The 72,089-nt window shown below is 27.5% G+C and overlaps 2 protein-coding genes across 4 annotated transcripts; one reads left to right on the top strand and one right to left on the bottom strand.

The window, feature by feature from the left end:
- Positions 1-17,553: 17,553 nt before the first annotated feature.
- LOC145838851 (carbohydrate sulfotransferase 10-like) lies at positions 17,554-21,236 on the bottom strand. The gene is made up of 6 exons (XM_082946474.1): positions 21,153-21,236; positions 20,631-20,676; positions 20,231-20,431; positions 19,147-19,311; positions 18,486-18,680; positions 17,554-18,186 (listed from the first exon to the last, which is right to left on the bottom strand). The coding sequence occupies exons 2-6, from the start codon at positions 20,658-20,660 to the stop codon at positions 17,620-17,622; spliced, it is 1,158 nt and encodes a 385-aa protein (XP_082802600.1). The 5' UTR covers positions 20,661-20,676; positions 21,153-21,236; the 3' UTR covers positions 17,554-17,619.
- Positions 21,237-32,771: 11,535 nt separating this feature from the next.
- LOC145838579 (disheveled-associated activator of morphogenesis 2-like) lies at positions 32,772-61,754 on the top strand. 3 transcript variants are annotated; one of them, XM_082946194.1, is made up of 24 exons: positions 32,772-32,970; positions 33,183-33,272; positions 35,011-35,088; positions 37,266-37,357; positions 42,928-43,063; positions 43,266-43,463; positions 45,267-45,383; positions 46,656-46,829; positions 47,666-47,783; positions 49,436-49,580; positions 50,000-50,058; positions 50,802-50,992; positions 51,758-51,805; positions 53,244-53,633; positions 54,797-54,859; positions 55,015-55,047; positions 56,180-56,335; positions 56,928-57,067; positions 57,531-57,619; positions 57,964-58,132; positions 58,927-59,037; positions 60,119-60,314; positions 60,568-60,738; positions 60,969-61,754. In XM_082946194.1, the coding sequence occupies exons 1-24, from the start codon at positions 32,794-32,796 to the stop codon at positions 61,182-61,184; spliced, it is 3,357 nt and encodes a 1,118-aa protein (XP_082802320.1). In that variant the 5' UTR covers positions 32,772-32,793; the 3' UTR covers positions 61,185-61,754. The 3 variants fall into 3 exon arrangements, with proteins under 3 accessions (XP_082802320.1, XP_082802322.1, XP_082802321.1); XM_082946196.1 differs by lacking the exon at positions 51,758-51,805; XM_082946195.1 differs by lacking the exon at positions 55,015-55,047.
- The last annotated feature ends 10,335 nt before the right edge of the window (positions 61,755-72,089 follow it).

The following is a 72,089-nucleotide window of genomic DNA, read 5'->3' as shown; positions in this document are numbered from 1 at the left end:
ACTATGAAAGAGACTTGTGTGATGGCATAGGGGCACTAGTAACGTTTTTGAAAACACTTTCAGTTGAACGTTGCGAAATTGAAACTTAATGTATTAAGAAAAGGTTTATATATTTTAAAAGTTTTTTTAGCGAGTAAAAAGCAGAACAAAATGAAAATGTTTTAGTTTTCTGTCGCATAGTTTTACGTTGTAATCGGTTCTTTAATACTCATATTAAGCTTAAAACTGAATAAAGTAAAAATAACACTGAGAACTAAAACACAACAGCTATACATATTTAACCAGTTAAGCTCCTACACAAAACAGGAAGTGCCTGTAGAAATTGTTGTAGGTTTTTTAAATTTAAACAATTGAAAATAGTTTTAAGCTATAAACGTTTTTTAGGTTGTAGCTTGGTTTTTACTTTAAAGTGAATATTTAATTTAAAAGTTGTATGATATAAAACAAGTTGATTATTTACAAGAACGTTTTTTTATGTTTGGATAAAAAATTTTTAAGTTACAAGAGTCACAAAATCACACACCAAATATCATTCGTTTTCTATGAAACGAAATTTAAAACAGAATTTAAAAAAGTTACATATGATTTTAATATTTTATACTCTGAATTTTTTTGAATATTGTTAAAAATTGTATTTTTAGTTTTAATAGAAACTAAACTAAAATAAAAAAAATTTACTTTTAAGTATAGACAGCACAGATTTTAAACTAAATGAAGAAAACAACCGCTTTATAACTTATATAAAGCACTACAATAATGGCTAAACTATTTTTTGGAAAGACCAAAATAAAAGTTTTAATTTTTAGGTTCACTTAAATGTATAACATAACTTTGTTAAAACTGAAAATCTACTTAAGTAGTAAAAAATTAAATAACAGAAACTAATAAATTTAAAAACAAATAATTTTTAATGGTACACTCTTCCATGAATCTTAAAGAAGTTGCAATGTTTTGTTGAAATAATTAAGAAAATTGTTAAACTTATCACTTTCTTTTTATCATAACTTTAACATTGAGTAATTTTGAAGTTAGAAACAGATAAGAATTTAATAAGTATTAAAAAATTTTATTAAATAAAAAATAGTAAGTTATAAAGTTTAACTTATTGTTTTTATAGAGCTACTTTCGTTTGATTCAGTTTTTTAAAATTTTTATAAGATAACTGTTGTAGCAGGTGAAAAAATCATGTTGAAAATTCTAAATAAATATCTGCAATATTCTTTATAAAAAAGAAAAGTTTTAATTTAAAACTTGACTACAGCAAATAAAAGATCCGGTCACATTTTCAATATACGCTTTTGTTTACATATTTTTTTTTCTGTCAACTTAGCTTAGTGCCAGTTGTGAAAAACGGTAGTTGATGCGCAGTAAATTATAAAACAAATTATTACACTACCGGTAATTTTTTTTAACGTATTTGATTAAAAAAGATAAAATCAGTTTTATTCTTCTTCGAAAAGAAAGTTCTTTTTTATGAATATGGTACTCAGAAAGATATCCTTTGTAGACATGTTTTTATGCTTTGTACAAAATGAAGTAAATAATATATTTAAAAATTATTAAAAACAATCACGATAATTTCAATAATTCATTTTACATTCCAGATAGTAGCTGTTTAGTAATCATTAAATCAAAATGTTGATAAGTTTTAATTTAGTATTTATATTTTTGAAGTTATAATAAAAATTACTAAAGTTATAAAGCCTTACAGAAAAATTAAACTTTTTATGCACGTTCTTAATACGTGTTTGTTAATAGCTAGTAATGATGTTATTCATACTTATAAAACGTAAACAAATTTAAAACTAAACATGATACACTCAATTGAAGTTTTTTAACTTTTAACATTATGTTTTAGGTAACTTTGTTTCTCAAACACTGTCATTAAAACCTTTCTCAAAGTGCCTTCAAAATTCAAGAAAGATAAAGTAGACATCGACCTAGTGGCTATTGGTAGTTTGGGACGCAAGAAAGTCAACTGCAATTAATCAGTTTAAGTAAAAATTAAGCGCCGTCGACAAGGAGACGATGGGAAAGTCCGAAAGGGAAGCCATAGGGAAGGAAGTGAGTTACAAAAAATCTTTTGTACTGAACAACCTCCAAGAAAGTGATGAGTTCGGAACTGAAAGATACAAACCTCTCTAAAAACAGATATTTAGTTAGGAACATAATAGAAGGTTTCAATGTTGATAATATGTGTACGCGATTGAATTTTGCTTTTTCCAAGTTAAAACTGTCTTTATAGTTTTTTCCTAGTTATCTAGCAACGTTATTTTTTTCTTTAGTTAAACTTTGTGTTTTTATAATAGATTTTATTGGCAAGAAAATGAATATTATTAAATAAAGAAAGTTTATTTTCAAATTGAACAATAGCAATCAAGCTTTCTCAATTAGCAATTTTTTACCCCCGGTGAGTTGGAATGCTTCACAGCTCAAGTTACCATTTTGAACTTTGTAGGATATATCAGTGCCGGGTTTTCACCGGAGTTGAGAGTTCACACCGCTCGCGTTGAGTGTGAGTTCGCTGAACTGCTGCACAGAGTTGACATCCGGTCAGGCAAAGTTTTGGAAGACGGGCCGAAATTAATAAATGAAGGAGACACCGCGCTGGTCAAACTAGTACCGGAGACACCGTTGTGCGCGGAAACTTTCCCTTCGTTTGGCCGTTTTTGCGTTGAAGACATGGGAAAAACTGTGGCAATCTGAATTATTAATTCAGTGCAAAAGAAAGATGATGGTTCAAAAGATAAAAAGAAGGGAGGAAGACCAACTTAAAAACTATCACAGGTGAAAAAAAAAGAACAAAAGAACAAAAAAAATTTCCAAATTTTATTACCAGACTTGTTTTTGTTTGTTCAATAAAATGTATCTAACTAGAAAAAAAGTATTAGAATTAAAATTAATGACGAGTTTATTATAGATAGCTAAGAATAAAGCCATAAACAATATTTCAATTTAACATTATATATAAATTAAAGTTACACTTCTGGCAAGAAAATTATATTAAGATACAAATTGAAATATTTTTAAAAAAGTTTTTGATAAGTATTAGTTATAAAGTTTTATGAAAATCTCTATTAGATAAGCAGTTTTAAACAGTTATTAAAAAACATAAACTTAGTTTAATATTATTACTTTAAACTTAACACTAACTTTATGTATGAGAGTCGGATATTTTAGTTTTTGAGAAAAAAAAGCTAAATGTTTTATCTGTTTATACATGAAGTTTAATATTTTATTTCAGATGATCTAGTAAGATTTAAGATAATTTGATATAGTTCTAGCATTTACTACAAAAATAATATTTAAACCGATGCGATAACTTATTATAAAACTTAGAAACACATAGTTTATAAAACTTTACTTAATTTAAAGTTTATAAAACTTAAATCAAGGTTTCTAAAGCTTGGCAACTAAATCTTCTCTTTTTCGGATAAGAAAATTAAAACTGAACCTGATTAAAGTAAAATATGTGTTTATACTTTAAAAATATGATAAAATAGCGAAGTTCTTGCAATTATTAATAAATAAATTAAGAGCCTAATGGAAAGTTTTTACTACAAAATAATTATATATGTATAAAAATGTATGATTTTAGCTAAAAAGGACTGAATGCTTTTGCTTTGCGGGTCTGATTTGGCCCTTGGGTCGTAGGTTGCCGACTGATGTATATACAAAGTACATTTTTTAAAAGTGTCTAGCACTTTTTTTTTTCTATGCTTGATTGTTTACTTGGTTTAAGTAAACTTTGTATTGTTAATCGAATGTAAGTTTTTTTAATTATAATTGTTTTGCATCTCCAAATAAAATAGTTCTCTTACTTTTCAATTAATTAATTCTGGCCGAATTTAGTAGAAAATTATTTAAAGTTACTTATTTCATACTCAAATTTATTTTTCATCCTACTCATTTTTTCAAATATATTAGATACCAAAATACTAATAATCTATCATAATTTATTTCAAGGTTTTTATTGATATAAACCAACATTGTACCATCAAAACAGTTTTTTATTACTTTTGGTAATTACGTAGTTTCTAGTTTAGATCTTTTTTATTTTATATAAATATTTTTTAATTATCTTAAGTATGACTAACATCATTTTAAACAGTAACCTAATTTTTATTCATACATCTACACAATATGTAGTTATAAACTATGTTTTAACTCTAACAATATCAACAATTTGCAAAGTACTTGCCTTATTGGTCTGACGTACGTTTCTCTGTTTTAAACAAATACCATAGCTCCCGGAGTTCTTCATGAAGCTTTCTCAGTACTAAGAAATAGTAAAGTATAGCTAGTTTTTGACAATAATAAGTTAGTATATTTTATTCTATGACTTTTTTCTTGGAATACTTTATTTCAACTTTTGTTGTAAAAACGTGTAAAGTTTAACAATTAAGCATATTACGTACTCTAACGCTTAAGTATTCAAGCTTGTTATTTTTTAATTCAACTTATTAATTTTAAACATAAACATTTGTTAACTTCTTAATTTCAATAAAAGTTCCTAAACTGTTGATCAAAACAGATACTATGAAAACAATTAGATTTTTTAACGAAGTTTGTTTTAAATAAAATTTAAAATTTAAATGGTCTACACCAGGGGCGTCGCGTGGGGTGTTGCACTTCCGCAACTGCACCACCTTGAAATTTTGTAAGAAAAAAAATAAGTATCTATAACGTTTTCGTTATTTTTTAAACGAAATCTCTTTTAAAACTCTAATTTTGAAAACGACCATTTTGCCCACTTCACTGCCGCAAACTCTTAGCTGACTGCCGCAAATGAACTCAAAAAAGCAAAATTTCTTCAAGAAAAATTAATAAACTTTCCTATAACAATAACTTTATGCTCGTTAATTATTACCGCAAAATCAATATCTTGCGGTAAGTAAGTTAAGTTGAAAATTCCCTAAAAAAGGACTTGCTTAAGTATCATCTACAAGCTATTGTCATCATAAAGTAAAAACAAAGCTAAGCTACTGCAAAGTGCAAAGGATAAAACTTAAGTTTATGTACCCCCATGATTTTTTAAATTTAAAAGATCACTTCTATTAAAAACTTGTCATAAACTACATATTTTGAAAAAAATAGACAAAAAACCAAAACTAAATCACCAAAGTCTTAAAAGTTTGTTTTTTTATTTAAATTTGCATACATAAACTTAACTATAACTGATTATTGTTATCATAAAGTTAATAAGATATTTAATTAAATTATATTTAAATATAAAATTTGAGTGCTGAATATAAATGTTAAGAAGTTTATTATAAACTTCTAGTTTACTCTTACAGAAAAATAATTTAGATTTATATTAAATAAAAATTAGTATTATTGATACAGTCACATATTTAAATAAAGTAAATAGCTTTAACTTAGAAATTTTGATTACTTAGAGTAGTTTAACATTTTAGGAGAATTTGTCTACTTTATATGACTTTTGGTTTAACTTTTTTATTAACAAAGAAAAAATTTTAGATAAAATTGTTGAAATATGGTTGCCTTGCCTCATAATCAGGATAACTTAGAAATTAAAAAAAAAACTAAAGATGACCCAAGATAATTTAAAACAGACCAAATTAGAAAAATATTCAGGCTGACTAAAGCAGTTTTAGTTTTTTACTCTGAAAATAACAAGCTTATTTATAATTAAAAAATAAGTGTTTTACCCCTATGGCCACATGAAAACTAACTAACCAATTTTTTTAATGCTATAATAATTACATATTTATAATTTATCTTTAAATTTCTTAAAAAGTCAACAGCCTCACCAACTAAACTTAAAAAAGTTGAGCTCCTGAAAAAAATACTGTCATCAAAATGAAAAACAAATTAAATTTATATAAAGAAAAGATACCCTTAAAGAACTATTGAATTTTAAACCTCCAACAAAAAAACATTAAGTTTAGAAAAAAGTTAATAAAAATCTAAATGTTTGTAAAAAAAATTGTGCAAAATTTTGGGGGGTAAGGTGGGGGGGGGAGGGGTGTATAGGCTCTTTTTTCATGTTGTTCTTATTTTAACGTTTTCAGAAAGCTAATAGTTACTTTTAATAAACTTAAAATTTCCAATTAAACTTTTAGATACAACTGGTCAAAGCCAGAGAGTACAATGATTTATTATACAAGGAGCTGTAACGCCTCTGGCTAAAAATTAAATTTAGCAAAAGAGTTTTCTCTAATTAGGGGTTTTTTATTAATTTGTTAACTTTGCCGCCTTTAGTTTTAAATGATTAGATTTGCAAAAAGCTCAAGCTGAACTTCCTATGTGCTAAATTGTGAGTATTGTCATTAATCTATTATTTTCTAGTTCCGTCTCTTAAATTGAAATTTCTAAATTGGTTAAATTGAAGTTAATTTTACTGTGGTTTGCATAAATTTGAATAAACTCTGCTGTTGATAAAATAAAATTGTAGTTAATTGTACTTTTGATTTTGCATAAATTTAAATAACTAAACTTTGGTGTTAATAGATCATTATATTGAAATTATCTGTAAATTGGTTATACAAAATTGAATAAATAAGCTTTGTTGTGGATAATTAGTTAAGAAGCAAGCTGCTTTTTGGTGCTCTTAATAATCTCTGAAATTTACAAACCAAATTTGATTAATCTAAATATCTAAAATATCTAAAATATCTAAATATCTAAAATATCTAAATTTAACTAAATAACTAGTGGGCCATACCTAACTATTATATAGTATATAGTGGGTATAGCATAATGAGTAATAGAGCCAAGCCCACCAAAAAGGATAGTATGTTCTCTAAAGAGGACATACATCATGCCTTAGACAAGGTCAACAACCCCGAAACTCGCTGTAGCCAGCGAAACATTGACAGAGGAATCAATAAAAGGGGTGTTGACCCACACTCTTCGCGCCGTAGCCAACCTGGTCCATCAGACCAACCACACCCTACGTGCGAAAGATATGGTGACCCGGACGTGATGGAGGAACAACCCCAGGCAGCAATGGGCAGTTATCAACAACCTAGAGACCAGCCTAATCCAAGTGGTCTGCCAAGACAAAGCTACCCACCCCAACAAAATTCTACACCTAGCAACAGCTCCATTCCTCCAGCAAGAACCTCACCCTTGACACTCCAACAACAACTCCAACCTAACCACTTAAACATGGACTATTCCCTCCAAAACAACAGGAGACCCCCTATTCAAGTGCCACCTCAAGAACTGGGTGCCGAGGAGTTAGTACAGGGGATCAAAGATTTGAAGGAACAAATTCGACGGGCTAAACTTCTAGAGGAATTTCGAAAATTACAAGAAGAATTACATGAATTGAGAAGTCTAAATCCATCCACAAGGACAAATCACGACATCTCAACTCAGGTTAGACAGAATACATACATGGATCCTCAAATCAAGGTTCCCCACCAGGTTTCACACACCTCAAAGGCTCAAGACCTACCAAGGAGCCAGGTGATATCTCCGCCTCATGCAAAAAACGAGCTCCCAAACTCTCCGCAGTGAGAGGGAGAGTGATTGGGGCTACACTATCTCACACCCAAGCTGTCCAGTTTGTAAATAAAACCGCCCCTCGACAGCAACCCCCATCTCAACCGAGATCAACCAGAAATGCCTCAAACTGCACTATAAGTCATCCAGGAAATGAAGTGTCCACACCTTCAAACAAACCAAAGATGACTTCTCATATAAAGCAAACAGCCTCACGTAGTGCAGCAGAAACACCTGATGAGAACCAAAGTTCTGAGCAACCACAGCCAGCATCACCAGGGCCAGCGTCAACGGTCAGCGCCGCCGAAGCCAGCACCTCCACGACAAGCGCCAACGATCCGAGCTACCTTAGCCAGCACCACAACGGGCAGTTCCAACGGTCTGCGCAAACACAGCCAGCATCACCAGGGCCAGCGTCAACGGTCAGCGCCACCTTAGCCAGCACCTCCACGACAAGCGCCAACGATCCGAGCTACCTTAGCCAGCACCACAACGGGCAGTCCCAACGGTCAGCGCAAACACAGCCAGCATCACCAGGGCCAGCGTCAACGGTCAGCGCCACCTTAGCCAGCACCTCCACGACAAGCGCCAACGATCCGAGCCACCTTAGCCAGCACCACAACGGGCAGTCCCAACGGTCAGCGCAACCGCAGCCAGAACCACAACAAAAATCTCTCGACACTACCAATCACAATAAAGATAAAAGTGTAGAAAAATGGACTTTTCGACTGAATAAATTCCCTGCACCCAAACTGAAGAACCTCCCTCAGGGCCTCCTATTTTTAGCGGATTCAAACACAAATGTTATCTTTTTGGTTGACAGCGGATCCGAAATTTCAATCCTGCCGAAGGAATTGACTAACGGTATAGACAAATATTTTCCTAAACAAAGTAGAACCATCCAAGGGTTTGGTAACAAAACAACCCACCCTATTGGTAGCGCGGATGTCGAACTTCAATTGGGGAATTTAGAACCCATCAACCACTCGTTCTGGGTTATTCAAGAATCACGCCACTTTGGCATTATTGGCATGGACCTGTTAAGAAAGAACGAACTAGCGATCCTGCCATCTACCTCTCAACTATGCAAGATGGGGTCAAACGAATCAGCTAGACTGTTCGCACCTGCTGAGTTGCCCACCCCTATAGTCGCTTCAGTCAACCACATCAATCTGGGTGGTAAGAATACGACTCCGTTAGAAGAAAAATGCAAAAGACTATTAATGGACTTCCCTGAAATTACCAGGAAGCCAACCTACCACGCAAAGCCAAAACACAACTACGAGCTCGAGATAATATTGGATAATTACAAGCCTGCCATGGTCAAAGCCAGGAGACCTGGTGTTTTTTTGTACAAGCATAGAAAGATATTTGGTACTTTTTAGATGAATACTACTTAAGGGCTTATTCAAATAAGCAACAGTTGATTTTCACTGATTGTTTTGTACAACACCTAGAAGCTGCTTGCATTTTTTATATTATTGTTAAATGACTTAACTTTAAGAATTTTTTAATTTTAAAATTTATGGGGTTTTTGATTTTATATTTATTTGTACAACCATTAAAAATTGGTATCTTATAGACATGTATTTTTTTTTTGTAATTATCTTAGCTAAAATAGGTACTGTGTGATGTTTTATATAAAAATCTAAAATGTTCTATATTGCATTGTTTTTTGGTTGTCTCCTGTTTAGCACTGGGAAAGCTTGCCAAGCAAATTGTAAAAATCATGGCTCAGTAACTTTCACTCATTTAGTTTGGTGGGGTAAGTCGAACTGCCACACCCCAGAGACCTCAGAATGAACCATTCTAATAGGAACAGACTGCCACTACGTACAGCAGAATTGTAGTGACGATGTCGATTCTTATGGAAATGCATACATGGCAGCACACCTTCGAATGCCATGGGGGGCAATGCCAACCCGTCTGCTGATGATGTCAAGCAGACCCTCAAATCCGTTGGCGTTGATGACGATGGTGAACAACGCCAGGTCGCCAGCGATTAATTCGCGGAGAAGGACGTCAGTGGAGCCAAACTTCCCGCCAGAGTTCCGGGAGAACCGCTACAAGAAGAGCGGCCGCAGCTGGAGCAACCAGAGAAGAGGAGGAGAAGGCGAGTAAGAAGAGGCCGAGCCTCAACCTCCAGTGTAAGAGTAAGGAACCATCATCATGAACGGTAAACATTGACTTTTAAACAAACTTTTGACTCATGATTGTAATTAGGAATTTGTAAATTTATATTCAAAAAAAGTCTTTTCTTTACAATTTTCTTAGAATTTCTTTTTTATTTTGTAAAAAAAGCATTTTTACCACACTTAAAAAGTGTCTTAAGCATTTACTACATTTAAATACTTATAGTTTTAATTTTACTTTAAAAATAGCTAGTAGAGTGTTTAAATCCAGATTTTGAATTAGCTCAAAAATGTTGTTATATGCAAGTACGTTTTAGCACATAAAGTTGATGATCATAAGTATCTCTTAAAATATTATTTCTGTTTATTACATGTAAATTACAAAAAGAAAGTTATAAACTTATGTTGCATGCTTATATATCTCTAAGTTGAGTGCTTTAGTGTATAATGGTTTTCACCTGGACTATATTTAAAGTTTTTTTCAGTTTAACAAACGTTTAACACCTTAAAACTAATATTTATCTAAAAAACCTAAGTTAAAATTCTAAAAATGTTTAATAAGAGGGGAAAATGTAACGCCTCTGGCTAAAAATTAAATTTAGCAAAAGAGTTTTCTCTAATTAGGGGTTTTTTATTAATTTGTTAACTTTGCCGCCTTTAGTTTTAAATGATTAGATTTGCAAAAAGCTCAAGCTGAACTTCCTATGTGCTAAATTGTGAGTATTGTCATTAATCTATTATTTTCTAGTTCCGTCTCTTAAATTGAAATTTCTAAATTGGTTAAATTGAAGTTAATTTTACTGTGGTTTGCATAAATTTGAATAAACTCTGCTGTTGATAAAATAAAATTGTAGTTAATTGTACTTTTGATTTTGCATAAATTTAAATAACTAAACTTTGGTGTTAATAGATCATTATATTGAAATTATCTGTAAATTGGTTATACAAAATTGAATAAATAAGCTTTGTTGTGGATAATTAGTTAAGAAGCAAGCTGCTTTTTGGTGCTCTTAATAATCTCTGAAATTTACAAACCAAATTTGATTAATCTAAATATCTAAAATATCTAAAATATCTAAATATCTAAAATATCTAAATTTAATTAAATAACTAGTGGGCCATACCTAACTATTATATAGTATATAGTGGGTATAGCATAATGAGTAATAGAGCCAAGCCCACCAAAAAGGATAGTATGTTCTCTAAAGAGGACATACATCATGCCTTAGACAAGGTCAACAACCCCGAAACTCGCTGTAGCCAGCGAAACATTGACAGAGGAATCAATAAAAGGGGTGTTGACCCACACTCTTCGCGCCGTAGCCAACCTGGTCCATCAGACCAACCACACCCTACGTGCGAAAGATATGGTGACCCGGACGTGATGGAGGAACAACCCCAGGCAGCAATGGGCAGTTATCAACAACCTAGAGACCAGCCTAATCCAAGTGGTCTGCCAAGACAAAGCTACCCACCCCAACAAAATTCTACACCTAGCAACAGCTCCATTCCTCCAGCAAGAACCTCACCCTTGACACTCCAACAACAACTCCAACCTAACCACTTAAACATGGACTATTCCCTCCAAAACAACAGGAGACCCCCTATTCAAGTGCCACCTCAAGAACTGGGTGCCGAGGAGTTAGTACAGGGGATCAAAGATTTGAAGGAACAAATTCGACGGGCTAAACTTCTAGAGGAATTTCGAAAATTACAAGAAGAATTACATGAATTGAGAAGTCTAAATCCATCCACAAGGACAAATCACGACATCTCAACTCAGGTTAGACAGAATACATACATGGATCCTCAAATCAAGGTTCCCCACCAGGTTTCACACACCTCAAAGGCTCAAGACCTACCAAGGAGCCAGGTGATATCTCCGCCTCATGCAAACAACGAGCTCCCAAACTCTCCGCAGTGAGAGGGAGAGTGATTGGGGCTACACTATCTCACACCCAAGCTGTCCAGTTTGTAAATAAAACCGCCCCTCGACAGCAACCCCCATCTCAACCGAGATCAACCAGAAATGCCTCAAACTGCACTATAAGTCATCCAGGAAATGAAGTGTCCACACCTTCAAACAAACCAAAGATGACTTCTCATATAAAGCAAACAGCCTCACGTAGTGCAGCAGAAACACCTGATGAGAACCAAAGTTCTGAGCAACCACAGCCAGCATCACCAGGGCCAGCGTCAACGGTCAGCGCCGCCGAAGCCAGCACCTCCACGACAAGCGCCAACGATCCGAGCTACCTTAGCCAGCACCACAACGGGCAGTTCCAACGGTCTGCGCAAACACAGCCAGCATCACCAGGGCCAGCGTCAACGGTCAGCGCCACCTTAGCCAGCACCTCCACGACAAGCGCCAACGATCCGAGCTACCTTAGCCAGCACCACAACGGGCAGTCCCAACGGTCAGCGCAAACACAGCCAGCATCACCAGGGCCAGCGTCAACGGTCAGCGCCACCTTAGCCAGCACCTCCACGACAAGCGCCAACGATCCGAGCCACCTTAGCCAGCACCACAACGGGCAGTCCCAACGGTCAGCGCAACCGCAGCCAGAACCACAACAAAAATCTCTCGACACTACCAATCACAATAAAGATAAAAGTGTAGAAAAATGGACTTTTCGACTGAATAAATTCCCTGCACCCAAACTGAAGAACCTCCCTCAGGGCCTCCTATTTTTAGCGGATTCAAACACAAATGTTATCTTTTTGGTTGACAGCGGATCCGAAATTTCAATCCTGCCGAAGGAATTGACTAACGGTATAGACAAATATTTTCCTAAACAAAGTAGAACCATCCAAGGGTTTGGTAACAAAACAACCCACCCTATTGGTAGCGCGGATGTCGAACTTCAATTGGGGAATTTAGAACCCATCAACCACTCGTTCTGGGTTATTCAAGAATCACGCCACTTTGGCATTATTGGCATGGACCTGTTAAGAAAGAACGAACTAGCGATCCTGCCATCTACCTCTCAACTATGCAAGATGGGGTCAAACGAATCAGCTAGACTGTTCGCACCTGCTGAGTTGCCCACCCCTATAGTCGCTTCAGTCAACCACATCAATCTGGGTGGTAAGAATACGACTCCGTTAGAAGAAAAATGCAAAAGACTATTAATGGACTTCCCTGAAATTACCAGGAAGCCAACCTACCACGCAAAGCCAAAACACAACTACGAGCTCGAGATAATATTGGATAATTACAAGCCTGCCATGGTCAAAGCCAGGAGACCTGGTGTTTTTTTGTACAAGCATAGAAAGATATTTGGTACTTTTTAGATGAATACTACTTAAGGGCTTATTCAAATAAGCAACAGTTGATTTTCACTGATTGTTTTGTACAACACCTAGAAGCTGCTTGCATTTTTTATATTATTGTTAAATGACTTAACTTTAAGAATTTTTTAATTTTAAAATTTATGGGGTTTTTGATTTTATATTTATTTGTACAACCATTAAAAATTGGTATCTTATAGACATGTATTTTTTTTTTGTAATTATCTTAGCTAAAATAGGTACTGTGTGATGTTTTATATAAAAATCTAAAATGTTCTATATTGCATTGTTTTTTGGTTGTCTCCTGTTTAGCACTGGGAAAGCTTGCCAAGCAAATTGTAAAAATCATGGCTCAGTAACTTTCACTCATTTAGTTTGGTGGGGTAAGTCGAACTGCCACACCCCAGAGACCTCAGAATGAACCATTCTAATAGGAACAGACTGCCACTACGTACAGCAGAATTGTAGTGACGATGTCGATTCTTATGGAAATGCATACATGGCAGCACACCTTCGAATGCCATGGGGGGCAATGCCAACCCGTCTGCTGATGATGTCAAGCAGACCCTCAAATCCGTTGGCGTTGATGACGATGGTGAACAACGCCAGGTCGCCAGCGATTAATTCGCGGAGAAGGACGTCAGTGGAGCCAAACTTCCCGCCAGAGTTCCGGGAGAACCGCTACAAGAAGAGCGGCCGCAGCTGGAGCAACCAGAGAAGAGGAGGAGAAGGCGAGTAAGAAGAGGCCGAGCCTCAACCTCCAGTGTAAGAGTAAGGAACCATCATCATGAACGGTAAACATTGACTTTTAAACAAACTTTTGACTCATGATTGTAATTAGGAATTTGTAAATTTATATTCAAAAAAAGTCTTTTCTTTACAATTTTCTTAGAATTTCTTTTTTATTTTGTAAAAAAAGCATTTTTACCACACTTAAAAAGTGTCTTAAGCATTTACTACATTTAAATACTTATAGTTTTAATTTTACTTTAAAAATAGCTAGTAGAGTGTTTAAATCCAGATTTTGAATTAGCTCAAAAATGTTGTTATATGCAAGTACGTTTTAGCACATAAAGTTGATGATCATAAGTATCTCTTAAAATATTATTTCTGTTTATTACATGTAAATTACAAAAAGAAAGTTATAAACTTATGTTGCATGCTTATATATCTCTAAGTTGAGTGCTTTAGTGTATAATGGTTTTCACCTGGACTATATTTAAAGTTTTTTTCAGTTTAACAAACGTTTAACACCTTAAAACTAATATTTATCTAAAAAACCTAAGTTAAAATTCTAAAAATGTTTAATAAGAGGGGAAAATGTAACGCCTCTGGCTAAAAATTAAATTTAGCAAAAGAGTTTTCTCTAATTAGGGGTTTTTTATTAATTTGTTAACTTTGCCGCCTTTAGTTTTAAATGATTAGATTTGCAAAAAGCTCAAGCTGAACTTCCTATGTGCTAAATTGTGAGTATTGTCATTAATCTATTATTTTCTAGTTCCGTCTCTTAAATTGAAATTTCTAAATTGGTTAAATTGAAGTTAATTTTACTGTGGTTTGCATAAATTTGAATAAACTCTGCTGTTGATAAAATAAAATTGTAGTTAATTGTACTTTTGATTTTGCATAAATTTAAATAACTAAACTTTGGTGTTAATAGATCATTATATTGAAATTATCTGTAAATTGGTTATACAAAATTGAATAAATAAGCTTTGTTGTGGATAATTAGTTAAGAAGCAAGCTGCTTTTTGGTGCTCTTAATAATCTCTGAAATTTACAAACCAAATTTGATTAATCTAAATATCTAAAATATCTAAAATATCTAAATATCTAAAATATCTAAATTTAATTAAATAACTAGTGGGCCATACCTAACTATTATATAGTATATAGTGGGTATAGCATAATGAGTAATAGAGCCAAGCCCACCAAAAAGGATAGTATGTTCTCTAAAGAGGACATACATCATGCCTTAGACAAGGTCAACAACCCCGAAACTCGCTGTAGCCAGCGAAACATTGACAGAGGAATCAATAAAAGGGGTGTTGACCCACACTCTTCGCGCCGTAGCCAACCTGGTCCATCAGACCAACCACACCCTACGTGCGAAAGATAGAGCAAACCAAAACACAAAAAAAATACAATTTTACTGAAAACCTATATTATCCATAATTTTTAAAGCAATTTTTATCAAACTTTTTATCCTACTTTTTAGAAAATTTTATACTTTTGTTGAAGAGAAGTTTTAAATTTTTAAGTATCAATATATATTTTTATATATACAAAAAATAATTACTTTTGTTATAACTTTTTTTTCTTAGTGTTTTAAATATCTATTTTAGCAAATTGTTTTGTTTTATAAAAGAAACATCTAAAGATTTTAAGGCCAACTTATAAAAAAGAGATATTATTATAGTAATTTGATTTATTTGTTGTTCGAGTTTATATTATGTTAATAAGGATTCTTTTGTACCTCTGACTGTGAATTACCATATCTCAAAAATTAATATGAATTTTTTATATTGATAAAAGGTGACTTTTAGTTAAATTAAAACTGTATAAAATAACTTCAATAAAATAATTCTTAAGTAGATTACAAAATTGTTATAGAAAAAAGTCTTTATTTAAGATAAAAAAGAGTTTTAAAGTAGGGGATTTTTTAAAAATTCTGCACCACCTAATAAAAATACCACGCGACGCCACTGGTCTACACTCAGTAAGGGTTACATGACAATTCAAATTCGGACAACTCAAATTCCGTCAATTCAAATTCTTAAAAAAATATTTAAAAGACTATATCTCGTTAAGTAATATAATTTTGACAAAAACAAAAAATACGTATGTAGATTTTATTAATATCTACAAGCCACTTTTTTCATATTTTCAAAATCGAAAATACTTTTAAAGATATTCTAAAATTACTAAAAACTACTATGTTTTTTAACCTATATCTCAAAAAATATTTAATGTTTTGCGAAAATAAAAAAGTGGCTTGTAGATATTAATATAACCTACATATATAACTTTTATATTTGACAAATATACATTACTTTTTTATTTGTGACTGTTTCACTTTTTTTTAAAGAATTTGAATTGTCGGAGTTTGAATTGTCCGAATTTGAATAGTCGTGCACCCCTCAGTAAGTTATGATGAAACACTTAATACTTTAAAGTAATATTTATTTAGTATAATATAATTTGAAAAAATGTAATATTCAGTTTTTATATAAACTAAAAAGACATAAAATAAACTGCCTTTCTAATTTTAGACTTCTCTTATTGTATCATTTTTTAGTTTAACTTGATAACTTTTGCTTCTAAAAACTTCAACATGTTGTTTTATTATTACTTTTTTGAATTTTGTTGTTTAACTATATTTACAACTATTAATTTAGAACATGCTTTAAATCAAAAGTACGGTGTATTTCCTTACATTTAAAAACTTCGACTTTGCTAGAAGAACTAAAACTAAAAATAAAGTAAAATAATTGTTTTAAAAACATGACACTGATACACAAAAAAAGCGTAAAGAAATGAAAATTAATGAAAAAAATCAAATTTAACTATTTTATTCGGTTTAATACTACAATAACCATACAAGATTTAATAAATTTAAGATAAGAATTGACTTTAAAGACGATAGTTGTGGTAGAAACAAAAGTAAGTAAATATGCATATAAGCTATATACTATATAATTTACTGTATACATGTACTTTCTAACTAATGATTTTATAATAAGGTAATAATTGATTGTTTATTTTGACTATCTTTATAAACAAAAGTAAAGTACAAGTAATTTTTTGAATTTACCCATAGTTTTTTATAGAAGTAGTATTTAATTCAACTGTTAGCATTACATAAACTTCAAAATTATTTTTTACATAAATGTATAATGTATAACAAATAACATATAGTACACATGATGACATATTTCAGTACATACAATTTTTAAACTTAATTAGTTAACGTGCGCTTGTCGATTTGATTTATGACATATTACTTATAACAAGACAAGATAAAATGTTATATAAGTACTGATTATTGATTTTGTATAGCTTTAAATTCCATGTAATTTTATATTTGTTTAGGTAGTTTTAAATCAAAAAAATTGTTTAGGAAAAGAATACTATTTTTAATTCACTGAACAAAAAAATTAGTAAAAAGAAAAAATCTAAGTCTTGATTAAAACAAAAAAATACTCGTTATAAACTTAATTTTATTATTTTTTATTATAAAACATAGAGATAATCATTCTAAATATATTAAAAAGAAGTTAATAAAAATAAGTTCAACCTACCATACTTTATTTTATGCTTTGTAACAAAAATTAAAATTTTGTTTTATTTTTATAAAAAAATTAGTGTTTTGAAAAGTCATTACGTGTAGTTTAAAAGTTGATCATTAAACGTTTTTATTGACGGAAATTTTTAATAACAGAGTACAAATTTTAATCTTAAACATAAAAATGGAAAATGGTTACACATTAAACTTTTTTTTTTTAATGAGTTTGTTACATACTAAGCTTTTGTACGACTCACACAAAGGTTATATTTTAAAAAACTTTCTCTTAAAAAATGTTTTTTTAAACAAATGGAACTAAGTATTTATATATTTATGCAAAGTTTGGTTTGGCAAATTAACAAATGCTATCTAACAAACTTTTGGTTACAAAAAAATATATCTAAAAACTAAAGCAAGTGGTTATCAATAAATGCTATGTTATGTTAAGCTTTTACTAAATTCAAATCTGGTTTTTGATTGTTTTTCGCAAGTACCAGTAAACCAAGATACAAGACTGTAGCCAAACAAGCCGAAATCCGCCTCGTATTTCCGCCAAAGCTTTTCTAGTAATTTCTGTGGTACTTGTTTCAAAAGTTCAAAATCTTCAATTGTTTTCTTTAATTTCATCGGCATGAAAACTTTCTTGTAAGGAGCAGTTATATTTAGTTTATTACGTAGATAAGCAATGTCATCTTCTATTGTTTCGAGCTTGACTATTACGTCATATCGGTTGATGCAAGGGCTACATTTGTTCCAAAAACTAGTCCAATGAGGGTCGTAGTAACCTTTAAAAGGCCCTTTTCCAACTAAAAAGTTCACAAAGTCTTCAATTGTCGGTTGTCCAATTAAACTCGATTGTCTATCAAAAGTATTTTCACGCAAAGGCTTGTAGAATTTTTCAATTTTTAGAGCAAGCTCTCTATATCCAGGTGACTTGTTTTTGACGCTCATTTTGTCTCTGTATGCCGAAATTACTCTTGAAAATGGATGACGAACTGTGATTATCTGTTTTATATAAGCATAGTTCGGAGATATATGCAAGATAGAAAAATAATTATACTAGTTGTGCACTTAACTAACTTTACGTTAATAACATTTTTACTCAAACAAAAAAAAAAGGAGTATTTATAGTTTTTTTTATAAAATTTCTGTTTAAATTATTGCTAGATAATCAAAGACTTCTTTAAAAATCAAACTACATAAATATTTTGAAGTTTTTATAACTTATATTATCTATTTGTGTTTTAAAATCGTTATGTTTGGTTAGGTATGCTTTTCACCGCTTAACTTTTTGCAGTTCTTACATTTAGCGCCTTGACACGGTTGTCTAAAACTTCATGAAAGTTGGCAACGCGACGTTGACGCTCAACATTTTGAATAACTGCGTCTCCGGTAACTTTGTTGTTTTGATACTCATCGATTGAGTACAGACCTTCCATGACACCAACTGCTCTCAGCCAGCTACTACTCGCTACTTTTTGTATCCGGCATATTGTGTACTAAAGTTTAAATACACTGAATGTTTTTGATTTAATTTTATTGAAATAACTTTCAACAGTTCAAAATAAAAAACTTTTCTTAACTATAGTTGATAAAATGTACAAGTATTGCAATTTACAAACCATTTTACTTGTATTATTGTTTATTAATTACAAGGATAAAAAAGGTGCTTATTTTAGTTTTAATTGTTTTTACTAAAAATCTATTCAAAACTTAACCTTTAAGAAAAAACTATTTAATAAATCAGAAAAAATAGTTTAAGTTTTACTATGGATTATGAATACTTAACATTTAAAGACCAACTAACAATTAGTAAGAGTATGCTTAAATATTTGATTTAATATTAGAGTTTATGCCTCAAGGATACGTTGTTTTTATTTTTTACAATATAGTATAATAAAAGTTTACGGTAGAAAAATAAATGTCTTAACTTTTCTTTTTTTCTGTCATTAAATCTTTACTGACATTAAAATTTTTACAGTACAGACTGTTTGGGTTAGTTTGTGTGGGAGGTTTGTTACAAGTTTGAGTGTTTTCAAGTTGGTACAATCTCGATTGCCTCGTGTTGCACCAATGCATCATTTGTTGTCTTCTTTCCTTCTGACGTTCATTCATTAACCGCATGAAATCCTGTTTTCATAAAACATTTCACTAAAAACTATCACGTTTTTATAAGTTTTCGGCCTCTAAAAATATCGAACTCAGAGAAAATTTGATTTATTTAATTTTTTTAAATTGCAAGTATTTTCTTTATAAAACAATACGTAGTTTTGTAACTTTTTTCTTCTTCATGCAAAAACTCTACGTAATATAATATAGTAAAAGAAGATATACAAAGCATTTACGATACTTTCCTAAAATTTATTGAGTATTCAAAAATTTAATTGTTTTTATTCTAAAAAAAAAAGTATATAAAAGTAGTTTTTAACTTTTGTAGTTGTTTTAAAAAACATTTATCATGTCGTAACCTTAATTAAACTATTACTACCACGGAAATTCCTCACGAAGTAAATGGCATAAATAATTAACATAAATTTTATGGTTTTAAAATATTTAGTTCAGTTCGTGAAGTTTTTTTCAGTGTGGTTTGAGGTTTTACGTAAAAATAAATGTCTAATTATAATAAAACATCAATGATAAAATTGACACGAATATTTAAAACGTTAACGATTTGTATATACTGTACATAGATAAAAAAAATATTGCAAAAAATGTTTGGATAAATTCTTAGAAAATGGTTTGTTTTCCTTCGAAGCCCATGTTTACAATCAAGATTTACTTTTGTCTTTATATATACACCATAACTTAAAAAGAAAGACTTGAAATAATTTAATGTTATGAAACTGTAAACATTTACATTATATTTGATACAAAACTAGTATGTAGTTAGAAAAATATATTGACACAAAAACTTATTGTTACCTATAATTATGATACATCAAAATATTAGGTGTATCTAAGTTTAATGTATATGAAAAGTGTCAAAACACTAGGAGAAATTTTTGTAGTTACACACTTATGTATACTTTTTTATGTTTATTTAACTAACTTTGTCTTTAATGGTATTTGTAATACTTTTCTTTTCGGTTTGCAAGCTCATAATTTTTGCTTGAAGTAAGTTGTTTTCTTTTTTGAGGCCTTCTATCATATGTTTTAAGCTATAAGTTTTGTTAGTAAGTTCATTAAGCAGCTCAGTGTAGACTATTTTTGACGTATTAAAGGTCGTGTTTTCTGATTTTTTCAGTGGTATCTAAAAATAAAAATTAAATTGCTGCTTTACATTCTTCTTTGTTCAATACTTAACCACTAACACACAAAAACAAAGAGATCTTTATTTAACACTAACATCTCAGACTTTTAAAAATACTTTTAACAAAGTATAAACTTTGAAAAAATAGTTTTTCGTCTTTTACTATAAGTTTAGTTTTAAATAATAACAAAATACTCACTTCGTAAATAGTTCGTTTATGACATAACATACTTGAATTGTCGTACCTATATATTAAAATTATACACATTACAGCTATTACGATAAGAACTGTTGTTTGTCTAACAGGTTTTATGCCGTTTGTCATTTTTGATGTCTTTAAAAGTAAATTTTTAACATCTTAAAAAACAATTTTATTTTTCAGTTTCTAATGTAGTTTGTTTTAATCAAATAAATAAAAATAGTTAAATCAGTTTTAGTTTCAATAAACTTTTTAATCGGAAAATTTTTATAAATTTTTGAATATACTTATCAGGAAAAATATGCAACACTTAATTTATATTTAAACTTGAAATTAAACTTAAACTTAAAACTAGAAACGAAGTCTATTAACAATTTATTAATAACTTGTTATTTTTAAGTCAATTTTCAAAACGCATCTACTATTTTTTTACATAAATATTTACGTACTTTAGTAATAGACAGTAGTAAAGTATAACACTATCGAAAACAACATCAAGTTCCTTTTAAGCAAAATACTTACTACTTTTCCAACTGATTTGCACTGTCTATAATATCTAGCTAGTGTTGCCCTAAAGGCTTTCTTGTGGAAAGTTATAGATCTACGACCACCATAAAAATGATTAATTAGATTAGTAAAAACTGTAATACGTAGTTTAAGTCACACGTAATAAAAATATTTAATTAGTAAAAAGAAATATAATGACATTTATTGATTGAAAATAAATAACTCTTTGTCTTTGAGGTTAAATCGTTACTAGCTTACAGTGATTTTTAATAAGACTTAAAATTAGTTTGAACACACATAACTAACATAAAATATCTACCACATATTTATAAGCACGAAAATATGTATTTATCGAAGACCAAAAAGTATGCTTATCCTTATTTTACGAATAAAACGAGATATTAAGTTCGAATATTAAACAGATAAAAAATTAATTTATCTAATAATTAAATTAAAGACTTATTAACCATATTTACTTGAAAGTAAACATATCTGATATATAATAACTTTTATTAAAAACATGTTATTAAAAACTTCATGTATATATTTATATATATACAGTTTTTATACAAACACAAAGCATAAATGTTCCTTTTACGACAGTAAGTACGGACTAAAAACTTTGCTTTCGAAATATATTTGCGGCTTCATAAACAGAAATGAATATTAAAGCATTAACTGGGTAATTTTTGAACAAAAAAAAAGCAAATTTAACTTAAAACATGGTTGTACTCTCTGCAATATGGTAAACATGAAGTCTCAAAATTAAACTCAAATTTAGCTTTAAATAAACGTGACAAACTTTTTAGTAACTGTAAACACTTCTCTAGTTTTTGTTTTAAATAATTTTCAATGTTTATTCAAATTTATTGTTTCTTTTATTTCTAATGGTTTATTTAGTGACGTAACGATCATTATAGTTTTTTATTTCTTAATTTCATATACATGTTAACTTATGTTTTTAGACACTGTTGTAATAAACTTACTAAAAATATTTTTTGTCTAACAGAACAGTGAAACACTTCTACTAGCGTTTTATCAATATAGATATAAAATAAGGTGATTATTCAAACTAGAACACCTTCTACAGAGCCCACTTGAAGGGCTTTTAAATATTTTTTTAGAAAAATACGATTTAAAAAATTCTGAACATATATTTCATAAAGACACAAAAATATAGACGTTTCAAAGTTCTTTTTATTTTAAATTGAACTAGCTGAAGATTAAAGACAACATTTTTAATATGTTTTAAATGTTTTTTAAATATATACAATGAAAACTTTAACAGATATGTTAGACAAAACTTAAAAATTTGTTAACTATGACATCATACAATCGTATTTATGTCATAGTGCTTTAAATGTAGTATAATTAAGTATATTTTTACCAAGTATATTTTTACAGCAAAACATAATGACTAAAATACTATATAGACTAACATAACTTTAAATTTTAATGTCTTTTGCTTTAATTAATCTTTCTTCTTGTTCCAAAAATTAGTGAGTAATACTAGCAAAATTAAACAAAATGATTAAAAATAAAATGCATGAAAAAGTTAGCATGAAGACTAAAATATGTTGTTTTGATTAATTACAAAACAGACTGTAAACGCATGTCTCAATCGATGTTTTAGAATATGGTCTTCGTTTTTTGGAGGATATCTACAGAGTGAATGTTGTAAATCATGGGTTGGCAAACAATGGTCCTTTAAAATTATTCGGCTCCCAACTTATTTTTTATTGGCAAAAAAATTTGAAAACAACCTAAATTATTCTTTAATGGCTAAAAAACTTTTAAGATTTAGTTGTTAGTATGCAGGGATTCTAAAAAAATCACTATTATATTAAATATTTATATATTTCTATTATGCTTGATACAATACAATCTACAAGACTACATCGCGACTCGCGAAAGGCTTTTACCTTTGAGTTCGACCCCTTACTTATGATAAAAGGCTACTGATTCTTTTTCTAAATGTTATAATAAAAAATTAAATAAACTTTTAGTTTACACATGTGCACACCAAAAAGAATATACGGTTAAAGTTTCAAAAATAAGTTGCAATGATTTTTATAGCAAAAAATTTAGTATGCTATAGATTGTTTTAAAATAAAAGTTAACGACAAAAAATGTTTTTTTTTTTGTTTTTCGAGCCTTTGTAATTTTTTAATATTTTCCTGTTATGAAAAATCAAACTAACAATAGTCTAAAATTACGGGCAAATTAAGGGGGGGGTTTGTTTTTAATGTATAAAACCAAACCAATTTATATTTTATGATAAACTCTTTGTCTGTCCTGTACAAGACGTTAAACTTATCCAAGTGGTGACTCGATAATCGAGAGGTTTTCACGTACTTCGGGTTCTAAGACTAACTATTTTAAGCGCGTTTAGTGTCGTTCTATAAAAAATTATAAAATAGTTAAAAATAAATTAGTTTAAAATTTATTAATAGTTAAAATGGATTCAAACTATCATGTAAAATCTTTAAAAACTTTGTTTTAAAAACTTTGTTATGACAATCTGAAAGTAAGAACCAAAATATTGGTTTTAGATAAAGACTTTGATGAACACTTTTTAAATAGTTTACATGTAGAAAGCAGTTGTAGTTATAGATCTATCGGATCCAGAAAAACATTGGTTTGAAAAAAAGGTCCAGGTCTGGTCAAATCCGGATCTATGTATTTAAAAAGAGCATGGTGGAAAAAATTTTTTTGAAACAAAACATCTGCAACTTAAACTTATTAAAAAAGCTCTTTAAAACACCAAGTAAAAAAAAAAACCATCAAATACAAACAAAGAAAATAGTAAGTGACGTATACTTTAAAAGTATTCAAACATTAATAAATTTTCTTCGTTTCTATAAGAATTAACAATCGAAAAATAAAACTCCTAAGGTTAACTTTAAACTAGCATAGCTCTTTTTTGCATTTTTTAAATTTATAACCAAAAACTACAGTTAATTTCTAATATCGTCTATAAAATTAGCAGTTTTTAGTAAGTAATAGATTCTATTCTATGGAAATTTGTTTGGGGCTGGATTTTTTGTTGGTTGACGTAGTTTTGAAAACTAACAAACAAAAGTTAAATCTTTTAAAATAAAATAACATTGAATTGTCATTTAATAAGCACTAAAGTTAACTCAAAATACAATAAAGAATATACAGTCGCCTTCCGCGAATCATCGTTTAGTAAAAATTACAATATAAAATTTGAAAAGTCTTTAATATTGTTACCGATTTCAGGTAGTTCCGGAGTTTTATAGGATTCCAGGCTTTTTGGAAAAAATAATGAATAAAACATTTTAGAAAAATTTAATATAAAAATTTTGAATAAGAGGAGATATACTTTTAATAAAATTGATATTTTTGCATTTTTAGTTTGTGCCTTATATAAGACATCTATTGAACTCTATGGCTTTGCTCTTGAAATTTCAGGTGTTTTGGTTCACCTTTATAATTTTTAATCAAACAATGTACAATGCTTAACTCCTCGCAACACTTATGGCATAAGTTTTTATTTCAACTCAATAATATAATTTCCCTAATTTTTTGAAAATTTGTTCCTTGCCCACCTAAGATTATACTTGTCTTGCATGGTAATATATTTCTCTAATACCAGACAAAACAAGTTGATTCTTAGGTGGGGAAAAAAATAAAAAGTTTGTATTCAAATATATGTACAACTTAAATGATTTTGTAAGCAAAAAAGTGGGAAAGTAATCAAACTTTATTTAATTGAATGCATTATAAGAAAACAATTAATATAGTAAGTATGTTTGATACCTCTCGTGTAGTTATGTTCTCTTGTTTAGTTACGCACTTTAGTAGACCACCAAAGTGCGTAGATTCGCGAGAGGTTTCTGTACTTGCAAATACATATTACATATTAAACAGTTCAAACTTAGTTATTTTGCTCAAGATGTTTTTCAGCAAAAAATACGTCGCAAGCCGTAGTTTGCTGACTCCTGCTCTAAAACTTTATATCTTGTTAGTTAAACAGGTGTAAAAAGGTTGAATAAAACAAAAAATTATTCAACGTTATACCATAACTTGTTCAGTATAAGTTTATATTAGCAGAAAGTTTTAGCAAACTTATCAAATATGTTAAAAACTTAAAAAAAGGTTCACAATTTTTATTAAATAGTTCAATTATAAAATCTGTACTATGTTTGATTAGTGACACAAAATATTTTTAATTTTATTTTTAAGTTTGCAGTATTTCAAAGACATTACAAATTGAAATTAAAAAATTGATGTTTTCAAAGGGTCTTACTACTATTTACACATGTAACTACAGTGAGTTGTTTTATAACAGTCATAACAATAATACAAAGGAAAACAACAACTTTCTCAATTATTTAATTGAGGGATTATTAACTTATGTTTAAACTTGTTTTTTAGGCTATTAAGATTACAAATATAGTTCTCAACTTATAAATAGTGAAAATGTTAAAACTTCAAGTTTTTAAATTTTATTATCAAAACAATTTTTCACTCTTTTAATTAACTAAAAACCTCGTTTAAATTGTTGAAACGAGTGAAACATTGTTTTGATAAAAAAGTAAAAAAATCAGTTATGTATTTAAACTTATCACAGTGTTACCTTTTTTTTTCTTTTTAATGTTGTATCATGTTAATCTTATATATTAAATATTTATTATCTTAACTTTTATTTACTTCAATTTATTTTTTTCTTATGTTAATTCCAAACAGTTTATACCTATGAATGTAAACAAATACCAAGTAAAGTATTGAAAATTACTTCGAAAATAGTTTTAATGAAAACCAGTTTTTGAGTTTTATTTCAAATTTTATTTCATTTAGTTATTAAACCTTTTTTAATTATTAAACTTAATAATTTCTCAATTAGGAGTGGTTTTTTCTAAAAAAATTTTATTTATTGTAGAAAAAAGTTCTCATGTATATTATTTCTAAGAAAAAAATATTGCAAAAATAAGCAAGTTTGTACAGTGTTAGATTTACTTAAAAAGATACCGACTTGAGTATGCACACAAATCCTACTTTTATTAAATGTAAGTTGCAAAATCTTTTATTAAGAATTTTCTTTTTTCATATCATTATTATTTATTTTTTTTACAAGTTAGAACGTTTTTGCAAAGCTAAAATACAGTTTTTTTTTTTTAATGACAGTACTTTTGATAAAGTTTTTCTAAATAAAAACTAATAACTTGAAATAGTTTAAATTTGCGCGATCAAAACCCGCTAGTCTACAGGTAAAAAGTAGTTCTAGTAAAACATTTTAAAAACCCTGATAACAAAAAAAGTCTAGAATACTTTAAATTTAAAAAAATTAAAGAACAAACACAACTTTGAGGTAATCTAGAAGTTTTTTTTTGTATGTAGCATGTTTTTATAAATAAAAACCTTTGGTTTAGTAGATTATAATTCGAACACTAATTTTTTCTAACGATTTAAGTGTTATAGCGATAACGTATAAAACAGTTTATTTATAGGTATGTATAAATTAGCTGGCAATAGTTTTTATATTACCTAAAAATTTTAGATTTTAAACGCTTTTAAAGTATAAAACTTTTTTTAATGGTTATTTTACTAATTTTCAAATTTTGTGCAAACAACATAAGCATTTTTTTTGGATTTTTTATTTTAAATGCTAATGGTACAAACAAAAATGTTTAAACTAGCTTAGAACAAGTACTTGTGCATTAATATAAGCAATAAGTAGTTGTTACTTGAAATAGTAATTTCTAAAAACACTATTATACAATTGAAATTTTATTTAAAATATGGTATTTTTTGTTTTTTAGATTATAGTTTTTTTTTATATACCAAATCAACAAAATAAAAAACTTATTTTAAATTTAGATATGTACTTTATATCCTTTTTAAATATAATAAACTCCACTTTTAAAAACTAACAACTAATCCTTTAATTAAAATAACTTTAATATTAATGAAACTTTATTAACTAAACTCTAAGATAAGAATATTTATAAAATATATATTAGTATTACGTTTATGACCATAAAATTTTTTTTTTAATATAATTGTTAAACAGTGTATCTAGAAAACAAACGTTCAAAGAAAAAAATAAAATAATAATGATATTTCAGTATGAAATAGCTTCGTGAATAACAAATATTACATGTCGACTAGAAACATAGTTAAGTAAAATTAAATACATCAAGCTTTACATTTTTTTTGAATTCGAGCTAAGTAAAAATCGATAACAAATTCATATTTTGTACTATTTGGCCTTATTTCGGAATTTGGAATTCTAGAATAAGGTAAATAGTACAAAATATTAACAGTTGGAAAAAAAAAATGTTGTACAAAATTTATTCACTAATAAATATAAACTGTAAAAAAATTTTATTTTATTATTTTTTTTTAAAACTCGAACTAAGTAAAAATTGATAAAAAAACTCATTTTTTCTAAGGGGCCCCACACTAAAAGTCAAACCCCAATCCAATAATTTGTTTCTTTAATTAAAGACAAACGACCGTTATCTGAAAAGAAAAATATTTTATTTAGCTATTAAGATAAGGAAAATAATTGGGTCTAAAGTTTGGACATTTTTTTAAAATTCTTGAAAAACGTTACCAAGCTAATTTCACACTCGTAGCTCTGGTTCGATATAAATTAAATTATAATAGTGAATACTATTTCTACTATACAGCTTTAAATATTCATAGTTGTGAATGTAAACATTACAATAGTTATGCCTCCTTGCTCATAGTAGAAAATTTAAAGAGATCATCTGATTATATACTAGTTTTTAGTTTGGAAGGTGGCCAAACTGCATTATACTATGCTATGTGTTAGTTTGTCAAATACTGAGAATTATCAAGAAATTAAAGCAAAAGTGAATAATTTTTTTTATAATTACCTAGCATGATGTTGCACTAATATCAAACTGAAATTAAATTTTATACTTGGTCTACTATAACCATAATTTTAAGCTGAAAATGACATTTAATTAATACATAAATAATGAAACAAGCTTATTTATTATAAACTAATAAAACTTAGATATTTAATTGCTTTTATTTTACTGTATTGTTCACGATTTAAAATATTGTTTAATATAGTCGATTTATACTGTAAAAGGAAAGTGATTAATTATTCAAGTTTTATTAGTTTAAAATAAATAAATTTAATTCTATGTATGTATTTATAAAGTTTTTTTTACAATATAGTATATTTAAGACTAAAAATGATAGGCTTTAAACATTGATTTTTAGCCTAAAATTATGGTTGTTAAAGACCAAGAATAAGCATAATTTCTGTTTGATATTGGTGCGACATCATGCTAGGTAATTACAAATTTTTTTTATGTGTAGATCACTTGGTTTCAATCTTGCAATGTTTAAGCCAGAGAGTTTTTAAAGTCATCATTAGGACACCTACTCCAACAAGCAACGTAATCATGTTAATAAATGTTCTGTAAATATAATTTATTGTTTTTTCTAGGATAACTTAATGTTGGCAAAGATCACACAATTGGATTATGATGTATTTTTTGTTGCAGTGTCAGCAGATACTTGCTTGGGGTTTGAGCTTCATGATTTTCCCACACTTTGTGGTTTTTAGAGTTGAGATTTCAACCTTGTAAGTATTATTTGCCAAATGACATTTCACTAAGAGATTTTTTTTAGTCGTAATTGATAGTTTTTTATTTTTGGTCAGTTTAGTGTCAATTTTAAAGGGGTAAGTAGAATTACACATGGTGTAACTTACTTGGTTGACCTTTAAAAATCGCTTATTGTTGTAGAGGTAAGAGTAAGACTGATGTTTTTCTATCATTAAAAATAAAACTAATAAAAACAGGAGTAAAACTACATATGGTTGGATTTACTTGCTTACCCAAAACAAGTTTAATTAGTGATACACTTCCTTTTTTGAGAACAATTATAAAGCAGCTCTGGATTACAAATTTTTTTTTTGGTAAAGCTACTGTAAATACTGTTATAAATGTATTATTACCAAAGACTTAAAAAAAAAACTATTTTTAAGTCAATACTGAGTGTAATTGTGATGTCACAAAAAACTCTTTTTTGACCAAAAATAATTAATAATTTAAGTTTGTTGTGACATTGTTATTTCTGAATGAGTAGACTTAAATTTAGTAGTTGGTTTAAAGAAGTTGGTTAAACACATAAGAAGTTTTATAAATAATGTGTAATAACTTTTTCAAAAACTAGGAACTCATTCAGAGCTGTCCTCCAAGCAGAAATATATTTGTTTAGTTTGAAAAGTTTGTGCAAAACTCAGGCTACTTTTCTTATAAATTTGGTAAATATTTATTATAAGTAAACACTTAGTTTTATAAAATTTAATAATGCTATTTTTTGAAATAATTTAATAAGTTATAGTATATTTTGTAGAGCTAAAACAAAAAATAAAAAATAATATATTTGATATAATTTTTTTAAAAATATAATTACTTAGTGTGCACAGAATCTACATATTGTTGAATTTAAATCTTTATATATTATTATATGAAAACAATATTTTTTGGGACAATTAAATTTTGATTGTCAAAGTGGTAGGTAAAATCTTCAAAGATGTAACTTACTTGTTTATCCTTGTAAAACAGTAGTTCTCAACCTTTTTGATGCCCTGCACTCCTAAATTTTTTTAATTTGCTCTTACATCTCTTGCAGTGCATTCAAATTACATAATAATTAGTGTAAGATTTACAATTATGTCCTGGACATGATGTTAAACTATTCTGGTGTATGACTTGATAGCCAAAAGGTTTTTTTTGTGCACTAGATCCTTGGACCAAACTTTTTGAGCGTTTTTTGTAGTTCTATAAACAATTAGCTTTAAAAACACTTAAGACCTTCTTTTTTGCCCTTTATCCAGAACTCTATTTTATATGATTTGATTTGCTTGTTAACTTTAAAAATTGATAGTTATGTTTTGCTTTGTAAAAGAAATTTTGGATTACAGTCGCCCAAGTTAAAGAAAAAACTTTTTATTTATCCAAAAAAATTGAAAAGCCATCTTGCACCTCCTGGAATGCTGCCTTGCACCCCCAAGGGACGCAAGCACCCCGGGAAACCCTGTTCCAAAATGTTTATTCTTGTTGACTGTTGATTTCTAATTTAAAGATGTATATTTAAATGCTTAAAAATATGGTGACCTTTGAGTTTTCAGGTGAATTTTTCTACACTTGGCAAATACCATAAAAACATCCTGTACAAAATTATAGAAGATTTGAAGAAAATTCACCTTTGCAGAATTTGATTTTATCAAAACCACTCTAATGCACACTGCATGGGACTAAAAATGTCTAACTTTAGAGTTTTTAGCTGGAACTTTTTTACATTTGAGAATTATCTCATAAACCTATTGTGCACAATTTAAGACGATTAAAATAATTTATAAGCACCCTGATGTATAGAGTTTAATATATTTTCTGAAAATTTAATATTTATTTTTAAACAAATACTTTTTTTTCACTGATTCATTTTAATTATAACCAAGTTGTTATGTTACCAAAGTATTTAATAAAACATTAATGTAGGTTATAAACATAGTAAAATTCAGTTTAATAGAGCTAATTTCGTCCTATTTTTTAGATATTTACAATTAATTAACAAACCTTAAATCAAATGAAAGTTAACATGTTATGTTTAGCAATTGTTTATAAAGTTTTAATCAGACTTTTATTTTGTTTTTTTGTTCCATAAGTTGTGTACAAATCTTGTTTTTTAATTTTCAAATTGCTCAAAAAACTATTACTGGAATTTTATCTCAGTTTATTTTTACCAAAAACTAAACTGTTTTTATTAACAAGTTAAGAAATTTATTATATTTAATAAAAAATTGCTTAGTTTGTAACTTAGATTTTAATTAAAAAGCTATTAGTATTGTTGATGTTAGAAAAATGTGAAACCTTCTAGAACCTTTTATTTAAAATGTGTAAATTTATAAGTATACTTTTGTTTTATAAATGTTTTGTTTGCTGTATGACATATAGAAACAAAGTACAAAATAAATGTACACTAAAGTTTATTCTCAAATGGTATTTACATAACATTATATCAAATTAAAAAAAGATCTTTAAACATTTTTGGTTGTTAAGCTAAGTATTGTATTATATATTAAGAATTAAATCTATTTACTTTGTGTTAAATATACTAAAATACTAAAGTTTGTGGAACTCATATATTACTTAAACAACTTTGAATTTAAACAATGTTTTGTAGATTAACATCAATATAAATAGATTAAATTAAATATAATTAGTTAGTTACTTAAAGTAAGGCCGTGTGCAATTTAAACCAAACTAGTTTACTTATATAGCGTTTTAATCAAAGTTATCAGTAAAAAATAGTAGTTGAGTTGTTATTATAATACTTTTATTTTAATGTTACACAAATTAGCCTTGTGCAGTTCTTGTATTACCTATTTAGATTTAGATCGAACTTCTCTTTTGGTTTCAAATAATTTTGATTTGTTGTCTTAAAAAATTATAAGTTGTCTGCTAATTCATTCAGCAGTGCAGTAGTTTTCACATATGCATATCATTTATCCTAAAGTTTTTTTCTTTTACCTACATATATCTAGTTAATATGATACAATGATCTAAATTTAAAAACTAAGTAGGTAGTTTAAATCAAGGTGCAGACTAAAAAATCAAAAATAAACTATTAATTAATTTATTAATTTATTTTGTAAATTTTGACCAATCTTTTAAAAAATATTTTCATAAAAAAAAAAAAAGTAAAAAAAGTTACTATTTAGAAATGTTGATAGTAATTAAAAAAAAATCTAAGACTTTTGAAAAAAATATTTTACAAAAATTTCAAGGTTTAAGCCCAAAAAATGTAAATAAAAAAATACTTTTATAGATTTAAAAATAATATATACTGTTGACTATGATTTTTTTTTAGACTGCAAAAAAGAACTTAATTAAGTATTCAATTTAAGAATACTTTTAGTTCACACTTCACGTTTACAAAAGCAACAATTTTAGATGATTTTTTGAAAAGAATGGCTATGACCTACGTTTAATGTGTGAACAATATTACAGCTTTAAAAAATTAACCTTACAATAATAAACTTTTCATATTGGAAATACTTATGAAACTATTGTTTGTTGGAAATACTTATGTTGTATTGTTGTTTTAGAATTTCTATGCTTAACAACAAATTTAAGTCAGAAATTAACATTATAAAATAAAAATAAAAAGTTAGTTTTTATACTCAAGTTTATTTTTATCCTACCAAAGGCAAAAAAGCAATATTTTTGTTAGTATGTTATGGTTTTGAATGAGTTTATTTATGACCATAAGCTTGTTTTTAACCATAAGTTTTTAAAATAAATGTTTATCTATACAAAATTATCAAAAACAAATTATTTTGTAAACTTAAAGTTTCAGTTACATATTAACAAATGTATCAAGAAACTGTAGTTTTTGCTAGTTTATGCCTAGTCAAGTGCCTAAAGTGCCTCTTAATGGTAAACTAGTTGATCAATGCACAAAATACTTGCTTTGAATGTTTTGTTACACTGGGGATTAAAAGGTTAACACATCAAACAGCAAAGTACTGATTTCTGTGTTTCAAGTAGCACTTATAAGTAAAATTCAAGTTTACAAACATCAAAAAAAACTTAAAAATAAAAAAATTCCAGCTTTTTTTTAGTTAAACTCAGACGAAATGACCAAAAGAAAGAAGAAGTCGGGAGGCAGCTCACTGTTCTGTGGATGCATAGGAAAGCGGGATGAAGTGCCACCAATTGAGCACAACATTGTGCTGCAGCAAGTCACCACAAACCAACCCAGACCTCCCATGCCCTCGCAGGAAGAACTGAAAACTAAATTTGGAGAGTTTGTTGTAAGTGGCGTTTGTTATTATTTTGTTTTAGTTTTACTATTATTTTGTGTCACCCATTTTTCAAAGGGTTAGCAATAAATTTGTTTGTTTATTTTTAGTTATTTTTTATATGATAAATATTTTTTCCGTAGGTTTTAATAAACATTAACATATTAAATTACTGATATTTTATAGTAAAATACTAAATGTAATGAAATGTGTTTTACTTTTAGGATGAACTGGAGTTGCCTCTACAGCAAAGGGAGAGAATGTTCTTAATGCCACCTGAAAAACAATGGGAATTACTTTGTAACAAAAAACATGTAAGTTGAACATCTTAGTTACTTTACAGTATATAGTATAATTTAAATGTCTATCTGTTTTATTGTTGATGTGTAAAACAACTTAATAAATTAAAAGGAAAACTTTTTTGATGTGTTCACACATGTAAATCTTTTTTTTTACGTTGCATAAAGTATTTGATAAACAATACAAGTTTTATCTAATGTCTACTTTATCTTAAATAGGTTTATTTAGCATTACTTCAGATATTGATTAATTTTAGGGAAGCATTGTATTTATTTTAATAGATTTATTTAAACCATCTCAAAAGGAATTCTAATTCTATTAAACATATTTACTATAAAAGTATATTATGCTCTGTATTTCTTAAGATTTGTGAAGTTTATAATTGTTTTAGTATTTTAAACCTTTTGTTAGATATATAATCTTAAACTTGAATTTGACTGTTTATTATAAATTTTAGTTTTAAAAGAATAAATTCATTAAGATTTGTTATCAAAAATTTATGATTAAATATTTTAGGTAATGTTTTATATTTTCTATATTTTTAACTTAATTGTTTTAATGAATTGTATTTCATTTATTAATTATATACTTAAATTTTTGATAAAACTCTATTGTTCATCGTTAAAACAATAAAAATAAGTTGTGTTTAATCATGAAAACAAGCTTATAAATTGATTATTTTTTTTTGTTCAAATGTTTTATATTTTATAGCTTGAGTTTAAAAAGCTTTTGAAGTGATTACTCATTGTTGAAGCAATTTTTCTTGCTATAAAATTTTGTGATGTTTATTCAAAATATTAACTCTGCGTTGCACAGACTACTGTTTGCCCACTTACGAGGTGCTTTTATTGTCTTCAAACAATTCTTGTTTCATCTTACTTACACTGTTTGTTTTACATTTCAATTGGTTTATTTTCTGTTTGATAGTTACATTAACTATTTCAAACCATGCGCAACTAGGAAATCAGTTAAGTATGAGTTGTTTAAAAATAACTGTATGTACTATATAACTGCTTTTATCATTCTGACTTATTGCTTTAGTCGCAAAGCTATTCAAAGTTTATTTAAGTTGTCATATCAATCAAGCCCTTCTGTTTACTTAAAACTAAATATGCTGCCAGTTGAAATTCCAAAGTGTTGAAAAAGTTAAATATTAATTAGCTTTTCCACTACGAATATGCTCTAAAACAATATTTTTCTACTAAAACAAAATCATAGATTTGTCAGTAATTTAATAAAGTTATAACTGTAAGTAAATTTTGTTTTGTGATAGAATGCATTCTGATTATTATTAAAATTCCATGTAAAACTTTTTTAGTTAAAAGCTATTGGAAGGTTTGTAAATGTTGAAAAGTCAACGTAAAACAAAAAATTCTTGACATCACAAGAAATTGCGTAAGCTGGTCAATACAAGACGTTTTCCAAAACTTTTTAAATTATTCATTACAAGCTGCTTAGCCCTGTATTGCTCACCCTCATAAATTATTTATTTAATTGTTCGTGCCTTGCTCATTGCGTGTAGCACTGAGTTTTTCAGCAATTCAAGTGCTTTTAAAGTTATACAACATTTTGGTTGTTTCAGTACTACCTTTTGCATATGTTAAATGTATGTTACATATGTTAACTTTCTGTAATGTTTTTAAAACTCATTCGCAAATAATTTCTAAAACTTCTTTGTATATCTTTATATAAAGTGTGTGAAATATTTTTCGTAAAAAAATTTAAACTAACAATTTATTGTTACTATTTTAGGAACAAGAGGACAATACGAGGTCTGCATACAAAGACATGCCAGAGTACTACATAAATAAACTGAACACTTACAGAACTGTTAGTTTGATATATTAAATTGAAACCTATTTTGCCTACGTTTAGTCGTTGAAAATATAAGGAGTAATATTTATTTTGAAAATATGAGTCATAAAAAAGTGTCCTGCAATGAAAAATTGTTTGCAAGCTGCTAAAACTTAAGCTATCGCTTATATAAATTTACAATTATTAGTTAACCATTTTTTTAGAATATGAACTTTTGGTATACTTGTGTAAGTTTCTACAAACATTTTATTAGAAAAATATGCTTAATCAATTTGTTTTTAAAATATAAGCAGTTTAACTTTTGTAATTAGTATTTTGACATATACTTTTCAACGATAATTGTCATAAAGTTTTAATATATATCGCACATTTAAAAGTAATACCCATTAAAGATAAGTTAACTAGATAAAATTCATAGTTTATGACCGATGGTAAATAATTTAAAACTTTGTTGCCATTCAAATTGGTAATATTTCTTGAAAAATTCTTGGATACGAGCTGGAAGCAATTACTGTGTTTTTTTTGCGAGACGTCTTAATGTTATTGTTTGCGGAACCCAAAATTGCAGTTGTCGACTGCATTCTTTGCAACCCAATTGTGACGTAATTAGAAACTTGTATTGTTTACACTTGAATTCGGTTAGCTTTCATTGTTTTGACACTGCAAATGTGATTGTCAACAAGCAAATTAGTTCACCTTTATTAAGGTTTGTAAATAATTAAGGTGCTTAAAATAAATGATTTTTTTGCATATAATTTATTGAATTATTAGCAGTAACTATATTTTATTAATATACGCCTCTCAAAGTTGCTCACAAGAACAGTACTTTGTTATAAATTTGTTTTGAGTTACAAACTTGAGCTATTTTAGTCTTAACATATATATATAACTATTCAAAATATAAATTTAAGCGTTTGTTAACAAAAGATCCTAGCGAAACAAGTTCACTGTAATAAAATAAGGACACTGTATAATTTGTTATTAATATATATATAAATATATACTGAAATTAAAAAAAGGTTAATAGTCTGCTAAGAACAATTTTTTTTTGGATTTTATATATCATATTTTATTAATTAAATATTTTTAAACTTTCTGAAATTTTTATATATTTACTAAACTGTTAATACTTAATTATTGCACAAACATAAACAAATTTTTGATAGTATAAGCTGTTTTTTTACTTTTGCCAAAAATGATTCAGTTAGAATTTAATTGTTTTATTACTTATACGTTCACATATTGTTAAAATAAATAATAAAAAATTAACAAAATAATAGATAAATTAAGTATCTTACATGCATCTTTCATTTATACCGTTTGGTTTTGATTTCGACTATTGATTGAAATATTAATTAAGTAAACTATCATATGTTTATTTCTCGTTTACTTAGAATATTATGATACACGCGCATGTGTTTTTCAATTTTTCTGGTGTTCACGGTTTCCAAAAAAACAAGACATAAACTTTAAATATAGTATATATGGATACCGGTTTAAGTTATTTTAAAAACAAAACAACATTACAAAAAAGATCAAAACAGAGAACATGTACAACCTTTAAGAAACACTAATAGGAATTTCCATTACAGAAGTAAGTTATATAGGATATAACCACAAAATTTAACTTATGTCAAACACTTCATAAACAATATTTCTAAGTTATTATTAGATTAAAGGTTAAAAATCAAAATTATCTACACTATAGTATAGTGTTTCGGAAGTAAAAGTATTTCAAGCAATAAGTTATTCATACAGTTTATGCTAAAAAAACTAAACAATTGCACTGCCATTTAACTAAACGCTAATTTACTAATTACACGGTGCTTGTAGGCGTAGTACATGTCAACAAATAGACAAATTCTTAATTAGTAACGGATCACTTTCAAACAGAGTTGTTGTGTAGAAAATAGACGTAAACTTAAAATTACAAACTGTAAAAGTTTTTCATGCTTCAAAGGACAAATCAATTAGGTGCCAGGCCTGTGAAAATGAAATTATGTTGTTATATTGTAAACATTAGCTTGTTTTAATTAAAAGTTTGTACAAATTTCAAAATCATTCGAAATTATAAGTATCAAAAGCTTAATAACAGTTAAGTGTTCTTTTTTCAACATGTGACTTACTCGAAAAAAAATAGTGCGTAGTTTTAAATGTAGGTGAAAGGTAATGATTTGACCTTTTACACACAGATGGTGTCACTTTCATACGACAAAGACGAAATTGAATATCGGCTGACTCTTGTCAATGAACTCAGAACTGCTCTAAGAACTCAACCCGTCAGGTAGGCTTTTACAGAAAAAAAAAGTTATTTAATTTTATAATTTTTTTTACGTAATGATTTAATATGCTGTTTAAGCATAAAAAAACATTAGTATTACACAAATGTCGCATTTTTTGTTTAGAAAATATCTGTGCAAGTATAGTTTTTGCTTTGTAAAATACTGTTTCTTGTCACTAAATAAAATATTAGCCTACATTTGAATACCTAGGTAAGTTTTCTTAGTACGAATCGTTATATTATTAGTTTTTCTTTAAATTTCATACTTTTGAAGAGATTTTACGGTATCACGTTCCAAGGATTAAAAGTCATAGTTAAATATTTATATTTGGCTGAAAATTAAATATTTGTTTAATAAATAGATGCGTGAAGTTATTTTTTGTACCACCTTTTTGATTAGAAATAGCTGCTTTATGAGGTTAATAAAATCTATAGAACCATAAACCTTTTCAAATAAAATAATGCTTTTTTTTGTAATAGTTTAAAATAAGTTGCTTTGAAAGAGCATTTAATTTTGTAGTGATTGTATTTTGATAAGTTATGAACATTTTGAGTTATACGAAGCTTTTCATGGTTGTAAAAAAAAGTAGTTTGAAATAAAAACAGTATTTTCACAACATGCAGTGCGTGAAATTCGTGCATTGAAAAGCATAAAAGTTGATATAAAAATATTCAACTGTTGATATAAAAGTATTGCAAACAAAATATACGATTTGTTGTTATTGGCAGGTCATCAAATTTAATTCGAAAGCTCCGTTTAAAAAAACTGTGTCGGTTTTGTATTAAAAAATGTAATTAAGTTTGATTTTATTTTAAAAGCAATTATAAAAATGTGATTAAATAGAAGTAATAGTTTTTAATTTAAACTTTCAGACTGCTAATTAAATTTTATCTATATAAATTCATTAATTTTGATTATACGCTCGACAAAGCATCTATTTATTACGTAAACATATTAATCAAAATTTCAAAAACAATCGTGTTTTTTAGCACACTTATGTATGTACATTGTACATATGATTTTGAACTTTTATTAATCAACTGGTTTTGATAAATGAGTCTAGATTTTTGTTTTGTATACAAAATACAAATGAAGCATGTGATTTAGTGAATTAAAAATCAGATGATAAGATGTTTGGTAATTCTAACAATAAAACCTTCTTGAATGTAAACCAGAACTTTTTCTTATCTTATCACCGGATTAAGTTGTTTTGTTAGTTCACATGAAAAATTGCGTGCCGAAAAATTGTACTCTGAAAAAAAATTATAATTTTTCTCATGTTAAAAGAAGTTGTAGGAAACTTACCAGAGAAAGAAAAATTATGACAAAAGAAATTAAACGTGGAATTCTCTGAGTTAAAAATACTCACTTAACTTCATTGTATTACATACATGTTCCATCTGCGCCTATTTAACAACAAACAAAGAAGTTTCATTTATCCAACACCTTGGTTGAAATTTCGAAATGAGTTTGGTTACAACCAAAACTGTGTGGCATGTGTTCATGATTTAAGAAACATTAATGCATTTATAACCACGAAAATCTTGAACTTTGTCACCATAGTATATGCTTATGACATTATTTATAGGAGGATAAGATTTGATTTCTGATTAAATAAAAGTAAGTCAGTTTCAAAGTTTTTATCAAAATACTAAATAAAATCATATATTAGATAATTTTATAAGTAAGATTTAGGTAAAAGTTTTACTGAAACATCGCACCATGTTGAAAATTATTTCCTTGTTTTACTTGAATATATTAACTGAATATAAAATGTTTCAAACTGTGACTAATGCTTTTAAGACTTATATATCAGTTTTTAACATAAGTTTTACTAACTTACCGAAATATTAAACCTATTATAGTTTTTTTTTGTATACTTAATTGCTTTATTCTTTTCAAGCTACTTGCTTGACCCATTTTACGTGTTTCGATTATTTTGTGTAACTAAAACTTTATATTAAGTATTTGAACTACTAGCAGCTTGATAAGAATTCATGTTTGTGTATCGGAAGTCATATTTGTTGATTGACAATAGTTTCATTAACTGTTTTTACTAAGTAAATTTTTAGTTTTTTTACATCTAAATATTTCCTAATTTATTTTAAGTTTAAAAAGTTTATCCTACTTTCACCAAGTTTTAATGGTTTTTTACTTATTAATGGTTAGTTTTAACTAACGTTTAAATAAAAAAAAGTTAAAGTTATTATTCATAATATAAACCAAACAGACATTTTATTACGTCAACATTTTAAACTAGTCATTAAAATAGTTTTTTCTCTTAACAACATCTCATTAGTAATTGTTGGCAGACATAAAAAACCTGCGTTTGCGTGGAAAATTATTTGTAACCCAAGCAGTAAATTTATGGGCAGTTAACCGGGAGAATGTCGCTGAAATAATTCGGCAGATCACGAAAACCGATAGCAGAGCAATTTTTCATCGGATTATTTAAGTTTAAATTTTAGAAAAAAAAGATACAATAAGTTTAAAAAACTTAGAAAGAAGTTCTGTTTCAAAAAACTTTTTTTCCTAGGTTGTGAATTTTGTAAATGAAGTACGCTCATATATCGTGAAGACAATAAAACTATTTAATAATAATTGCAATTTATCATCGGATTATTCACGTGTAAATCGTCCAAATCTTAAAAAATATAATTTTCAATTTGTTTTTGTTTTGCAGCCGAAATGCAGACGCCATCGTAGTGATTTAATTTAAAAAGAGATTTTCTTGTCTGAGATTTGATTTGTTGCGAGGTCAGCTTGTATTGAACGTTGAAGCACTTCTCGAAAAATAAGCCGATTTGTACCACGGTGATAATAATTTCAATGGAAACTTCGACTTAATATCATTAAATGCTTTTTGATTGCAATTATGCTGCATCTTTTAAGAGTTAATTTTAGCTTAATCAAAAAAGAAAACTTGTTTTTCAAATAGAGAATTTATAAATTCAATTCTCACTAGTTTGCAATTCGGATTATGATTAATTTTTATTTCGTTGGTGGTCTTTTGTAGTGCTGTGTGCGGTATACAAGTTAATTGTGTAAATACTCAGCTACCAATTAAAACGAGTTCAAATCAAAAGAAGCATTGTTATTGAGAGTCAACACTTGAGAATTTTAAACTTAACATTGTCTAATTTTATCTACTTTCTGTTATTACTTGAAGCTCTAAAGCGATTATTTTTTTATTGCTAACTAAGTAAAGACCTTTTTGACAACTTAAACGGTATACATTGTATTATAAATGGTATGTTAAATATCATATGTTAAAATTTTTTATTATTAATCTTATCCTTAAAAAATAAACTCAGTAAGAAAAACATAAAATATCTGGTTGTACAATGTGAAGTTTTTTATTGATTTAAGTTATTAAATAAACACCTATTTTCAGCAAACTACATTATTTTCTAATATTTAATGAAAATAAATTGTGTAAAATAAGGCTGAATAATTTTGAGATATAAATATTTACCTTGAGATAATGTATACAATAGGAGTTTCAATAAATTAAAACATACCTGTGCTTATATATGAACTTTAAAAGCTCCTTATAACAAGACACTTTTAAACAGTTTATAACGGCTTCAGCTTCTGTGCTTAGAACATGTATTACTTTTATTTGTTATAACCATCTAAGGCGATCTTATAAAGCCCAAAAATGAATAAAACTAAATCCATGCGTTGTTATATGCTTTTTCATCAAAAAATTTTCAAAACTGGTAAAGTGTACTAAAACAACATTTTAGTTTTTCTTAAACGCTTACTACTAGTAGAGACATATTTCTGAAAAATTGTAAAAAAGTTTAAAACTTAAATAATATACCTCATGCTTGGTGTATAAGTGCGTAGGATGATTGTCACACGACTTTTCAACCGTGAAAGAATTCCAGCTGCAATTATAAGCGACAATGGCAGCATTTTGTCTGTCATATAGCTGGTGTGTGAAATCATTACGAATTTCTATTGTTTTCTTAAGTTTTGGCGGCCAACTGTAAATTACACTTGGCGTAGAGCGAGCTTATTTTGTATATCGAAAGCGGTCAGTATTGAAAAACCTGTTTCTATTAATAACTATGTTACGTCCGTTTTGATTAAAGTCATATGTGTGTTGTTACAGCGTTTTATTTAAGTGTTAGGTAAATCCACTTCTATTATTAGGTATTATATGCATTAAGTAGAAAAATGTTTGTGTAATTGAACTCTTATTAAGCATCATTAGTATAATTCATGCTATTTATATTTTTTGCTTGTCCAAAGATGTATTCCTATTATAAAATTTGTGACATAGGCTTCAAATCTACTTTTCTAAATTTATGTACGCTTGTTACGGCTAAATGTCAAACATGTAAAATATTTTTCATATAGCTTCATTTATGAAGTTTTTAAATATCAAAATACTAATAAGTATGCACTGTTTTATTTAGTACTAGTATGTATTTATAAATCTATAACTTGACATTTAGTATGCATACTATTTTTTTAGTATAAGATAAATCAAAATTATCCTTAATGATTTAATATTTTTATGAAAATGAAAGCAAATGTATGAATTAAAAACCCAGAAAATTTTATAATTATAATTTTATTTAGAATAAACTTAATTTTCACATATTTAAGTTGAATATCCAAGTTTTACAATCACGTATGTTTTCACATGTTTATAAACAAACTTTTATATGTTTGACTTGTTTATAAACTCACTTGTAAAAAGACGTTACTACTATTGTTACCTAAGCGCTGTAGTAGTTTTACGTTGCATTTACCTAAGTACTTTGCATGCAATATTTCTGTGAATGATTTGACCTATTTTAAATGATTCTTAGAAAAAAATTGTTATATACTTAATGAAACAATGATTAAATTGACAATAAATTAAAAATATATGTAAATGTGTTTGTGTAGTTAATAACAATAAGTATTTGATAACAAAAATTCAAAAAAATTTATCATTAAAATCGATAAGATAAATCTTAATTAAATATAATTCAGTGAGTTTTAGACTTATCATTGTTAATTTTCACACTAATAAAGTTTTTAACTAGTTTAACAGAAATATTTTTTTAATTTTCAGTACTATAAATATTTTTTTTTTGTTGATAAAGTTTAAAGATATATGTACATTTTTTAAAAACTTAAATGTTATGATGAAAAATAAATTGTTACTGTTATTAAATAAAGTTACAAAACTACTCAAAAAAAGTTTTAAATAAGCTCGTGGAATGTAAAGCATTGTTATAATGTGGCTAGTTCATACAATAAACTTAATTTATTATTATGTGTAACTTTCTCATTAACTTAGATTTTTTCAACTTAGTTTAAGTGACTCAAATATGGCTAAAGTGTTACACAAGTTAGGACGCAAAATTTCTTAACAATAGTTCTAAACAAATTCTATAAACGACTATTGTTTTTATTTCCAGTGAATTTTATTTTTTTTACTTGATATTATTTTTGGTAATATAATTCTATCACTTTTTAGCTGCTTACTTTTACTAAAGTGAAACTCTTACCTATTGATGCTGTTTTTCTAAAGTTTCAAAAATACTAAATTTACACGATACACTTTCAGGTTCATAATCAACTTCACGGAAGTTGACGGGGTGACATGCCTGATTCGCTTCTTGTCGGAAATGGTGCCAGAAGTAAGAGAGTCCAGAGTTCACACCTCAGCCATCGGGTGCGTGAAGGCTCTCATGAACAACACTGTACGTTTTTGTTCTTTTTAAAGTTTAAACACCAACGTAAAACTTATAAAGCTTTTTAGACAAGTTAAGCTAAGTTAATAGTGTTATTTTTTACATCTGATTTTTTACTCTCTAATCGTAAAAAATCTGATTAAAATTAAAAAGGTTCTACTGAAATAACTTGAAAAAAGTTCTTTAAATAAAAATAAAACTCCCAAAACAGCAAGGCAGAGCTGCAGTGTTGAAACACCCGGATGCGATAAACGTCATCGCGCAATCACTCAAGTGTAACAACCTCAGGACCAAGATATCAGCTCTGGAGATATTGGGTGCCGTCTGCCTAGTTCCTGGCGGACACAAAAAAGTTCTGGAGGCGATGATCCATTTTCAGAATTTCGCACACGAACGCACTAGATTCCAGGTCTGTATGACCAATTAGAAAATAGTATCAGTAAATATTGTGATAGTAATGAACATTACTTGACATTTGTTTTTAGAATTTCCATAAGTTATCACAATTTCCATAAGTTATTTACTGTTTTGAATTTATTTGACAAGGTCAGCTAACGCTCACCGAAACCAGGTAGTAAACCAAAGCAGTGCTTAAACATTTGTTTTATTACATAAGTTATCACATAAAAATCTATTAAAATGTTAACGCTCAACACTATAATTAATTGTTTTTTAAATTACTTTTTATTGGACTAGTTATTAATATTTCGACTGTTATTTTAGATTTAATGCAATAAACAGGGTGGCCACAAAACCTGGAAACCTGAAAAATCCTTGATTTTGACAATTTAGGCTAAAAAAACCCGAAAAAAACCTGGAACTTGAGAAATTAAAAAAAAAACTGAGATTTTGAATAAAAATAACTAAAAACCTGGATTTTTAAGCAATTTTTACATGTTAAATTGTGAAATTTTGATATGACACAAATAATCTATAATTAAGATATTTTTTTTTGCAAAGTGGCAAAGTAAAATAGATTTTAATAAAGGTATACTTAACTTTTTGAGACTGTTAAAATACTCTATTCTGCTGTTAAAGTATTTACATTTTACTTCAAAAAAAAAATGATGAGTTTTAATATTTATTCTAATTATTTAATTATCTAAATATTTAAAAAAGGCAAATAGAGGAGTTAGTTACTGTTTACAAAATCTAAATAGAATAATTAGATAAAAAGAATAAAGTTTAAACTCATTTCGTTAGTTATGTTGTTGGCTTACAGAAAAATGAATTAAGTAACTTGGTTTTAGCTTTTCCGTCGTTCAACAAGATACTGGATTGGAATATTAAATTTAATATTTTATTTTAAATATTTTGGTTATAAATTTACACAGCTCAAATAAAAAGTAGACACTTAAAATTTTATACCTCTTAATTAGAAGAATTTATTCAAGGGCGTAGGGAGGTCTAACATTTTTTTTTACTAAAAATTGTATTGTTGCTTATGAAAGCTTAAAGTACAAACTACTAGCTAGTTTTTATAGAATTGAAAAGCATTATTTAACTTTTGAGATATTGTAATTTTTGCAAAAGTTTTGGATACAAACGTATCGTAGAATATTTGAAAATTAAAATTAAGTTAAAATCAAAAACAAATAGGTGTTTTTTTTTATAAAGTTTTTATTTCCTAAAAATTAAAAATTTCCTGCACTAAATCTTTTTTAAATTTAATAATGGCCTTTCTGTTAAAATTTGAAGAAGGTTGGTTAAAAAATGAAGGAGAAGATAGATTTTTAATGAGTTAGTCTTTTTTTGCGTTTTAGGTTTGCGCCTTCCATTCGGAACCTATTGAAGTCACCGACTTTGATTGCTTATATTTCAAAAATTACTTTGAAATTTTTAAGCGTTTAAAAATGTCTGATAGCTCAGATAAAACTGCATAAAATAAGACCAACTTGTAAAAATCAAGGTTAACCCCCCTATGTCCTTAAAATATGTATTTTTAGTCCAATTTGAATTAATTCATGTATAATAAATTAATTACTTAAAAGTTAATTACTAATAAAATTGTTTATACCTTTAAAATAAAAACTAAAACATATGAATTATTTCCTAATAGTTTTACGATGGTAAAATGAATTTGTACTTTTATACAACATCGAATAAAACACCATATCAACTGTATAGTAAACTGTAACAGTTTGTGAGAAATATTAACAAACAATACATAACAATTATTTAAAAACAATAAACAACATTAATTCAAATACAGCACATAATGAACGAACTGGGTTCAAGTATGCTCGGTCAGTACGCCGAGTTTGAAGTGGAGTTTAAAAAATCAATCATCGGCTTCTTCAACTCTGTTATATACGCTGGTCCCGGCAAGGTTGGTTTCAATATACTATTATTAAAACTAACGTTCTTCATAAGATTCGCAAAAATGATTTTGTTTGATAAGATATCTAAAATATACTTTTCATATTTCAAGGCCTTATCTTTGTTTGTTTATTTTTTATAGCTTTTTTAAGAGTTATTCAAGTTCGTAATTTTTCTATACTTTGGAATTAACATTTATTACTGTTGTTTCTAATGTTCTGTTTTCTCCCTTCAAAAGCCGTTGAATTGCTTTAGTCGTAGTAATTGTCATGTTTTGTTCTTGTTTTAATTTCAGGAAGTACTTACTCTCAAGAGCTTTTAATGCTGGTAAATCTGTGTGTTAATTTCCATTCGTGTTTATATAATCATTTCGGCCGTGAGTGCTTTTGTAAGTGGTGTGTTTAAATACTGCATCTTGTAATAACACATGAATAATTTAGCTGACACTTTAGCTGCGCGTTTAGTTTTACTTTCTTTACGATGGTATTGTTGTAATGCATCTTTAACTATAAAGTAAGTAAGCAGTTTTGAATATATTAAGAATTATTTAATTTCGAAAAAATAAAACACCGAAACTTATAAAGTATAACGTATTTAAAAAGTATGTATTTTTTTTTTGATTAATTTTTTTATTTTTGATCTTATTATCTCTTTATAAGTTTAGGAAGGTAAGACTTTTATATAAAAAAAGTTGTTGCTGTTTATATTACATTTTTTTGTATGCAATGTTTCATTATTATAAAAGAAAATGTGGTGCAGCTAATGATATTATTTCTAATAAGGAAACCACTAAAAAAGTCACATGTTTTGTAACTTTAAGGTTATACAACTTTGTTTTAATTGATTTTGAAAAAAAAAATCTAATTTTATTTTAGCGATCATATATTTTACTAGGAATAAAAGTTTAATTTTTTTTAGAAATTATGCCAAGAATTAGTTAAAATTTTAATAATTGTTCAAAAACAAAGTTTTCATTCTAGTGAATGCTAAATGAACATAATAATTTATATAATAGCAACTTATCGAGATCATCCTAACTTAGAAATAAGTTTTTTTAATCTTATGTTATAAATTTTTACATTTTAAACTGTCAATGCCGCTATTTTTTTTCTTCTGCATATCTGAATTTGTTCAAATATCAAACTAAACGTGTTATAATTTTTATTAGTTTACCTTCCAATTGTACATATTCTTCTTAGAGAATGATCAAGATCTAATGAAAAATCACAAAATTCACAGAAAAGTTGGTAACAAAACAGCTGACTAAATACTTTCATCGCAGGACCACCTTGAGTTCAGGTTGCACGTGAGGTACGAGCTACTCCTCCTTGGCATCCAGCCGCTCATCGAAGATCTGAAGACTCGTTTCGACGATGAGGATCTGAGCAAGCACGTGGAGTTCTTCCAGCTCGTCAGAAAGGAAGACGAAGAAGTCCTCGCCAGCAACTTCAACACTGTGAGTTTCAATGTTTGATCACTTCAAGTGTAGATGAATAGTGTGTATATAAATAAATTATTTGATCTTTTTAAATTGCCAATAATAAAATTAATCGTTTAAAACTATTTTGTTTAAACCTTTTTGTTTGAAAAACTTCAAACATGTTGTAAGTTGATCATTAAACAAACAAGATAATTGTTTTAATGCTTCACAGTTTGTTAATTACATTGTTACATAATATTTACTCAACTTAATATAAACCCTTTTGTTTAATTACTGTACAATCTTGTTTATTTTAAGATTTTGCTTTTGAAATATTTTTAAATCTAGTTAAATTTCTACAAGTAATTTTTAAGATATATATATACAGTATATATAATTACATTAAATTATATTATGCATTCGATTTAATAAAAAAATAAAGCATACCAAGCAAAAAATTAAATAAATGTAAAAATATTAAATTAAAAAAATTAATTTAAGCCAGCTGCTTAAAAAAAAATTATTAAAATTAAGTTTGTTTGAATCATTTTGATAAATTAACGCACCTGCTAACAAAGGAAATAAAAATTCTTGAAATTTAGTTTCACCACTTTCAGCTGTGAAATTGTAAGTTTTAACCTTATACATCTTCCAAGTTTTTTTTAGCTAGCTTTTGATTTGGAATATTTTTTACACCATTTATAAATTAGCCGTCTAATAAAAAAAAAAACTATAATTTCATATTATATTTAAAATAAAAAAAATTCAATGTTGTTTTTCTAATTCTCTTGTAGATAAAGTTGGTTTACAACGTATGATTAAATCTTTGTACCAAGCAGCAGTCATATTTTTAACTGACAAAAACGTTACAGAAGCAAATAAACACGAAAAGTGCGGAAGATATGTTCAAGCATGTTCGCGGGAAAATCGCGCTCACTGAAGCGTATCCGCATTTCCTATCACTCCTTCAACACCTCATGCATTTACCTTGTTAGTAGTTGTTAATTGTTTGTTAAGTACCGTAAAATATGATTACTTAGTATATCTTTTTTGTTTTCTCAGTTTTAATGAACCTGGTGGAAGGTTTACTAAGTTGATAGTATTAATTTTTTATAAAAATATGTGATTTGTTAATTAAGCAAGTAAACAAGATTTCTTTAAGAAAACCTTTTTATTTTACTCACACACGTTAAAACTACTAACACTATTATTGGTTATTGTTTAAAAACATAATTAAACTGACGTGTTTCACCATCCTAAGTTAAATAAACTTAAGCTGATTTCAATTATAGTTAGTTGATAAATACTAAGTATTAAGAAATGCTCCAACAAAAACTTTTAATTAAGTTGGTTTGCCAAACAAATTAGTTCAATTAAGTTTCGCCTAAATAATTGTTTTGTTTTTTTCAAAACTATACTAATTTCTCTGTACTCTAAGGAATTACACTTCCTAAAAACAATAAATTTCAATGTAGTTTACTTAGTTAGGCAAAAAAAAAAACGAAATAGTTATAAAATTTAAAGCAAATATTATTCAACGTTTGTCAAATGATTTTAAATTGAATTTATTTTGTAGTGTTTATTCACAACAGTTAGGAAGTGTAAATCTAGTTTAATTTATGTAATAAAAACAGCTATTAAAAGCTAATTATAACTCCTTAAATAACAATTAGGATAAACAAAACATTTAAAGAATATATAAACCAATTTGGATGGTTTTAATTGCAACACTTTAGCCGTGTTAATTATGTGCAATAAAGTTTCCAAAGTTAATTTATATAAATTTGATTTTTTATATAATCATGCTTGATGATTTTGAAAAGGGTTACCAAGGTATATATTAAGTCATGTGAAAATATTCAAGTGCTCTTACTACTTTGAAGGATTTTTATCTCTGCCTCATTAAACCGCTTACTTGTGTAAACTTCCCAACCTAAAAGGTCAACTAAACATTACTCATTCAAAAGTAGTCAACAGAGCAGCTAAAACCTATTTAAATCATATTTTGTAACCTTTTTAGTGTTGGTATATTTATTTTAAATTCTTACAATAAGACATCACTGCTAATATTTTTATGTTGTATGAAATAAACAACTGACACATTGAAATATTAATAATTGTTATCAGTATAGATATGTACTAAAAGTTTTTTTTATTATTAAAATTTGATTAATATAAAAATACTATATTATGCTGTTGTAATCTGATTTAGTATCAACAAAGTCATCAATTAAAATTTAAAAGTAATAGTCTAAGTTAAATTAATTGATGCATAGATAGTGTATAAACTTAAGTTAGTTTTCAAACTAATGTTAGATACTTTAATTTAATGAATTTTAAACTTCAAATATTCACTTCAGTTTTAGAATTTTATAAACACACGTTTATTTTCTGATGAGTAATGTCATGAAGTTATTTGAATTTTACAAAACAAAAACAAACTTTAAAATTTTATTCTTAACACTATTTTTAAAACAATTGTTTAAAATCAAGTTTTAAATACTTGTAGAAATTTTAAAACTTTTGTTTATACCTTTGTTGTTAGTTTTTATTGTTTCAATCGCTAGTTGACTGAATTCCGTTTCATAGTTTCAAAGCAAGTTACTTAAATTTAAAGTCATTAAAAATAAACGAATGCACAGCAAACAAGCAAGGAGGGTTGAGAAACGGGCATTCATGGCAGCTAGTTGATTGGGTGGTCCAGCAAATTAGTTGCCAGTTGAAAGATGGAACCGACCCGGACATTGAACTCATCAGAAACCTGAATGTTGAAAAATGCGTTAAATTGTCAGTTTTATTGAATAACAAAGTTTATGTTAATTCATAACTTTTAGCAAAGGGTTTAAATAGAAAGAAAAAATATTGTGTAACAAGTAATAAATATAATTAAAAGTGACTAGAATTCAAAAATATATTTTAAATATTTTGCTCCGTGTTTAATTTCTAATTGATTGAAAACATGCTTATATCGGTATAATCTTTTTATATACACTATTTTAAGGTTTGTTGTATAATATATTTAGTATTTTATAGTCGTACAACTATGTTTTATACAAATTTTTTAAAGCATCATCATACAAAAGAAAAAGTAGTGTATGCATAAAGCTTAAACCTTTTTCACGTCTTAATTAAATCCAGAATTTATTAATATTTTCTTACTGGTTATTTATCACATTTTAACAGTTTGTAATTAATTATTTCTACAGATTGGCCGATGAACAAGAAATGAAAAGGTTGAAGAATTCCGCAGACCAAATGAGAAAAAGTATGTTACAGTTTAAAAATAATTAAATTGTGGAATGATTTTTTTTGTGTTGCATAAGGTGTTTTTAATAAACAAAATAACAAGTTTTTTTGACTGTGTTTAGCTTCATTCAAGTTTAAAGCATTAACAATGAAGTTTTAAGTGTCTCTTATAAAAGGTCAAAAGATTATTTGAAGCGTGTAATCCTCAACAATCGCTGGAATATTTTTATTGTTCGTTTCTTACATCACACTAGATTAACTTTGGAAGGACTTTACATGTTTCCTATTCTTATAGAAATTTAACCTTTTATAATTTTTTCAAAATACATAAAATTTTTGAAATAAAAACCTCTTATTTTATTGCTAACAATTTTGATTGAAAAATATAATAAAAGTAATGCATTTTAGTGTAAAAAAGATCCAAGTTTTATGATTTTTTTTTTGTTATTTTTAGTATTCATTTTTTTAAATCAATACTCGTGCTTTTAATTTTTTTTGTTTATATTTTAAGAATATAAATCACAACATAAAAAATTTTTGTTTATAAGGTCTTACTCGTATAATTATAGTATCAGTCTTAGCGATTGTTATTATTTTCAATTAAATGAGTAGCGAAAGATAATTTTTAAACAGTTTTAATAACTTACAAACAGTTGTAGCTGCCTCAAATCGTTTTTTATTGTTTAAGTTTTTCAAAGCGAAACCGCTTTCGGCATTTATATTTCTTCTGTACAACCAAAATGCAACTTTACAAACTGTTAGAACACGACGAGATGAAGGTGAACCTGGTGCGGAAGGAGCGGGAGTGCGAGGTGAAGACGAAGGAGAAGGAGGAGGTGATGCGGACGGTGACCATGCTGAAGGGAAAGTACGAGGGCGAGGTGGAGAGGAGGAAGAAGGCCGAAGACGAGCTGAAGGACGCGGAGGTCCAGAAGGAGAAGCTCCAGTATAATGTCAGTTTTATAATATACCGTTGATGTACTAATGTGTGTAATATCATGAAAAAGGCTCTTTCAGTCATAAAAAAGTATTTAAAGCCTGCCAAGCTGTTAAAATTCTAATGTTTTATTACATGAAATTTGAATATAAAATTAATCATTTTTTAAAGATACAATTTTACAATTGATTTTATAGTTAAAACTTGTTAGTTTTAATATAGTAGTTGTAAGTATGATAAATTAACGTAGAAAGCAAAAATTTACCTGAATGACTTATAATAGAGCTGTATAAAATGAAAAGTATTCGTTATAAGATTTCCATACATAACTTATGTTTATATATGGCTTTAAAGATTTAGAAAAAAGTTGTATTTATTACAACATTTAAACTTTTTAAAATACACGAGATGCTTGTAAATTGGTCAACTAGTTTTAAAACCACTAATTAGTTTAGTAAAAATGATGTAATACTTTCCGTTGCTTTGCATCCTAATCGATCACCATAACAGCTGATACTTTAAACATGATTGATATTTAAATCGATATTTAAATTGATCATCCACAAACCCACGCAAAGCATTTTATTGAAACTAATTTCAATGAATACTACTTTTAATGCATGGATTTCTACAAAAATAAATATTTTCTTTATTTAGCTTTAAATTTATCATCTATAAATTTAAAATGTTATATACAGCCTATATTTATTTTTTGTTTATAATCACTTTTCGTTGAGCTTGCAATATTTTCACACTTTTTTTTTGTAAAAATGCCTCACAGATGCAAGTTCAGGCTTCAGCGTCCAGCAGCGGCAGATTTTTGCAGCCAGTAAGTTTCGATGAACTCAGCGTTTTCTATTGTTTTGCATGAAGTTTTTTTATTTTTGAAATTGTTTGTCTTGCATTATATAACTGTTTTGCTTGCGTTTATACAAATGTTTAAAGTTGTTATAGTTTTGTCAAGTTAATCATTTGCCTTTAAAGTATAAAAGTGCAGTTTTTTTCTGTGTTTAAATAGATTGTATAAAGTTATTGTTATGTTTGTCTCGTTTGTTTTCAAATGTGGCGATCACGTTCTGTGTATAAACATAAAGTGTTGATAAAAGTAGTAGACAATTTTAGTTATTGCTCATACTTTATTCATTCAGTATGTTTTTGTTTCATTGTAAATTTTGACTGTTTTACATTATGACACACTAAATTTAAACACATAAATGAAAAATATTGAGTAATGATACAAAACTTTGGCTTGATACATTTTAATATGAGATTAGTTTTACTGAGCATAAATAACTATATTAACTTATATACATATATTTAAAAAAAAACATTTATTCGAATGCTAAAAAAAGACTTATTGTTTGTAAAACATGTTTTCAGATATGAACTACATAGCTTTACTACCGTATAATAGGTGATTTTCAAATTTTTATCTTTTTTTACTTTTTTCAGATTAATTTTTAAAATATTTATAACAGATTGTTATCCACAAATTACTTAACAATATAAGGAAGAAACTTAATTACATTGTTTGTTTAGTCAAATAATAGTACTTAGGTTTGTCTTGAAATCTACATTGTTATTTAATTCTTTTTACTAAGAAGTATTTGTTACTTGTTAAAGTATTTTTTTTTTCAAAATTTTATTGATTTATACAGTTGTTCTTCTAAGCATGTGATGTTGTGTTCGATATTTTTTAATGAAACAAATTTAAATAACTTTTAATAGTTTTTACCTATAAAAGTTAAGATAAAAGTCAGAATTATAGCTTTAAATTATAAAAAAATCTTGAGTAAAAAAACAAGTCACTTGAATAACTGTTATAATATTATAAATGCTGGAGTTTTTTTTAGATAAGTTGTTTAATTTGGTGTTTATAATTTCCATGTAAAAATGATGTTAATGTTTTTTAAGCTTGCAGCTGTTGTAAAACAATATTTCAAGTTCAAAATAACTATAAACATTAAAAAATATTATATTTAATTTTTATTTCTCATAAAATTTTTACTTAAAATTTTTACTTTTTTTGTCTTTACTTCTGTATTATTCCAACTCAATATTTTTGACAACTACGGAATTATTATAATATTTAACCTTTCAATAAAATATATGGTATAACTATTAAAAGTTAAAAAGATCTCATGTCTATAACATGTTGAAATTGAATATGCTAATTTTTCATATGTAGAATCTAAACACTTAATAACAACGCATGTAAAAGATAAAAATTCAAAATGACTCATTTTAAAATAAATAATAACCAACAGTTGAACGAGGAACAGATGGCGAAGGAGAAACTGCAGTCCATCATCAACTCCCCGCATTCTTCTGTGACGTCACAAGCGTCAACCATACCTCCATCCTCCTCCACCGTTGCCCTTAGCAACATCCCTGTCCCTCCCTCCCTCAATATACCTCCACCGCCGCCCCTCTCAGCCGGAATTCCCCCTCCACCTCCCGTTTCAGCTGGGGGTATTCCCCCGCCTCCACCACCCATCGGAATCGGCATTCCTCCGCCCCCGATGGCGACAGTTGCCAAGCAACCGCCCGCGAAGAAGATCCCCAAACCTGCGAACCCGCTGAAGAGTTTCAATTGGAGCAAGTTGCCGGTGAACAAATTGGAAGGAACAGTTTGGGAGAACATCGACGAATCTAAAGTTTGTTTTTTTGAATTTCTCATAACAGATGGTTCAATGAATGTGCTGGAAGTTTGATGATAGAATTCAGCAAAAAACTGTTGTTTTTAACCTGTATTAGAACTAGATTCTGTATTTTAGAATAAGTTTAATTTAAAAGTTTGATTTAGAAAAGTCAGGAAAATTTTGGTAAAAAGTCAGGAAAGATTAGGAAACTTTTCTCAGCTTGATCAGTGGCAATCATGCATAATGTTTATGGTTTGTTATATAAATAAATAATTCCAAACTATTGTTTATGTTGTTACGGTTGATTTACTGTGTTTAATACTAATCAGAAAAAAAATTTTAATAAATTTTGTTTACAGTATACTAGTATATCCGAATTAGCTATTTTTTATTTGTAATATACAGCTCTAAATTTTGAGTAATATTTTGTCAAGTTGAACTCAAAAGTTGAAATTTTTTTTATTATACTACTTAAAAGAATATTTTAAGATATGTATTTCAGAAATATTAACATTGTTTTTAGTATTTACATAACTTGAAATTTTTGTATTTCTTTAGTAAGGATTAATACTTTTTTTTAAACATGAAAAACTAAATTACTTTACAATTTGATGTGTTTAATTAAATTTGAAAGTATTACAACTACAACGAACCTGTATTAGTATCTTCAACCTATACATTAAAAACATATTGGTAAAAAAAGTCATTACGTAGCTTCTCGAACAAAATTATTTAAATATAATTTAAATACTTATAAATTGGTTGAAGCATTAAAGAAAAAAGTTAGTTATAAAGAAGTATCTAAAATTCCCTAGAGTTTTAAGAAGTTTTGAAAAATTTGTAGTATTAAAACATTAAAACTCGAAGGTGTTTAATTTTCCCGTAAATCTCTTTTTTTATGGTAATTGTACTATTGGTGAATTATTATAGTTACACGTATCTATGGTTCGCTTGAATTTAATCGGAAAGAACAATACAACTTAAGATTTTTAGAAAATAGCGTTTTATGCTGATAAAAATATAAAACATACAAAACAATAGTGTAACGAAATTTATAACTAACTTTTTTTGGACCAAATAATAAAAATTGTTTGTTTTATCAGTTCGTTGAGTAAGATGTGCAATACGATTTATACTGTAACATTTATGTTCAACTAAAATCTATGTTTGAAAAACAGATATACAAAATGATCGATTTGAATGCACTGGATTCAACATTTTCCGCTTATCAACGCCAACAGGTCAGTTTTTTTTAAATAACAATCAGTTTGTCAGAAAATAAATAAATTGCTCGTTTTAATTTGCTTCAAAACTAACCATCAAACGCTTTATTTTACATGCTTTGCTTCTCACACGTCATCGTGGAAAACCTTGTATGACGTCATAACGAAAACAGGATTCGAACGCAATAAGCCACGCTTCAATCAAGGTCTGTTGTATGTGAAATCAATATGTGTTGCGAAATCAGCATTAAACTAGTTCTATCTGTTACAAAACTGTTTTAATTACTTTTAATAAATTACAGTTACAAAATGATAAAAATTTTATAAAGCGAATAAAATAAAGTTTGCTCCGTATAACTATTTTTTATTATATTAACCAAGTAAAGGTTTAATTGCAACTATTTTTATTAATAAAAAAATGATATGATACATTTTCGCTTTGCTCTTTTGTATGTTATCGAATACTTCCATATTTTTTTAAATTTTAACAAGTTGTAAATAACTAATTATATTTAGTATTTAAAATTAAAATTTAGCAGTTAATTTAATGCTTTAAGTGTTTGTTTGTTTACAATAGTAAGTAATTATGTAAGAAATTGTTGTAACCATAATTTTAAATAAAACATGACAAAAAAAATTTCATTTTATGACTTGATTCCATTTTTAATTTTTGTTTATAAGATATTTGAAATAAAATATCTAAAACTTAAAATTTAACAAGTGAAGCAGTACTAAAACTAAATTTACTTTTGTTACAACAAACTCTTTTAAATCTTAATTGTATACAAATTTTATCTTGTATCGTGGGAATTTCAAAGCAATTTCAGACACTTTAATAATCTGTAAAAGCATGACAAATGCAATTAATTGTGCTTTATATTTTATTATAATATTAAATTTATATTTTTCACACTTAATTTTTTCCACTATCAAAGCAAACCAGATTTGTTTTTTCTTAAAGCATGAATAAAATTCAAATTGTTTTTTGATTAATGGTATTTTAACTTTAAGCGAAATTTATTTTTTTAGTTTTAAAATGTATAATGGTTACAAAGTTTGGATAAAATTAATTTTAAAAGAAAGTTGCTATAGTAAGGCTTGTTTACTATATGTACTATTTGTTTTTTTTTTTGCTTAAATACTTAATGCACTCTAGACTTAAAACACGCATTTCTGTTAATTTTTTTTCATAATTTACTAAATATAAAAACTGGTAAGTAACTACTTATTGTATCAACTGTATAAATACTTGATAAGAAATATTGAACAGCAGTAAAATATTTTTTTTAAATCATTTTAAAAAACGGAATTAAAACATTGTTTACATGAAACAAACAGAAATACGGATCACAAGAAGACATCAGTTCGGGTAGCAGAAAGATCAAAGAACTGACTGTAATTGATGGGAGAAGAGCACAAAACTGCACCATTCTCCTCTCCAAACTGAAGATGACCAACTCGGAAATGAAGACTGCCCTGCTTGATTGTGATCAGGTCTGTTTTTTATTGAGTAAAACTATTTTTTTGTAGTTTTCGATCTATGTTTTTCGTTATCGTTAGTTTCAAACTTTTTATTGTTCTTTAATTGTGTCTATTTTTTATATGTTTAAAATACCGGCAATAAAAATAGCAGCAAAATGTAATTTTTATGAGTTTGTTTAATAGTAAACTTTTATGAATTTTCATTTAACTTCAAAAAAAAAGTTATTGTTTTGGGAAACATTTTAACGAATAATGTTTATTTATTTAACATTCAAAATATTAAAGTTTTATGAGTTGAATAAACACTTTATACGTTACTGCAAAAGTCTTAAGTAATGTAAATTGAAGTATTTAGATTAAATAGCTATTTTTTACAATAACTAGACGTTTACTAAACAACAAAGTAAACTTTTTTTTGTTTATAGCTCTTTACTCTTAATTTCTAATAGTTTCTATTCAGGTCTAGTTTATTACTAATTCTGATGGTATTACTGAAACTTTTCGTTATAGTAAACAAAAAAATAAAAAGAAATAAAGTATTGGTTTATTTTCCTCTATTTTTATGTAAAACCTGCTTAACACTTGACCTTTCAACAAATAACAGAGCGAGTATTTGCAAAAAGACATGCTTGAGCAGTTGATCAAGTTCATACCAACTAAAGAAGAAGCCGATTTGCTGAATGAACACAAGGATGAAATTGACAGAATGGCCAGAGCTGATAGGTTCTTGTATGAAATGAGCAGGTTAATTGTTTCAGATGATAGTATGTTGTTTTGAAATTAATTTACCGATAACATCTTTCAAATCATAGATAAGTCATAAAATAGTTGTTATAAAAATACAATAAAAATCACTATAAAGTTGTAATCAACTTGTGTTATTTCAAGTCATATTATTGTTTTGATGTATATAAATAAAGCTTTTGCTGTTTAATACTTGTATTAAACTATTGATTAAAAAAAATTGTTGTATATAAATTTGTTATTTCTATGAATTTTCATTAATGTACAAAATTACTTAAATTGAATATATTTAATTAAAAGTAATCCAGACGTAAAAAAAGTTTATGTATCTATTAACTAAAATACTAAATAACTAAAGCAAAAAAAAAAAACTAAATTTTTATACAATATACTTTGCAAAAGTTGCTTGTCAGTTTGCGCGGGATATGCTTGCTTTATCATAATGTTGTGATTATATTTGTAGAATATTCCATTACGAGCAGAGGTTGCAAGCCTTATTTTACAAAAAGAAATTTCACGAAAGAATCGGAGAACTCCAGCCTAAAGTTGAAGGTATAACTAAATTTTCTGCCAATGATTTCAAACACAATGTTGTATTTTAAAACAAGCTCGTAGTGATTATGAATTACTATGTTTTATACAAATCGGAAATATTTTTTGTTTACCCTTAAATTTTTTTAAACTATAACTTTTTTAAAAGTTAAATTAAATTGTTAAATTTTAATTTCAAAAGTGTTTATTAAATTTTGATTTTATATGCAGATATGTTAACATCTAAGAGAAAAATATCTTAGAAAGCTACATTGAGTATTTTCAAAGCTTCAATGCTTTTGTTTTACAACTTTCACCAAAAAGTCATTACAAAACAACCGCGAAAGTTTTCGTTTTCTTTCCAGCGCTTTTGAAAGCATCAAAGGAAATCCACGGCAGCAAGAAGCTGAGGAAAGTGCTCGAAATAATCCTCGCGCTGGGCAATTACATGAACAAAGGGACGAGGGGGAACGCTTACGGCTTCAAGCTGCAGAGCTTGAGCAAAATAATCGACACTAAGTCCTCCGCTGACAGGTTGACAATTTTCGCGTTAAAAATGATTTGCGTGTTGAAATAATTGCGTCGTTAAACTGTTGGGAATTTTGTGTGTTTTTAAGCTTAATTTTGAAAGGTGATTATTTCTTTGATGGAAATTTGAAATAAGTGCTAAAAAACAAAAATTTTACTTTTATTATTCGGAAATTTTGCATGTATTTTGTTATATTTTCAGTGTTGACAGTAGAATTTACGAAAATTTTACCTATATAATAAACTTAAAAAGCAGTAATTTTGTCCAACTATAAAGTCAGATAGTATTAAACTCGTTTTTAAATATTAAGAACATTGATTTAAAAAGTTATTTTAACTTAATATGTAGAAGTTTATTAAAATTATTTAAAGAATTTTTACACGTGTTTTGCTGTGTTATCAGAATTAAAGATTTTCAGAAAAATAATAATGCAAAGTTATTTTTTATATACTTTTGTCATTGCTATTACAAATATACGTATAATTTATTGCTTTATTGACATTTGTTTTGTAAAACTAACTTGTCTAACAAGAGTTGACCTGTTTTTAGAAACACGATAAATTTTAAATGTATGTTAAGTTGTAATTACACTTTTATTTGTTGACAATTACCCATAAAAATTAAACTTTTATTTAAAAAGGTTCTTGTTTTGAAAAAAAGTTTTGAATTCTATTTAACAACAAGTATTTACATTTTTTTACTAGAAGTTAACATTTGTTGCAAAATAAATAAAATACTTTGGTTACTGAAACATAGATGACAAATTTTTTTTATCAATAATATTTATAATTTTTCTCAGGTCAATAAACTTGATGCACTTTTTACTGCAAATATTGGAGGACAAGAAGTTTGCTGACGTCAGCAGTTTACCAGACGAACTGTCCAATGTTGAAACTGCAGCCCGTGTTAAGTGAGTGATAAATAAATATTTATACTCGGATAAGTTTCAATTCCTCACGTAAAACATGTCTTTCTAGAATTTTTTAGAAAACAATAAGTTAACAAAACTTTTAGACGTATATGCTTTAAAATTTGAAAAACTTTTCAATCAAATAGAATTAAATAAAGTATATTTCTTTTTAAACAAGAAATATTATAACTGACCTTCAAAATAAAGGAAAACTTTTTATTATAAAAAAATTCTGATAAATTTTGTATTTTCTGGTTGAGATATTTTTTGTTGAAAACTACACTAATACACAATACTAATATATATTTTTTATACAAAGATTAATATAAAGTTTAGATGGACAGTTTGTAAAAATGTGTTTGAAAATAACTTAAGTTATGAATTCTATACTTGTTATATAAAAACTTTAGGAAGTCTCCTAATGATTTTTCTTTATTTTGAAATTAAAAAACAATTTAATTGATCTATAATATTTCGTATGCTGTTGTCAAAAAACTTATTAACAGCAATAAAAACATATGTAATCAAATTTTATTGTTACAAATATACTAGTCTCAGGGTTTTTTCATCAAATTAATAAGTATATATTTAGCTCATTGTTTTATTTTCGTAATATCTTTTATACACTAAATTAAAACATTCTACACATGCTTGTCATTCTTAACTGTTAATTTTAAATTTTTCATTTCAAATAAAGTTTTACTTACTTTTGCTTTTTTGTAATTTTTATAAATTAGAATGTTTTTTTTGATTTTATGCTGTCAAAATTTAGTTTTTCTCGAAAAAATAGATGTACATAAACACGCAAAAGCTTTTTTGCAAATTCAAAATACTTTTGAAATTGATCTTTTTGACTCCACTTTCTAGTAAAAAACAAAATTTTGCATTCTTTTGCTTGAATTTTTATACTATTTTTCAATTATGTCTGCAATGACGTTCAAGTTGAAATACGATGTTATTTAACTTATAGATACTTTTCAGCAATCTTTTTACCTAATCTTAACATCGTCTCTAAATTCGCGCACTCGAAGTAAAATTCCAATAATATTTTGAAAAAAATTGAAGTTTATTTTACTTTCAGTCTTTCTGAGCTTGAAAAGGAAGTGGGTCAGTTGCGGATTGGCATGAGAAACTTAAAGAAGGAAATAGAGGTGATGACGTCACGGAACACGTCACAATCGGGCGACAAGTTCGTGCCAGTCATGCAGGAGTTCGTCACAGTCGCGTCACTGCATTTCTCCGAACTCGACGACACTTTGCAGTCGGCGAAAGAAAAAGTTTGTTCTGTTTTAAATGGAGTTTATATAAAAAATGACGCCAAATGATTGACATTTTAAACAAATGATGATATCCTTTTTTCATAAAAGCTTTTTAGATTTTAAATTTTAAAAAAAGTGTGATTTTTTTTTCGAATAATATTTTAAATTAAACTTTTCTAAGACAAACTAGACACCTTATCTTAATCAAACCATTTTAAATATTGTTGCATACTTTTGCCATGTTTCCACAAAATATTCGTTTTTTCTTCAGTTCAAGAAAGTAGTGGAGTCATTTGGCGAGGATTGCAAGAAAATACAACCCGATAGTTTCTTCAGTCACTTTGTTGACTTCCTTGAAAGTTTCCAGGTTGCCAAGAAGGAAAATGAAGCTGCCAAGAAAAAGAAACTGGAGGAAGAAAAACGAAAGTTGCAGGAACAGAAAGTTTGTTTGAATATAGCTCATTGATATATGGCTTGAAATAAACAATCTTTGTTCGAGGTAAAGCTCAAATAACTTCGAAAATATACAATTAAACTCCATCTTCCAATCATAAGAAAAAATAAAAGTCATATATAATTTTTAGATTTGCCTAACCTACTTATTTGAGCTTTAATACATATAATTTTTATGTTAATACTTATTTTCCATACCTATATATACACGCTTCACAGGCGGAGGAGAAGCGCAAGAGGAGCGCGAAGAAGATGGGATTGAGGGAGGCGATCAACAGGGAGGAGGGGAACCGGGGAGAGTTCGACGATCTCGTGTCAGCACTAAGATCAGGAGAGATATTCGACAAGGACAAGCACAAGTTCCAGCAGAGGAGGGGAAGGGCGAAGCGGCCGTCCATTTCGGCGGGAAGAGAAAGAACCGGATCCAACCGGTGATTTGTATCCGCCAGGCGGCGCAATTTTGCGGGTTTTCAACGTGGTCGATGCTGTAAATTTCTTGCAGCTTTTTATAACTGAGTACGTGCGATATTTTTTTTATAAGTTAAATGTAAAGTTTTGTTTTGGTAGTCACACGGTACTGTAGAACATGCGGGCTGACTTTTAACGGTGGCCTTTTTGTAGGTAGCTAAATATACAAAGTGTTTGAAATACTGCATGCAAATGTTTTTTAGATCCAAAAAAAGTTTTTATTTCCGTTTTAGGGAAACTTTGTAGGCTACTTAAAAGCCTGCACAATTCCGAAATACTTGTTGTTTTTTTATAAAGTTTTGCTACAATGACGTTTTGTTGCTACAGTTTTTTTCTTTCCTTAATTCTCAATTTATTTTCTTTACAATGATGATTTTTACCATCAATAGTTTTGTATTTGATAAAAAGCGAGTTTTATCATTCCGATCGAATTATTTCCAACGCTTGATATTTGGACGCTACTTTTGAAAGATTACTTAAACAGCCGCTTTTTCTTTTGCATTCAACGAAGACTCTGCATTAACCAATAAACTATAAGTCAGATACTTGAACCTCTATGTTTTTTTTAATGCTTTTGAACAGTTTATAATAGATGTGTTCTCCTTGTTTTAAAAGTTGTTGTTAATAGAATTGTTGTTTTATTTAAAAACTTTTGAAAGTTTATGTAAGTAACTCGTAGTACAAGGTTGCCAAAAAAACTGGAATTTGAAAAAAATCTGGAAATTAAAACAAAAATCACTAAAAAATCTGAAATTTTAAGCAATTTTTACAAGTAAAGTAATGAGTTGTCAATTTTACATAAAAAGTCTATTATATTGACACTTTTTTCTGTTTTAATTTGGTTTTTTATCATACTAATTACATTTAAAACAGCTTTACAATATCTTTTTAATTTTGTAATACTACTATAACAGTTTTTTACCTTAAACTTAATTTTAAACTAAAAATAGAAAAAAAAACTTGTACTTTCCAAAACCTTGAAGAAATTCAGAAAACCTAAATAAAATTTCTCAAGACCATTTGGCAACCCTAGTAGTGTGAAGTTTGTTTTGAAACTTTCTTTATTTAAATTTATTACATAGACCAGTGCTTCTGAACCTTTTTCTAGTGGCGGAACCCTTTTCCAAAGTTCAACTTTTCCGCGGAACCCCTAATTTAATTTTACATAAAATGTTTAATATAATATTTCCCGCAATAAACAAAAGAATTTAAGTGAAAAACGATTTTTTTAGCAAAACTATATCACTGTTAGAAATCAAACCAATTGTAATAGTATTAAGTCGAGTCAAACTCAAAGTGCGCCAGAGGCAATAGGTATTTTATGATTCTATAATAAATATACAAAAACAAACATGATTAATCGCAACGTTATAAAAATGTTTCCTTGCGTAATAAAAAACAAAATGATAGCTACAAACAATAACGAAATGAACATGAACTAATCGAAAACCAAAAATTTCATTAAAATTAGAAATTTAAAATATTCTTTCAAACTATATAAATGAGACTCAATTTTTAGAACAAGATATATTTCATGCTTCTTTCGTCAGTTGTATACTAAGCAATAAAAATAAAGTTTGAAATTAACTTATATAGTGGAAATGCAATCAACGTAATTAATAATAATAAAGCAAAGAGTAATTAACAATACATAAGTACTTATAATTACAATGCAACTAAAAAAAATAATAATAAAACAGAGCAACAACTTATAAAACAATTTAAGAAAACAACGAAACAGTATAATCAAAATCTTTATGTTTACATAACTTAGGTTTTCTTAATAAAATACAAATAGCCTCAAGTTTAATTAAATCCGAAATGTGAAAACATTTTTTAACAATTTTAAATCTTTTTAAATTATAATTACTAGCACAATCAAGGTTATTTACTAAGTGTTCAGAAATAGCAGATCTTTTTGATGCATTTATTACTCTAATAGATTTAATTTTCTCATTACTCTTACAAAATTCGTCAATACTTTTTGGAATATGTTCTTTTATTCTTTTGCCAAATTGTCTTGAGGTCATCCCGACATAACTGGATTCACAGAAGCAGTTAAACTGGTAAACTACCATACTTTGTTTAAATTCTGCTATCGGATCTTTTCCTCCAGGTCTGAACATTGGTTTCGATATAAAAAAAACAATTGGCTTAGCCGAATGAAACGTCCTACTTACTAATTTACAAATCTCTCTAGAATTTTGTAAGAGTAATGAGAAAAATAAATCTATTAGAGTAATAAATGCATCAAAAAGATCTGCTATTTCTGAACACTTAGTAAATAACCTTGATTGTGCTAGTAATTATAATTTAAAAAGATTTAAAATTGTTAAAAAATGTTTTCACATTTCGGATTTATTTAAACTTGAGGCTATTTGTATTTTATTAAGAAAACCTAAGTTATGTAAACATAAAGATTTTGATTATACTGTTTCGTTGTTTTCTTAAATTGTTTTATAAGTTGTTGCTCTGTTTTATTATTATTTTTTTAGTTGCATTGTAATTATAAGTACTTATGTATTGTTAATTACTATTTGCTTTATTATTATTAATTACGTTGATTGCATTTCCACTATATAAGTTAAATTTCAAACTTTATTTTTATTGCTTAGTATACAACTGATGAAAGAAGCATGAAATATATCTTGTTCTAAAAATTGAGTCTCATTTATATAGTTTGAAAGAATTTATTTTAATGTCAAATAATGTTTAATTATTCAAAATATTTTCAAAAATTTGCGCAATCAGGACACCTATTAATAATGAATACCCATTAGAAGTCCTACCGCTAGATACACACTAAGCAAATCAATGAATGCTATAGTTATATATGTTTTCCATTTTATGTGTTCCATTTTTTTGAAGTTTTATGATTTTTGTTTTTTTTTATTCAAATTTATTTTTTAAATTTCGAAAGGCTTCGCGGAACCCCTGAGAGGCGTGGCGGAACTCTAGGGTTCCGCGGAACCCCATTTCAGAAGCACTGACATAGACTACACATGATAGTTAATTTTAATCATTAAAAAAAAATTGTTGTTTAAACAATCGTCTAAATTTGGAGCTTTAAGGGTCAGTAATTTTATGTTAGGTAAAACCCATTTAGTGTAACTGTTTTTACATATGACTCATTCGTTCAGGGTTGTTTTGAATTTTGTCAGAAAATGCAGCTTTCGTTAAAACTGTAAGTTTAATTATACTGCAAATTGATCTTATTTATCATTAGATCCAAAAAAAGTAATGCATTTTTATAAAAAAACCTATTTGGGTATAATTAATGGGTAGCTGTCAAAATTGCACGAAGGGATAGAATTACACGAAAACACTTTTGCACGGAGATATTTTTGCATATACTATGTTATACAATTTTTTTATATATATTTTTTAATTTTTTATTGATTTTTGTTTTTTCAAATTTTTGTACTATCATTGTTACCCCTTACCCTCGGTCGGTAGCTTTTTTCTAACAATAATTTTTATTAGGTTTTTCTTATTTTTACTATCACTGTTACCCCTAGCCCTTAATTTCGTTCAGTATTTTTTTTTCTGTTTTTTTTAATTCTTGTGTATTTTGTGCCCTCGAGCATTTTTGTCTTCGTGCAATTTTGACCCGTTCCCATAATTAATACCTGCAAACCTTTTTATGTTTTTACAAAGTTATGAATAGTTTTGAAGATGTGGCTAAATATATTATAATAAAGTAACTTTTATTATTATCTTTAATATTTTTTTACTGTTGTATAGTAATTAGACCTACAACCGCTTTTTATTTTTGTTGTTGAGAACTTTTTAAGATTTTTTAAGAATTGAATTTGTCATGTTACCATATCATTAAGCCTTATTATTAGATCAGCTATGGTTATTTTCTTTTATCAAAAGTACTAAAATTTTTACTTATCTTTTAGTTAACCTTTTTTCTTTGTAATAATGTTACTAAAGTAACGTAATAGGTATAATAGAAAACAATTTTACATACAAAAATGCAGCCGTCAGTAAGTTTAAAGTCATTAAAACCCCTAACGACTTATTTTTCTTCATATAGTTCGTCGGCAAGCAAAGTTTCCTCTTTCTTTAATAAACTATGTTTTTAATAAACTGATGATTCCTTCCTATAATTATTTTTTTTTCAAGTTAAACATTTTATACGTCAGAAGTTACAAAGCTATTAATACAAACAACGACTCATTTTGTCAAATTTTGAAATAGCATATTTATGTTCATTAAAAATCAGCAACGTTTATTTAATTTGAAATAGATTATTTTACGCCATTTTCTTAATTTTTGAAAAAAAATCCAAACGAAGATAATTCCATACAATGTTATAGATTTGATAACTGAGCCTGCTTTGTGTGTTTTCGAGCACATAAAATATGTTCCAAGGTGAACCTAAATGAAGAAATTAATTACATTAAAAGCATTTTTGGCTCCTAAGGTTACCCTTTAGAAGTTATCGAAAAAACAATTAATAGGACTACAGCAAAACTTGTCAGCCCCACGAAACACGGCCCAATTAAATGTTCAGTATATTTAAGACTTCCATATTTAGGAAGGGAAGCTAAGCTTTTGGAAAACCAAATTAGAGACATCATAAGTAACACTTTTGGGGCAGTAAATTTAAGAATAACTCATTTCACCATAGAACTCTTTAATGGGATTGTTAAAGATCTCACTCCTGATCCAGAAAAATGCAACATAATTTATAAGTACAAATGTCACTGTGATAGTGTGTATATTGGGAGAACTTCGCAACGATTCCACATAAGGAGGGACCAGCATGTTACCAACGCCTTAAGAAACTGGATGACCTATAGGACAAACAAGCCAAACCTAAGTTTTTTATTTAAACTTAACAAATTAGACTTTTAAGCTTAACTTAGGGCAAGTGGTTCTTAAAAACTTTACCTTTTTATTAAAGTTGATTGACAAACTAAACAAGGTAATGTTTATTTATCAACAAACAAAATTTCAGCAAAAGTAACAAATAACATATGTTACATTAAATGTGACGGCTGTCTTTTTTTTGGCAAAGCAGATCAATGTCTGGGCAAGTAGTAGATAATGCACAATGGATGTCTGATTCAACGTCAAGCCGTTTAAGTGATTTAGGTTTGATGGTAAGCAACGCAGAGAAACCGCATACGTACATATATGTTTAACATAATGGAATCAAATTGTTCACAGCTTGATAGCAGCGTTGCATTTTAAACATAAACGCATGAGTGCTGCAAGAATGATACTCATGTTTTGCATAAAATGAGTTTATTAATTGGATAAGTTATTTTTGTATAGCTTCAGCAACATTCTCCACGCTTCATTGAAAAGTCTCGCTCAATTTTGAATTAAAAAAAAGCTCTAACTAAAGCAATTAGAAACTTTAACCTGTAACACTTATTGAAGCACTTAATTGTCTATCAATTTACACCCAGCATAGGAAACGCTGATAACAGGTCAAATACTTTTATTGTTAAAATTTGCAACTAAGGAGCGTTAAAAAAAGAATACATTTATAAAGATTAGTAAAATTACTCGTTAGTAAACTGTACATAGTAGGAAAACACACTTTTGTACAAATTTTTAATCATATAGTACTAATATATTTTTAGATATTTTTCATAAAATTTATATATAAGTTTTAGTTTAACTTGTAATCAATAACTACGTAGAGTTCCTTTACTTGAAGCATTATAGTTTTATAGCTTTTTACGTTGACAAAAAGCTATTTAACTATTAAATAACTAACTTAATTGGATTCAATAAAAAGCTAACAAACTCAGTTGTTCTTTAAGTAGCAATGTTTAAATATAGAACATTATTTTTATTATTACTTTATAAATCTTTTTGAATGGCTTTTTAATTTATTAAAAAGTAAGAATGATTGTTGTGCAAAATTTCTATAAATCAACACGTTTTTTATGGAGTGACTTAAAAGTATAAGTTTAAACATTTGTTTTCATGCTGGAAAACACAGATTACATCTAATCTAAAATAGTTTATGTTAAATGAAATTAAACTACATACCTAAAGAAATGTAGTTGTTTCAAAAAATTTAGTATAATATATTCTAGTATTTGAAAAATTTAATTAAATTTATAAGGTTTAATGTAATTATATAGGTTTAATACTTAAAGACTTTTTTTAGTTTACTTAAATTCATAGCCTAAAAAAATAAAATGTTAAAACGTTAAAAATATTATATTACCAAATAGTATAAAGGAATAAAAAACATTATACATCAATTACAAAATCAGTAAAAAATACACTGGAAGTCTCTAAAAGCAGACTTTAATTTGTTTTAAAAAAGTTTTGCTATTAAGTATTCTTGAGTTTTTTTTACAAATTTTTGAAAAATCTCAGCTTTCTTTTAATGTGTTTGAACATATTATCGTATTGATTAGTTGGGTACGGGTCAAATATTCACGAAGTCACTTTTGCACGAAGATGCATGGATGGTCACTTTTGTAGTCATTTTTGCACGAGAGTTTTAAAATTAATAAAAAAAAAAAAAAGGATAAGAAAAACAGAAAATAAAAAGTATAAAAAATACCGACCGAAGTTAAGGGTTAGGGGTAACAATGATAGTAAAAATAAATAAGAAAAAAATAAATAGATAAAAATAAAAGTATTAGAAAAAAAAATATTAAAAAAAACAGAAAAAAAAAAACAGTTACCGACTGAGAGTAAGGGTTAGGGGTATCAGTGATTGAAAAATTTATATATACCTAATGAAAATTATTGATCAAATAAAACAAGAATAAAAAAAGTTGAAAAATAAGTTATAAGAAAACAAAAATACTAAAAAATATACTTATCAAGGGTAAGGGGTAATAGTGTTAAAAAAAAACAATAATAGATTAAATTAAAAAAAAAAGAATTAAAAAATTTTTCAACCTGTGCAAAAGTGTCTTTGTGCAAAAATGACCCCTCGTGCAAAATTGACGCTGTGAAAAAATGTCTCTATGCAAAAATGTCCCTTCGTGCAAAATAGCCTTCGTACATATTAGACTCCCATCCTGATTAGTTACTATCTTTACTATCTTATAGTATTGTTTATTTAGTTTAAAATGTATACGATTGTTAAGTAAAAAACTTTAAAAATTTTTGTTTGACATCAAATAGTGTTAAGAAATTTAATACTATGACAACTGCAAAATACTAAAAAATATAAAATTAAGATTTCCTTGGAAAACTAATAGACAAATTTATTTTTTATCAGTTGAATAAAAAGCTTTATAAGTCCCTTTTGGAAAAGCTTTAGCTCGTGCAAAAATAAGGTCCCGTGCAAAATAGACCCACTGTGCTAAAGTGACGCGCCGTGCAAAAGTGACGCACCGTGCTTAAAAGTTGCTGTGCCATCCTTACTCTCACCCTTCAAAAGATAAAGCTAGAAAATATTTAAATTTTTGTTAAAGTGTACGATATTTGTATTTCATAAAGAATTTTATGATTTAAAAATGCCTATATCTAATTTAACGAAAAGTACTATTTATCTTTAATATCAAGACAAAAAAATACTGTTGTGAAACTTTTTTAAAGCAAAAAATTTAAAGAAAGTTTGAATTTTTCCATATAATGCAAGTAAACAAAATGATCGAAATTGAAAGTCTAACAATATATTTTTAATAAAATTGTTTTTAAGCTTTTTATACAACTTGAAAAATTTGTTAATTATTTTTTTATTTTATACTTTAAGTTTAAAATATTTCTTTGAGACTTTTAGTTGAAAACTTAATTTTCTTGAACTAAAAGTTCGTTTATATCTATTAAAGTTTATATGCAAAGCATTTTTATACCTGAATAATTAATAAAATCATATATTTCTATTATTTTATTTGTTAAATCATAGAGCACTAAGCTAGTTATATTTTTTAGCTAAAAAATATTGTTAAATTTTATTAGATCTAGAATCAAATCAAGTTTTTTTACTTGTTGGCAAAAAATTAGACATTAGCTCGCTCAGTCGTTTTATTCGTTACTTAACGCTAACTACAGCAAAAGATTATTGTGACGTTATGATTAAATTCTCGTGAATGTTTTATTACGAGTTGTGATAAGATCAAGAATGAAACTGGCGTCATCAAACCACGTGCTGGCGCAAATTGTGCACATCTATTTTACAGCTGTTACCACCACAGCTTAATACACTTTTATTTTATAAATATTAGTAATGAGCTAAACGGGAATTTTTACTTAAGAAAAAAAAATAATTTGAAATACTTTTTTTTCTGTGCTATTAAAACTTTTGTATGAATTTAGTCAATGGTATACGCGCTAATTTACCATTTTATTTGTGACCGGTTTTAATTTGAAAAAATCTGACCTTGTAAAACAACAAACTAAATAACAAACTGCGCTTTAACAATATTTTTTACATGAGTTTTACATGTATAAGCTTATTCATAACACAAGGATCGGCAGGCATTTAATATTCATAATTCTTTTACTATGAACAAAAACTTAGATATTTAAAACTTTAAAATATTTTAATGCATGGTTAGGTGAAATATGTACTAGTTTTTTGATTAAGTTATTGTAAATTTATTCGACAAGTAACAACCTAAACGAAGTTAAAAGTTATCTTACGAATTCGTTTAGAAAGATTTTGAGTATGTTAATTGAGGTATACTCACAATTCCCACCCAAGTAAATTCCAACCCGATCAATTCCCACCCGATCCCACAACAATTTGATAGTTCTAGTTTGTTTTAACTAGCTCAAAAGTATAGTAGTTTCATTACACTTTATTTTTTAAATGTTTAATTTATAATTACAGGTTAAAAAAAGCCAAAAACCGTATATTATCTCACTTTTACAACTTTTTATAATTAATTCAAAACTATTAGTACATGTTTATTTTTATAAATAAAAGTAAAGTTTAGTCTAATAACAATTGAAAGTATCCTAGTTTATAACTATTTTCCCCTTATCGTGTGTAAGTACAGTCTTAAGCAATGTTTAAAATATCTTTTGTTACAATTGTTACATAATTTCTACCAATATTTATGGGTAAATTTTTTTTGCATATATTTTATGTTTTGCAAGTTCAATCTACCGTACAACGAAGAAGTTATTTGTTGTACAACGCATTTGTGTTATATTTTACCTTTTTAGTTATTTTACAAGTAAGTCGATATTAACTTTTAAATCATTTATATTTGTTACATTTTTAAAAAATACTTAAAAACAATAAGTTTAAGTTGTTTAAACTTATTTTTATTCTTTTTTTATTTTTGAATTATTGTTACAAGTAGTAACTTTTTAAAATTAAGTTAATAATAAGTTTCAACTATGGTATAAATCTTGTAGTTGTATTCCAATAGATATAAAAAAAGTTGTATTACTGTTATTGTCAGCAGTTAGTATTGAAAAGTTATCAGACTCCTTTTCTAAAGTAAATTGTTTTAACAGCCTATAATTAAGTGTGGATATTTCGAAGTTTTATAGCTAGCTTAATTCATTAGTAAACTTATTACATGAGTTAATTAGTTGTGTTATATTCTAAGTTTTTACATCTAAATAGTGGGAAAAACACCCCGAAACTGTTTTTAAAATTTCAATTTTAGTACTTTATATAAAAACGTTATATACTAGTTGTGTTGCTAAACATTACTTCTAGTCAACTTTCTTTATCAATTTTATTACAGTTTGCTATTAAAGGTCTAAGTTTAGTGCCATTATTGGACTCTATCACACGGGGACGCCCAAATCAAAATCAGTTAATTAGATAAAAAGAAAAAATCAAGAGCTTTTTATGCAGTGAGGAGGTGAAAAAAAAAAAGCTGAGCAACTCCAAACCACAAGCGGACGCCCAATAAGCAACATCTAAGCCGTTCAAAAGAGGAGGGAGCTTTAACGGTATATGAGAATAAATACGTTAGATTTTTATTTATTTTTTACTTTCACTATTACCCTTAAACCTTACCTTCGGTCGATTTTATTTTAATAATTTTTATTTCTTTTTTTTTGTCATTGTTACCCCTTACCTTCGGTCGGTAGCTATTTAAAAAACATATTTTTAATAGTTTTTTTTGTCACTGTTACCCCTAACCCTTACCTTCGGTCAGTAACTTTTTTTTTATTAATTTATGTTTTATTTTTTTTTTCTGTTTGTTTTACTCTCGTGCAAAATTGACTCTTGGTGCAAAAATATTTTCGTGCAATCTTGTTCCCTCGTGTAATTTTGTCTTCGTGCAATTTAGTCCCCTCGTTCAAACTTGTCTTCGTGCAATTTTGATCCGTTCCCATAAGGCATAATTGACACCTGCAAACACTTTTATGTTTTTGCAAAATTATGAATAATTTTTGAGGTGTGGCTAAATATGTTTTAAAATGCGTAATTTTTGTTATTATCTTTCATTTCTTTTTACAATCATATGTTAATTAGACCTACAACCGCTTTTTTATTTTTTTGAGTTGTGGACCTTTCAAAATTTTTAGGAATTGGATTTGATATGTTAAGATATTATTAAGTCTTATCATTACATCAGCAATAGTTTTTTTGTTTAATTTTATGTTTAAAAATACTAAAAATTTTACTTATCTTTCAGTTAACTTTTTCTTTTTGCAAAAATGTTACTAAAGTAACGTAATAGGTATAATAGAAAACAATTTTACATGCAAAAATGCAGCCGTCATTAAATTAGAGTCTAATTGCCACTACAACATATTTTTCTTCATATGGCTCGTCGGCAAGCAAAGTTTCCGATTTCTGTGATAAATTAAGTATTTAATAAACTGATGGTTCCTTCATAGTTGTTTTATTTTGTTCCAAGTTAAACATTTTGGACGTCATAAGTTACAAAGCTATAAATACAAACAACGACTCCTTGAATCAAATTTTGAAATAGCATATTTATGTTTCATTAAAAATCAGCA

This window comes from Thalia democratica, chromosome 6 (assembly GCF_965202585.1).
Source record: "Thalia democratica chromosome 6, ktThaDemo2.hap1.1, whole genome shotgun sequence".
NCBI lineage: Eukaryota > Metazoa > Chordata > Thaliacea > Salpida > Salpidae > Thalia > Thalia democratica.
This window is presented reverse-complemented; position numbering and strand designations above follow the sequence as displayed.

Bases quoted from the DNA above. Each gene is read 5' to 3' on its own strand.
- LOC145838851 (XM_082946474.1), bottom strand. From the start codon at position 20,660: ATGTTATGTCATAAACGAACTATTTACGAA. The intron at 20,432-20,630 runs GTGAGTATTTTG...TTTTATTTTTAG, and splicing joins ATAAACGAACTATTTACGAA to ATACCACTGAAAAAATCAGA. The intron at 19,312-20,230 runs GTTAGTTAAATA...TTATGAAAACAG, and splicing joins CAAATACCATTAAAGACAAA to GATTTCATGCGGTTAATGAA.
- LOC145838579 (XM_082946194.1), top strand. From the start codon at position 32,794: ATGACCAAAAGAAAGAAGAAGTCGGGAGGCAGCTCACTGTTCTGTGGA. The intron at 57,068-57,530 runs GTTAATTGTTTC...TTATATTTGTAG, and splicing joins TTCTTGTATGAAATGAGCAG to AATATTCCATTACGAGCAGA. The intron at 60,315-60,567 runs GTTTGTTCTGTT...TTTTTTCTTCAG, and splicing joins TGCAGTCGGCGAAAGAAAAA to TTCAAGAAAGTAGTGGAGTC.